At 49.6% G+C, this 71,423-nt stretch overlaps 1 protein-coding gene across 11 annotated transcripts; it reads right to left on the reverse strand.

Moving 5' to 3' along the window:
- Window positions 1-7,350: 7,350 nt before the first annotated feature.
- LOC132597970 (uncharacterized) lies at window positions 7,351-25,486 on the reverse strand. Of its 11 annotated transcripts, none has more exons than XM_070046406.1 (8): window positions 23,464-25,486; window positions 23,000-23,066; window positions 22,619-22,807; window positions 22,004-22,262; window positions 20,107-20,170; window positions 18,123-18,201; window positions 10,937-17,602; window positions 7,351-10,349 (listed from the first exon to the last, which is right to left on the reverse strand). In XM_070046406.1, the coding sequence occupies exons 3-7, from the start codon at window positions 22,621-22,623 to the stop codon at window positions 17,359-17,361; spliced, it is 651 nt and encodes a 216-aa protein (XP_069902507.1). In that variant the 5' UTR covers window positions 22,624-22,807; window positions 23,000-23,066; window positions 23,464-25,486; the 3' UTR covers window positions 7,351-10,349; window positions 10,937-17,358. The 11 variants fall into 11 exon arrangements, 9 of the variants coding, with proteins under 9 accessions (XP_069902507.1, XP_069902508.1, XP_069902511.1 ...); XM_070046407.1 differs by having other exon boundaries at window positions 23,000-23,078; XM_070046410.1 differs by having other exon boundaries at window positions 10,937-16,660; window positions 17,475-17,602; window positions 23,000-25,486.
- Window positions 25,487-71,423: the final 45,937 nt, after the last annotated feature.

A 71,423-nucleotide genomic window follows, 5' to 3' on the forward strand; every position in this document is an offset into this window, starting at 1 on the left:
ACTTGAGGATATGGGGAGGGGGAAGGGTAAGCTGTGACAAAGCGAGAGAGTGGCATGGACATATATACACTGCCAAACGTAAGGTAGATAGCTAGTGGGAAGCAGCCGCACAGCACAAGGAGATCAGCTCGGTGCTTTGTGACCACCTAGAGGGGTGGGATAGGGAGGGTGGGAGGGAGGGAGACAAAAGAGGGAGGAGATATGGAAACATATGTCTATGTATAGCTGATTCACTTTGTTATAAAGCAGAAACTAACACACCATTGTAAAGCAATTATACTCCAATAAAGATGTAAAAAATAAAAAAAAAAAACTTTGTGGATAGAAACAATTTAATGTATTGGACTGGGCGCTTTCATTCCTAGATTAAGATCATGTTTGAGACCTAAAGGTAGCGTAGCTCTGTTTATTATATAAAAATGAACCAAAAAAACATGGAGATCTGCTGAATTTTTATCTAGGTCAAGGGAAAAGCTTCCCCCGTTGGATAAAATTTAAAGGGGCAGGAGGGGCACAAATAAAATTCTGTCCTAATTATGTCACTAGTCTTTCCCGTCAAAGTTCGACTTTTGCCCCTCCGCTTTGGAGGGGGTTATAGGCAAGGGAGCCTCATCAGAAATGTGATTCCAGGGAAGAGCCTGGACAGACACACCCTGCCAACCAGCCAGGGTGCTACCCAGTCGGCCAAGGCTCAGCCCAGCCTCTGCTCTTTCCTCTCAAGGGGAAGAAGCTTCTGCTGTGGGGACCCCCTCTCTAAAGCGACCCTAGCACTCTGGCAGGGCTCCACCAGCCCATCCTGGGGCACTACAGAGAGATCTTGGATTTCTTACGGAAGAGAAGTGTCCTCTGAGCTGTTTGCCCTGTCCTTTTCCCATCACTCTGGTAAACCAGGTATCTCAAATTACCCCCATCACCCTGCATCTCCTCTCCGTTAAAAAAGGAAATTGAACAAAACCATCATAGTGTTTCCTCCACAAGGGAAGCTGTCACACCCAGACTGGGGGAGACTTGTTTCCTTATTTTCTCCAACCTCCCCACGACTCCTTGGTCAACATCCTTCTAAGGAAACACCCAGGTGCTGGGAGTCGGGGGAGAGGGGTCAGAAATTCTTAGGCTGGACCAAGCAGAGACAAACAGCCGGCAGCATAGTTAAAATAAACCAAAACAATTTTTTAAAAAGTTAAGAGGAAGGCTCAATTAATAAGTCATGGATAGGCTGGGTCTTACTGCTGAATGGTACAGAGTATGTGATCTTATGGTCATTACTGTTGAGTAACAGGTCTCAGGATAGGTAATCATGCAGTAATTAGTAATAGAGTATTAATCAGTAAAGCCCTCTCTCACCTCATCCTCTCTCCCAGACATGTTCCTCTCGTGGATCTGTGGTGGTAAACATCTTAATGAGGGGAGCAGCTGTTCTTCCTTAACACCCCAGCCTCACCCCTTCCCTTCTCACTTGCCCCTCAATCCAACACCTTGGGAAGGAACTTCTGGAAATGACCTTCCTTTCCTTTTTGAGGGAAGCAGCAAAGGTAGGGCCAAGCAAAACACACGTGCAAAACAAATGTGTTTGTGTTTGTGGGGTGTTTGGTGGGGGAGAGATGTCTTTGCTGTGTTAAGAGATGGAAGCAGGAAGCCAGGCTGACGGTTAGAGGAGAGGAGAGATTTTGCTGAAATTGACCCAGATCCTGAGTGAGACCACAGAAGGCTGCTTCAGTTTCCCATTCAGAGGGATTAAAAGGAGAGCCATTGACAAGTCAAGGCTCACATCTGGAGCGTGGCTTTCTCGCTCCCTCCCTTCCTCCTGCCCTAGTATAATCCAGGAATAAATTCATTAATGGGTCCAGTGCATTTTCAGAGGCCAGACTAGAAAGGAAAGTGACCCAGATGGACAAGGCTGGGAGGTTCGAGGGATGACTAGCCCTGGCGAGTGAGGGTCTCCGCTCCCTCCGGCTGGTGGGTTAAGGATGCATTGGGACTATTTATCTCAGTCTCTCTTTTTCCCACATCCATCTTTCCTTCCTCAACCCATCTCACCGTGGTGTTCACCGATGTAACGTGAAAATCCTTTAACTTTGAAATCGTGAACTGGGAGCTTCATTTGTTGTTAGGGTTAGAGATATTTGAATTTGGCTTTCCACTTCCTCAATAACAACTGCAACTCTGATTTCATAACTCTCTGCTTAGGCATTCGGATCAAAAAAGGCATTCTTGAGTATTTTATATTCAATACCTTGTCGAGCTAGTTTATTGCCCACATGGTGTAAAGATATATTTATGAGTTTAGGTTATGTATCCAGGCATATGAAAAAAAGCACTTTATTTTAAAAGTGCTAAGCAAATGTAAAACAGTTTTACTCTTACGTAAGGACTATGCCTTCTAAGTCTGGAAAATAAAATAAACAACTTGTGGTTACTACACAATTCACACAGGCCAGACAGCACCCATTTTTCTCAATGTCTCTCTCAGAATAAACCCTCTTTATTCTAATTTGATTAAAAGATGCTTTCGTTGTGGAACAGGATTAGGGCTCGGCCACAGTTTCCCTGTGCCTGGACTTGGAGGTGGGGCTGAGATGCGGTGGCTAGAGGCTTGCCGCTCAAAGTGTGGTCTGCGGACCAGAAATGTAATTATTAGAAATGTAATTCCCAAGCCCCTCCCAGACCTACTGGTCAGAACATGGGGAGATGAAGCCCAAGAATCTGTGTTTTAAGGCGCCCTCCAGGCGATTCTGAGGCCACCGAAATTTGAGGACCACTGTCCTAGAGGACAAGCCCCACTTGAGGGTCTGGTGGCTTTACTGGCTGCTGTGAGGCATGAGGAATTCAGGGGCCGGAAGTACATTCTCCAGGATATGAGCTTGGATCCGGATTGAGGTAGGTCTGGGCAGAGTGCTCAGCGACACCACCTGTTCATTATGACACTCAGCCTCTCTCGGCCTCAGTGTCTTCGTCTGTCCGATAAAGACACTAATAGTACCTCCCTTCTGTAATTCTTCTAAGTATGAAGTGGCTGGAGAATATTAAGCCCTCGATAACTATTAGTATTGTTCCTGTTAGCTAGCCTGTGGAATCTGGCAGCTGACAAATGCATGCACAGGTCCTCCATCATCTGCATTAGTGGCCTGTAGCGACCAGTGGGGTCACTGTATTAGTGAACTTTCTCTTTGTTGCTCCAATGATATAGCCATGGTCTCGAGTTTGGTGGAAAGTGAAACAGGATCCCCTGGGGGTTAGCCTGAGCATCACAAATGCCCTCAGTGGTGGGTGTGGGAGTTAGTGACCCTCATCTCTGGCCCCTGGCCTTCCTGTTACTATTAGTAGCCTATGGCTGCTGTAACAAACTACCCCAAACTTAGGGGCTTAAAACAATACAAGTCTATTATCTTAGAATCCTGGAGGTTAGAAGTGGAAAATGGGTCTCTCCGGGATTAAGTCAAAGTGTCGGCAGGGCTGCTTCCTTCTGGAAGCTCTAGGGAAAGATCTGTTGCCTTGCCTTTTCCAGATCCTCGAGGCCACCTACACTCCTTGGCTCGTGGCCCCTTCCTTCAACATCAAAGCCGGTGACTGCATCACTCCAACCTCTGCTTCCTGTGTCACGTCTTCTGGGGCTCTTCTGCCTCTTTCCTCCATCTTTTCAGGCCCTTTGTGGTTGTGATAGCTTCACCCATATCATCTAAGATAGTTTTTCTATTTTGTGATCCTTGACTTATGTCACATGTGCAAAATCCCTTCTGAGATGTGTGGTAACAAGTTCACAGGTTCCAAGGATGAGGACCTGGGCATCTTTAAGGGACAATTATTCTGCCTGCCACACGGTTCCCAGGCAACAAAGAGCCTCCTTGGATTGGACTTTGAGAGCTGAAAGAACCTTAAGTGGTTGGCTCTGCAAACCCTTTCATTTACAGTCAGCAAACATTTGGAGATTTGCCCTAGACAAGGAGCACAGACCGAATAACCCAAGACCCTGCTTTCCAACCCAGATCTGCAGAATCCAGGCTCGGTGGTCTCACCAGTGGACAATCTCTTTGCAGCTGGGGAAAAAACCCCAAAAACCATGAGAGGTCAATAGGGTTAAGTCATAATTTTTCAGACCCAGACTTGCTCTAAAGGCTGAATCACACCATGAGCATCCCAGTCTCCCTGCCTGTGGAGTAGAGCTTGTCACGTTTTCTCCTTTTCTGGGAGCTGTCTCTATTCCTGAAAGTCCCCAGGCATAGGTGAAAGATTTGTGGATTTCGAGCCTGGTCCCTCTTTAATTACTGCCACTTTTCAAGAAGCAAGAGGCAGCATGATTTCTCCCGTACAGCAATCATTTCTTTCTCTGGTAAAGACAGGAATCTGGGGAATGGCAATTATCTCAGCAGAATCACCAACCTTGCCGCGTGACATTATCGACTGTTGGAAATTACACGGTGTTCACGTGCTGCTACTTAAATGTCTGTCGTCTCCTATTTCCCCTTCCCAACCCAATGCTGAAACCACCACCCTCCCAGCCTCTTCCTTTCTTTTTATTAATCTTGGGAAATAGCTTTCTTATTTTTATTTTTTTGTTTGCTTGTTTGTTTGTTGTTTTTTGCGGTACGCGGGCCTCTCACCGTTGTGGTCTCTCCTGTTGCGGAGCACAGGCTCCGGACGCGCAGGCTCAGCGGCCATGGCTCACGGGCCCAGCCGCTCCACGGCATGTGGGATCTTCCCGGACCGGGGCACGAACCCGTGTCCCCTGCATCGGCAGGCGGACTCTCAACCACTGCGCCACCAGGGAAGCCCGCTTTTTTATTTTTACCGTACTGATGCCACTGGTAGGATATGATATTGAGGATTGTAGTAAGGACTTCCACACTTTCAGATGGTGCTCAGCCACCACTTACTGGATTCTTCACCTCAGCTTCAAGCCTTCATCTCTGCAAACAGAGAAAAGCCTGGCAAACGCCCCATGGCGATTCATTTCTTGAACTGCCTGGCTACCCTCAGCTCCCTAATGTCATTCTACTCTACTGGGTGATTTTGAAAACCAATGACCAAGTTGTAAAGACTGCTTTCTTCAAGCTCAGGAACAAGTTGCACTGTGCATACCTGTGTTTTGGTGGCAAAACAGAGATTATTGCTAACACTGTCTCTAGGCAATGTAATAAGCATGACATTGGAAAGCATAAAACCATGACTTTGAGTCCCACTCTGCACCTCTGACTATTAGCTACATGGCTCAGGAAAGTACTTTAACCTCTCTAAATCGTTTTTAAAAAATTTTAATCTGTAAAGTGAGAAATACAACATGGAATTCATAGGTTTTAATGGGGTTCACATAAAATAGCAAATTTCCTATTACATATAGAATGGATAAATGACAAGGTCTTCCTGTATAGTACAGGGAACTATATTCAATATCCTGGGATAAACCATAATGGAAAAGAATATGAAAAAGAATATATATATATAAAACTGAATCACTTTGCTGTACAGCAGAAATTAACACAACATTGTAAATCAACTATACTTGAATAAAGTAAATTTAAAAAATAGCAAATTGCATTTAAGCTGGTGTCTATTATATAATCATAATAGCTAACATTTCTTGAGCTCTTGTTATGGGCCTTGAACTATGCCTTTTACATACACTATGGTGTTTAATCCTTAGTAACAACCCTGAGACGTTGCTGTTATTAATCCTAATTTATAGACGTGGAAACTGAGAGTTAACGCAGTTAAGCAAATTGTCAAAGGTTTATTGAGAAGAGAATGGTAGAGGCCTGGTGTCTGCTGGTTATCATTATGCACTATTAGGGCATCTTCTCTGAGCCAGTGTAGAGCAGAGAGTTTTTCACTGTGTTTCTCTTTCTAACTTTCTATACCTGTCTCCCATCCTGCCCTTGGTCATGTCAAGTCCCTGATGAGACCTGATGGGGAAAAGCCAGTAACAAAGATGTGAATGACCAATAACCCCAAAGAGTTTGCAGGACATCACCTGTCAGCACACAAGAATTTCTGAAAGATGGGAGGTTCAGCGTCTTGTCAAAACCAAGTGACTCCAAGAGGCCTGGTGTGGTGTGGCTTCCCAGGTGGGGTCAGCTGCGGCTTCCTCCTCAGAGATGCTCCCTGTCAGTTCCTCCCTCCCCTGCACTTGTCCAGCCTGTGCAGCTTGGCTGAGATAACAGGGAGTGAGGGGGAGAGGAAGCTATTGAGAGGAAAGTGAAGACCAGACTTAGAAATTTGATTTTCGATCTCAAAAGAAGGAGCCTTCTTGGAGGCCGTGAGCACTTACCAAACACTAGAAATAAAAAAGAGCCTCTTTTTGGAAACAGGGTCGCCAGGAACTACAGCTGGGCCATGCCAGCTTTCACTTAGGATACATATATATATATTTTAATTTTTACAGAAATATAGTTGACTTACAATGTTGTGTTAGTTTCAGGTGTACAGCAAAGTGAATCAGATTTATATATATATATAAATATATATATATATATATATATATCTTCTTTTTCAGATTCGTTTCCCATATAGGTTATTACAGATTATTGAGTAGAGTTCCCTGTGCTATCCAGCAGGTCCTTGTTGGTTATCTATTTTATATTTTATATACAGTAATGTGTATCTGTTAATCCCAATCTCCTAATTTATCACTCCCCCCATGTTTCACGTTTCCCCTTTGGTAACAACAAGTTTGATTTCGAGATCTGTGAGTCGGTTTCTGTTTTGTAAATAAGTTCATTTGTATCATGTTTTATTAGAATCCACATATAAGTGTTATCATACGATATTTGTCTTAGGATACATATTTGTTAAAGATCTGTGCTTTTCCAGGACCTTTTTTTGGAGACACTCCAAGCCCCTGACCTCCCCTAACTATCTCAGCACTCAGGGGACAACTTAGGATGAGAAGTCCAAATCTCTGAAGGAAAGGGGGTCACACTGCACGGCAATAGATGTGACTCCTGGTTCTGCAAAATTTACTGGCTGTGTGACCTTGGGCCAGTCACTTAATTTCTCTGTGCCTTAGTTTCATTATCTACAAGATGAGAGCAATAATAATAGTGCTTAACTAGTATTTATTTCCATAACCATTTATTCTTATAAAGATTGAGTTAATACATGTAAACTGCCCAAACCAGTGTCTGGCACACAGCAGCAGGATTACGTAAGTGTTTATTAATAAATGAAATGTTAAAGATGCCTGGCATTCCCGGTGAGGTGCAGTCAGTGCCAGGAATAAGGCCCAGCACATTTCTTTTTAGAAAGACTATAATTAGAGCCAACCAAAGGATGCAGGAATTTCCCGTGAATTAGGGAAATGTGGTGGCCGGGCAGTGAGGCAGTGTGGGAAAAACACAAGCCTTGGAATTAGACAAATCTGGATTGATTTATTTATTTTTAAATTTTTTTATGGAAGTACAGTTGATTTACAATGTTGTGTTAATTTCTGCTGTACAGCAAAGTGACTCAGTTATACATATATATATTCTTTTTTAAAATATTCCTTTCCATTATGGTTTATCATAGCACACTGAATATAGTTCCCTGGGCTATACAGTTGGACCTTGTTGTTTATCCAACCTATACATAAAAGCTTACATCTGCTAACCCCAGCCTCCCATTCCATCCCTCCTCCAGGGCAACCACCAGTCTGTTCTCTATGTCCATGAGTCTGTTTCTGTTTCATAGACAGGTTCATTTGTGTCCTGTTTTAGATTCCACATATAAGTGATATCATATGGTATTTGTCTTTCTCTTTCTGACTTACTTCCTTTAGTATGATAATGTCTAGTTGCATCCATGTTGCTGCAAATGACATCATTTCTTTCTTTTTTATGGATGAGTAGTGATCCATTGTGTATATGTGCCACATCTTCTTTGTCCATTCATGTGTTGATGGGCATTTAGGTTGCTTCCATGTCTTGGCTATTGTGAAATAGCGCTGCTATGAACGTAGGGGTGCATGTATCTTATTGGATTAGGGTTTTAGAAAATTCCGAGTTTAGATCCCATTCCACCACCTGAACAAGTCTCCGTGTCACCCCGAGCAAGTCTCTGAACCTCTCTGAGCCTCCCTTCTCTCATTTGTAAAATGGAGATGGTAATATTTAGCATCCAGGGCTGTTACCCAGATCAGCCACCCAGAAAGTAAGTGCGATCCAGCAGCGCCTCTGTCAGGGGCGGCTCTGTTGTCACCATGGCCATCATCACCTTCATCATCATCATCAATTTGCTGTGCAGGAAGAATCAGGAAAACAAAGAAACCTTCAAGTCAGCGAGTCTAAGCATGAGGAGTCCAGGCAGGTTTTGTCAACATTAAAGGAATTGGGGAAGGGGGCTTCCCTGGTGGCGCGGTGGTTGAGAGTCCGCCTGCCGATGCAGGGGACGCGGGTTCGTGCCCCGGTCCGGGAGGATCCCACATGCCGCGGAGCGGCTGCGCCCGTGAGCCATGACCTCCGAGCCTGCGCATCCGGAGCCTGTGCTCCGCAACAGGAGAGACCACAACGGTGAGAGGCCCGCGTACCACAAAAAAACTGTATTAAAGGAACGGGGGATGAATATGAAGGTTGAAAAGTATATTCAATCAAATAATGTTATTGACTATTTCGAAGATGAAAAATAAAACTACTGTTTTCCTAATACAGACCAGCTAGAGTGAGAGTCAACGTTTCTCTCTGGAGAAAATGGCTCCCCAGGCAAATTGCCAGGTGGGGGAGTGAGGGTCCGGGGATGGGATGGGGAGATTTTATTTTTCAAAAGGTGTCGTATATCTCCAATCGGTGCTGAAAAAGACCTGAAGCCCATATATACGGTGACTATTAATTTTTGAAAGCCTCACAGACAGTGAACTCATGTGTGCAAAATGTTAATTCCTTAAAACTTTCTGATCACTCGATTTGCTTTTTAACATCGAGGCTCCACACTAACTGCAGAAAATTAATCTCGTCCTTTCCGGGTAAACCAGTTCATTTTGGCAATGTCAGCACACTCCCCTAGAAATCCTAAAATGTCATTTCAGGTTGATAACAGTCATATTCAGGCTAGTTCCCCCAAACCCTTTCCTTCTTCCTGGGGTTGATGCGAAGCTTGAGGTGGGCGTCAGGGAAGCTGTGCTTAGAGAAATGCAGCTGCAGTGTTGGTGAGAAGCAGGCATACACTTCTAGGCCTACGTATGTCTTGATCTCATACTCCTGCACCAGAATAATCATTTCTCTTCTAGTTCTTACCATCCCTCCTTCAGCCTGGAAATCCCATGAGATGCCGCTGAATCCTCGTTCAATCCTGGGAGGGTTTCCCATGTTGCCTCCAATATGTTCCCCTTCCTATTAGCTCTGAAACTTCTTAAAGCCCCACCAGGGCTGTCTCTCCTTCTCTTCCTTAACTTTTTTTGCAACTTGTGGGAGTGAGGCATGAGAACTTTTCGTTGCTGTCCTGTAGGGTGACCAGATTTAGCAGATAAAAATATAGGACACCCAGTTATATTTGAACTTCAGATAAACAAAGAATACTTTTTTAGCATAAGTATGCCCCAAATACTGCTTAGGACATATTTACACTAAAAATTTTCATTGCTTTTTTTTCTTTTTTTTTTTTTTGAAATTCAAGTGTATCCGGGAATCCTGCCTTTTATCTGGCAACCCTACCTTCTGGGCTAGTGCAAAGCCACAGGAAACTTGGGGAGATGTCTCAGGTCCTCTTCAGCATAAGCAGACCATATCATCCTCTGACCTTAAGGCCACTACCTGTGCAGGCCCCGAAGACTTCTCGATGTGAAAATAAACAAAGACCAGACAAATGGGAACAAGCAAAGGCCATGTATTCGGAGCCAGCTAGAGCAGGAGGCAGCCCCCATCACTTGTGTTTTGGCAGAGATTCAAAGGCAGACAGATGGGATAGCTTGACAGTGGAAAAAGAGAAGGCTTCAGGTGTGCCCTGGTTGGAAACTGTTGGCCTGGAGAACACTCTGATAGAAGTGGAACATCCTATGTGATTGGAACTTAGCTCTCTCTGATTGGTCCTAAGTTGGAAGCAGGGACAAAGGTTAGGGAAGCTGCCAGTTATTCATCAGGTCCAGTGTTGGGGAGCGATTGTTATAGGGGTTATTGTTTGTCTTCCTGGACCAGTTGCTAGAGTTGGCGGTCTGACTTCCTCAAAGTCTGCTTGTGGATGGCAGGCTGGTTTCCTGGGCTGGTTCTGCAGACTGTGGTTCCGAGTTCTACTTCTGTATATGGTCTGGCCATTGTCTGTTAGCACATTCACCTACAAGATGTGTCATCTCCTTGAACTTCACTGAGGTCTCTCTTCTCTCAGATCCCCAAACTCAGTGAGGCTGGAGACGGCACACTCACATAATCTCCAACTATCCTCTCCTCCCGCTGTTTTATTGGGTAATGGGAAGGAGGGGAGGAGGAGAAAGAGAAAAGAAAGACCAGACCTCACTGAGCACGTATAGACTTCCTAATCTTTCCTTACATTTCAACTCAGATTTCACCTAATAGACCAAGAAGTCCAGATCTCTGTTCTGAGATTTCTTAGTTGATGATCTTAAAACAACGAGCTGACCCAAGGAGGGAAGGTGACCGGGATGTGGGTCTTCAGAACGGGCCCCAGGGTTGGCCAGGTAGGGACAGCACACCTGGGCAGTGGTGACACTCCCCATTCTAGGGCCAGGCTGCTCTGAGCGCTCACTGCACGGGAGCTCTGGTCCCCCTCCCCTGGAGCTCCTCCCCTGGTGCCCCTCCCATGGTGTCCCTCCCTTGGTCCCCCTCCCCTGGTGCCCCTCCCCTGGAGCTCCTCCCCTGGTGCCCCTCCCTTGGAGCTCCTCCCCTGGTCCCCCTGCCCCGGTCCCCCTCCCCTGGTCTCCCTCCCCTGGAGTCCCTTCCCCGGTCCCCATCCCCTGGTCCCCCTCCCATGGTCCCCCTCCCCTGGTGCCCCTCCCCTGCTTGCTCCAGCTCTCACACACCTGGAGATATGCCCCAGGGGACTTCTCTCCATTTTCTGATCAGGGTTTTCTATGAGTTTGTGGACCTGGTGCACCTGCAAGTAGATGGCATCAGGCACGGTTTGACCAGAGGCCTGTGTGATGAAGACTCCATCACAGGGGCTGGCGCTGTGCAGCTGCGGGGCTCTGACCCTCCCCGGGGCGGAGGCTGGCAAGCGAGCTGGCAGGGGTTATGGATGAGCCGCATCCCCAGGGCAGAAGGATGAAGCCCCTGTCAGTTCTTACCGCCTCCTCCCCTCACCCCGCTTCCGCCCAGTGACAGGCTCGTCCTGCAGGAGAAGCCCTCTGTGGTGGCACCAAACCCACGTGTGGCCCAGGGACCAGAGAGGGTGAGGACCCCAGGGATGGCCCACCTGCCGCCCACGCCCAGGACGCGGGTCGGCAGATGAGTGACAGCGTGTGAGCTACGAAGGCACACGCCCAGCCTTCAAGAATGAAAATGACACAGCTGTCCCCTCAGACCTCCTGCAAAATGTCTCCTGTGCCCACTCGGACCCAAAACAGACTGGGAAGGGAGTCCTGGGGAACTGGTGCAGCCAAGCCAGCTGAGTCATTAAAAAGCCTCCACGGCGACTGCTGGAAACTCCTTACAGCGAGCTCACGTTTCCGGAAGTCTCCAGGCTCACAGACGCTAATATAAAACACAAAGCTTTTGTAACCAATGTTTCTTCTGTAGTGTGCCACACTGCATCCCTGCAAAGGCCCCTGGAAGACGTCAGCTGTCAGGTGTAGGCTGAGCGCTACTCACACACATTCAGTGTTTAATTAAAGTGTGATGGTGGGGAAAGGTAGGGGGAGGGATACATTAGGAGTTTGGGATTAACGGGTACAAACTACCGTATATAATATAGATGAACAACAAGGACCTACTGTAGAGCACAGGGAACTCTATTCAATATCTTGTATTGATAATAACCTATAATGGAAAAGAACATATACCTATTTATATATTATATATATGTATTTATATTATATATATATGTATTTATATATTATTTCAGTTATTTATATAAATAACTGAAACACTTTGCTGTACGCCTGAAACTAACACAACATTGTAAATCAATTATACTCCAATTTAAAAAAATTAAAATTTTTTTAGAAATGTAAAAACAGGGGCTTCCCTGGTGGCGCAGTGGTTGAGAGTCCGCCTGCCGATGCAGGGGACGCGGGTTCGTGCCCCGGTCCGGGAGGATCCCACATGCCGCGGAGCAGCTGGGCCCGTCTAGTTGATTTACAATGTTGTGTTAGTTTTTGCTGTACAGCAAAGTGAATCAGTTATACATATACATAGATCCACTCTTTTTTAGATTCTTTTCCCATATAGGTCATGACAGAGTATTGAGTTCCCTGTGCTATACAGTAGGCCCTTATTAGTTACCTATTTTATATATAGTAGTGTGTACATGTCAGTCCAATCTCCCAATTTATTCCTCGATTGTCATGCTGAGTGAAGTAAATCAGACAAAGACAAATATCATATGCTATTGCTTATACGTGGAATCTCTAAAAAGGCTACAAATGAACTTATCTACAAAACAGAAATAGACTTACAGAGGTAGAAAAAGAAGAACAGTTTTTCAATCCTAAGGTCATTTGAAACTCGACAGGCCTGTAGGTTGGGGATCATTACCATTCACAGCCACCGACCCGCTGCGGTTACAGATGTGAAGACCCCTTCTCCTCTTTAAAGTCTCATTCCAAGAAACCTTTCCTAGGAATTCAAAAGGAGTCCGTGGTCCTGGGCAAAAGTTAGCTCTTGGATGTATCGCATTTTCATTAACACTTTTTTTTTAAGTGTTCTTTTTGTTTGTTTATTTGGGGTTTTTTTTTAAGATTTATTTATTTAGGCTGTGCTGGGTCTTAGATGCAGCACGCGGGATCTTCCTTGCGGCACGCGGGATCCTTTTATTTTTTGTCTATTTATTTAGTTTAGTTTGGTTGCCATATGAGGACTCTTAGCTGCCACACGCATGCGGGGTCTAGTTCCCTGACCAGGGATTGAACCCAGGTCCCCTGCGTGGGGAGCTCGGAGTCTCACCCACTGGGCCACCAGGGAAGTCCTCATTAATTCATAAGAAGGTGTTTTTGTTTCTGTTTAGAGTTCACACTTGTCATGTCCTGGGAGCTGACTTCAAACCCAGGAATGGAGCCAGCAGGAAGGTTGGATTCAGCCATCTTCATATCTGACATCATGTATCAGTTTTGTTCAGTTTTCTTCCCCTCCCACACTGAGAGCAGCTGGATTTCTTCCTAACTTTCGGTAAAGGTTGGCTTTTTAAGCAATTACCTGGTCCTTACAGTGCAAATTCAGTCAGGTTGTGTCCGACCCCTTGCCCAGAGCCCAGTGCGTCAGCGAGCCCCTGAGGTGTGTATGGAAGCACTGAGAGGTCACCAGTGGGGTCAAGGTTGCATCCACCGCAGCATGAAGCTTGATGAGCGGATCCAATCGATGCTTCCATAATTCTCAGGAAAAAAGAACAGCTGAGGTATCCTGAATTCATCACATTGCAGGAGTAAACGTTTATGATTCAAAAAAGAACAGGCATGGCAGGCACCAGGGAATACAAAGAAATTGCAAACAACCGTAATCTCACCATCTGATGGTTAACGTTTTTGCGTTTACATTTTAGATGAAATTCTTTGCAAAGCTGGGATGCGTCTACGTTTTTGTTTAACGTTGCATCGCTAAATTATTAAATGGTTGTAAAAGGAGGGTTCTTAGTGAACATAGGTTATTATTCCATCTCTATCAGAGTATATCTTTAGCTGAAAGCAACTCCTATACTGAATCCTAGACGTGAAAAGGGCACTAAAAGATGATGTGAGGCCCCATCCCTTCCCCAGGCAGCAAGAGGGCAAAGGCAGGCTGTGGCCTCAGCCGTGGCTTCTGAGGAGCCGGGCTGTCTCTGTCCAGCATGGTCCCCTTGATCATGGGTCTGTGTGGTCCGCTTACATGAACCTTCCCCAATTTTATTCACGAGTCCTCACCCACCCTCCCCCCACTGCAGTGCAGAGCCTCGAAGCCAAGGTCTTTCATTTCTTTGGTAGTTTATTCCCTCCTCTTTCCACCACACATCCATAAGGTCTTAGCTCCTGATCTGAGGTTCGGAAGTCACAAACCCTAATTAAAGTTCTCCTTTGTAACAGACATTTTGCCCTAAGTCTCCTCACGGGCAAAAGACCAAAGGCAGAGGCTGCTTTCTCTCTTCGAGGGATCCCCCCCTCACCGCCATTTATACAGAGAACTAGAGAAAGAGGGAGAGAAAGCAGGGTGACAGAAAGGAGACTGGCCTCTTCCTCTGATTCCTGGCTCCAGAAGCCTGCTCAGACGCAGCAGCCTTGGGGACGTACGGACAGCTGAGTGGACAGCAGGATGCATATGGGGACAGGCAGGGGGTCTTCACTGAATTCTGAGCTGGGAGAGGACCAGGAAGCTGCTCCGTGTGGGGTGGTTTTCATTCCTTTAATTAGGTGCGCTCTGATTTACGAGGTGATAGCCGGGGACCCAGACCAGTAGCTCCGGCCACCTCGTGGGAGGTACACCCCCCTTCTGTCTCTGTGACCTTCCCCTGGGCAATCTGGACCGCTGTGTCTTGGCAAATGGACACTCTCTGGGCAATAGCACAGCCCTGTTATAGATTTAAAAATCTAACCAGGGCTTCCCTGGTGGTGCAGGGCTTGAGAGTCCGCCTGCCGATGCAAGGGACACGGGTTTGAGCCCCGGTCCGGGAAGATCCCACATGCCGCGGAGCGGCTGGGCCCGTGAGCCGTGGCCACTGAGCCTGCGTGTCCGGAGCCTGTGCTCCGCAACAGGAGAGGCCACAACGGTGAGAGGCCCACGTACCGCCAAAAAAAAAAAAAAAATTTAACCAGCACTCCTGATTCCCATTATCTTCAAAAGTTCATAGACGTGAACTTCTGCCATGTTAATTAGGAATCTGGCTGCGTTCTGACAAATACAAATAACTTTGTGTTTTATAATTTCACACAACCTCTCTACACCGATATACAACATCCCGCCCAGCAGCCGTGAATGAGGTCATTACAGTAAAATGCAGGTTAAAATAAGGATGGACGCTTTCAGCTCACTGAGAATTTTTCCCCAAACCCTCTCCACCATGCCGCTTAATGCTGGGCTCTCTCTGCCAAAACCTTATTTCATTCAGAGCTGATCCAGGACACAGCGTTTCCTCTTGTGCTAATCAGTCAGAGGCAGCCACAGAGGACAAATGTTAGCTCTGAACTCTGGGGTGACTCCTCTTTCCCTTATCCTGGCTGCTAAGCAAACGAACAGACCTTACTCTTAGGCAGTAAAGAAAAAAAGAAAAAAATGATTGCCTTAAAATAAGCCCCCACCTGCGAAGGCACTCAACCTGCTGTGGAAAAGTGTGTGGGAGGCGTTCATATCCTGCAAAACTGAGAGGGAATTTTCGCTGAGTATTCTGCCCACAGGGTGCAGCCCTGCCTGGCCTTGAGGTAATTAACTAGAGTACCTGATGGATAGATAAATAGTCCACAAATAGCCTTGCAGAAACTTCAGCAGGTCTTTAATGTTCTTGACTGTTGAGTTCTTACGGCAAAATAAGAACTTCCCGAGTGAAGGAGAAGAGTACGGGGGGAGATTATAAAGGAGAACAGCATCCTGCAAGCATAGAGGCAGCTCCCAGGAAAACTGCATTCCAGGCTCCCATCCAGTTCCGGTCATAAACAGCGCAGCAGATGTCTGCTTCCAACATCCCACGCGGCCTCAGTTGTACACTTCCTTTTGCTGGTCCTCTCTTTCTCTCTCTGTGAAGTGGATGGCTGCGTTTGTTTAACCCCACCCCTCCTTTACTCACATCCCTTTTGGGAGGCTCTCCGTGGAACATGTATTCGGAGACCTCTTGTGGACATCCATGTCTCCCATTGGGAGAGGAAAGTTACGGATCCCAATAGCTTTTATTTGCTAGTGTGGCATTTTCCGAGATTTACAGAAGAGGCAAGCAAAGAAACATCAACAGAGAAGATCATAAACAGAAACACACATGTGATTTGAAAACAAGTAGTCAGACATATATGTGTAGCCCTCTCCGCCCCCCCCCATGCTCACACACAGAATCATACAACTATGTAAATACATGTGTGGGCACTCATGAACAGACAGAGAGATATGCAGGGGGACCGTTTGCACAACCATGCTAGAAATCACACAGACCCGCACTCCTTGGATGTTCTCGGTCATTGACCCAGCCTGCAAGGTGAGAGATCAAGCCAACCCTGACTTCCTTGCTGCTCTCAGCCCTGCTTCTCATCAGAGGCCACGACTGCCAGTGGGGGAAGATTGGGATCTAAATGCACATTTATTGAGTTGCTGTGCCAGGTCTGGGAAACACTGAGAGTAAGACGATCCCTCCTGTGGGGGGATCATGTCTAGTAGAGGAAGGAGGTGTACAAACAGTGACAAATCCACAGGAGAAGTGAGTTCAGGAAGCTGGTCCATTTCTGTTCTCCTCAACTCTGGAAGGAGGCGAGTATTGTCCTTCCCTCATAGGATGAAGTGCGGGGCCCAGAGGAATCTGCTCGTCATGAGTGGGACGTGAGTCACGCCATCTTCCACCAAACTCTCTCTGGGGACGGCTCTGTTAGCCTCAGTCCTTGGTCCCGCCCCTTAAGTCAGCTTCTCCTGTTGCCCCTCAGATATGTCTGGTGGTAGAAGTTGAGGAAAAAGGGGATGAGGCTGAGGGAGTACAGGAGGACGGCTACATTGAACCCGTCAGGGAAGGGGCATCAGCAAAGACGTTGTAGGAGGAGTGGGCCGCAATGGCCACAAACTGACACAGGGGAGAGGAAGTGCGAGAGGAAAGAGAAGACGGAGAAAGGTGAGAAGCAGTGCTAAGGAACGGGAGGGGTGCTCCCCTTGACCTTCTTGTAGTCCCCTCTGTCTACCAGCAGGGGCAGGCCTCCCACAGCTCAGGAAGAAGAAGAGCTATGAAGCACCACCCCCAAGCATTCCTACCTGTGATACTAAGTACCTTCCTGACCCTTCTCTTAGTCTGGTCTCCCATTGGCCCCCATCCAGCCATGCCATGTTGACACTGATGACGACTTCAATCCATCCTCAGCCCCGAGAAGGACAGCTCAGGCTGTCACCTGCACCTGCCAATGGTGCTCCCCAAACCACAGGGCCCCCAGGCTCTGGGGGGTGGATCAGTGACCACAGACTCGCAGGGCATTAGCCCTCTGAGGGCATCTAGTCCAGCCCACCCCTCCCATTTCACTGGAGATGAGACTGAGGCCCGAAGCGTGTTAATCGTTTGATCTGAGCCCCACATTATGTCAGAGAGTTAGGGTTGGTCCTAGGATCTAGCGAGGTGGTTACTAGACCTTTGCAAGTTGAGAAGCTAAGGAAGACCAAGTGATGAGAAGGACTTGTTCACGGTCAGATAACAAGTCACTGGTGCAGCCAATAGAAGCCAGGGCTCATCGGAGGCCCCTGGGGCCAGTGGGTCTTTCTCACCAGCTGCAGGACGGTAAGATGTCGCTTCCACCACAGGTAGGGTCACAGGCAGGGCCCCAGACCGGCCAGCCCATAGTACAGGTACATGAAGACATGGACCAAAGAATTTAGCATCCCGGCGAAGAAGGCTACAGAGTGGGGTGGGGAGATGGAGGGAAGTGAGTGGAGCTGGGCCTGGCTGTGCTCTTGGGTTTTCTCTTTCAGGTTTCAATCTTCCAAGGTGCACCCCTGCACACCCCACAGACAAGAGCCCCGGGAAGGTCCTATCATGAGGAGGTCCCGCATGAGCCGTCTGAGGTCACGATGGTGGGCTGGGGTTAAGAGGATGTGAAATGAGGATGCTTACAGCCCCCTCCGCCCTCTCTGGGCTGATGGCTATGAGCATCTCCTGGCAGCCTCCTCCTGCACACTAGGGAAGGGTGGGTAGGATGTGCTGTGGAGCAACAGAGAGAAAACGGGAGCAGAGGCCAGGAGTCATGGCCACAGGGAAGGGGAACTGGGAGCCAAACCATGATACTACAAGGATGCAAGCCTCCCGAGATGGCACGCAGTCCAGCAGACACAGGCCTGCCCCACAAGTCCTGGAGCAGGGATGCCCAAGACCCTCACTCACCTTGACCCTCCAGCACATATGTGACCCCAACTTACCCGTTGAGGAGCACAGGGCCATGGAGGTAGACGTGCAGGAAGGTGAGCTGTTCGGGCTTCTTTCGTAGAATAAAAAGACCTGGGGAGAAAGAAAAGAGTCAGCTCTGGGGCCATTGTTCCTCCGGACTCTTCTCCTGGGGCCTCAACTACCAAGGACAGGGTGATTCTGCCAGCTGTACTGAGGGGAGGCTGAAACCCAATAGGGTTTAACACCAGTCAAACACCTGTACAGCCCCTACCGTGTGCCTGTATGTATAAAAACTTATATATATAACATTCATAATGGTATGTGGTTTACACTCATCTCCACTGTATAGACAGCAAAACTGAGGCACAGTGTTTAAGTAACTTGTTCAAGGTTATACAACCAGTAGGAAGACAAGCTGGGATGTGAACACAGCCAGGCTTCAGAGCTCGGGCTCTTTCCAATATTACCCCACCCCCCAGGGCACTGGGAGAGAACTCAGGTGTGGAACACTCAGTCCAGGACCCAGACAATTATAAGGCAAATTCCCAAAGGTTTCCCGCGTTTGAGAGAGAATTTATTACTACCCCTGCAATCCTGCAAGCCTTCTGGGTCCACAAGAATTCACAAGGGGTTCTTTCCCTCATAACACTTAAGGATGGCCTTTGCTGTCTGATGACCTTTGCCACACAGCAACAGGTTTTTAAATTTGTTTAACTTCCTATTTTCACTTAACCTAGAACCTCGTTGCTAATGGGGGCAAACGCTTCATCAGTGAGCATCCTTCATCCTCCAGGTCGTGAGACCAAGGTTCGGCTCTAAGTTAAGCCTTAGAGTGGCCCATAGGGATGCTGGAGAGAAATGTCAGCACACAGCGTCTTCAAAACCACCCCAGACCTGGCTGACAGAAGTAATTCTACACAAGGGACAGGCACCCACCGTGCCAAGCAATTCAACGGCCTTTGAGAAGCACCGCCAGCACCCGCTCGCCACCTGCTGGGCAGGGAGGGGACGTGCAGTCAGACCACTGTCCTGCTGGTGGTGCCACTCGCCCTGGCAATCCCTCTGTACCCCCTGCTCCCACAGTGCCCACCTGTCTGCAAGAAGATGCCTGTTAGCACAGAAAAGAGGAAGAGAAGCTACTGGGAGTGATAACAGAAGCTCTCTCCAAACATGCCCCAGCCTGGAGCCATGACTTTTTTGTGTGTGTCATTCCTTCTTCATTTATTAGCTGAAAACTTTTCTTTTTTTCTTTTAATTTTTGAACTTTATTTTATTTATTTTTTATACAGCAGGTTCCTATTAGTTATCCATTTTATAAATATTAGTGTATCTATGTCAGTCCCAACCTCCCAAGTCATCACTTTTAACCAGCACACGGATCACCCGGGATCTTGTTTGTTGGAAAGCAGATTCCCAATCGGTGTCCAGGGACATGAGAGTCTGCATTTCCAACAAGCTTCCAGTGATGTTGATGCCGCTGGTCCGTGGACCACATTTTGAACAGCAGGACCTTAAGCCATCGTTCAGTATCCCTTGATTCAACACCCACGTCACTGCCTGGTGACTTGCTACGCCTCAGCTCAATTTATTTTTTGCTGCAAGGAAGACTTTTGTTCTGCTTCTGGTTGAAAGAGAGAACAGCTAAAAGTCATGAAATATGGACCACTGGGCTCTCACTCAAGGTGTGCCAGGCCCAGGGCTAAACACTTTCATACATCAGCTGGTTCAACCTTCTCCCAATTGTTTCCTTTTATGAAGTAGGTGTTATCATCCCCATTTTATAGATAAGAAAAATGAGGCCTGTAAAAGGTAATAAACTACCTACACTCACATAGCAAGGAACTGGCAGAGCTGGGATGCAAACTGAGGTCTTCTGAGCCTGTACTGAACTAATCAGGTCACTACCTCCCACTGGAATTCTTGGGTCAAGTTCTGGTTTTTATGAAGTTCATCCTATGAACCCTCTCTCCAGGCCCAGACCTCCCACTCCCCGCCATGCCCTTATCCCGAGCTCACTCTGGCTGTCGTCCACTGGCTGGCAGAAATAGCTGTAATTAGCCAGGAGCGGGGTGGCCATGAACTAACAGGAAGAGAACAGAACAAGATTGAGTCATGACACCTGCCCCACCCTCACCGTGGTGGGGTCTCACCGGTTGAAGGCCCGAGAGGCTGCTGCCACCTCCGGACATGTTCTGGACACCAGCATCCCTCCCCAACCCTCACTGACACTTGGTGAACAATCGCCAACCGGGTAAACTCTGTGCACTGGCTAGATCACAGGCTAGGACTTGCATACATCTTGCTGGTCTCCAGTTTTTTTTCTGATGGGGGCAAATATAGACCACAAACCCACGCTGGGCACCTACCATGTGTGAGACCGTAAGTCAGGAGGGGACATGAAGCCGTGCACACGTCAGCACCCCTGCCCCCGAGAAGCTGAGAGCTTCCCCGAGGATGCACGAAACCATCCTCCCTTTCAAGGTTGAGGCCAGATGAAGAGTAAGAAACAGGAGACGTCCCAGAAGTTGGTAGCCGGCTGAGAATGAGGAGGCCGTGGGCAAATGGAGGGGAGGAAAGGGAGCTTTCTGCCAGGAGGAGAGTGTCTGGACCTCTCCTAACTCTCCAGGGCTGCAAGTGGAGACTTCTACCAGGGGAGGGGCAGCCACAGAAGTTGAGAGGGAGCGGAATCGGTTCACGAGGGGTCTTGAAGGCTGCTTTAAGAAACTTGAATTTTATCATTTGTTTACTCATTTGACAATGACGCGTTGACTGGTCCTAAACACTTCTCCACGCTGGGCCCTGCGCTGAGCCCCGAGCCACCTCGATGATAAAACAGATAAAAACCCCTACACGAGGGCCTCTGCATTCAGGTTATATTGGCAAAGGGAGCTACGGAGGGCTTCTGAGCAGGACGCCAACATGGGCACAGCAGACTATCAGAGGATCGCGGTGGCAGCAGTCATCTGTCACCACAATTAAATGGCAAACCCTAGGACATGTCTCACAAGGTATCAGTGTCTTCCACGTGGTACCAGACGTGATGTGGGGCCTGTCTTTACAAAGAGAATAAGAGATGGCTGTGCTCCGAAGCACTTTGCCATTTGGAGGGGAGACAGACGAACGTGTACATGATGAAACAGGGGTGGGTCAGAGTGAAGGCTGCGGCTGGTCAGTGCCTAGCAGGCTCTCGGCGGGGAGGGGCTGATTGGCAGTGTCTGCCCGTTCCTAAGGTGTAAATCCTCTCACCCTGGCTGATCTCAAAGGAGGTCACTGAACTTGGAGCTGGGGAGATGCAGACACTCACATTTAGAGCTCGCCAGCTGGTGGGGCTGCCCGTCCACCACGGAGAGCAGAAGTGAAAAGCAAGTGACGGGACAACTAACCCAGCCCTGGGGACTCAGGGAAACTTCACAAGAGGTGACAAAGACCTGAGTCTATAGGACGTGCGGGGATTTGCCTGGGCACCAGGGGAGAAGAGCATTTCTGGCAGAAAAACAGTCAGTTGCCAGGGCCTTGGGCCTGACCCAGCGGGGCTGCAAGGCAGGTGAGCAGGGCGACCACGGGGTGTGGAGGGAGGTGAGGCTGGAAAGGAAAGCTGAGGCCAGAGAGGACCTGGGAGGCCCCGTACACCCAGTGGAGGAGACTTGCCTCAGCCCTGCTGGCCAGGAAGACATCAGGGCCGCTGGGGGCATGGCAGGACCCTTCCGGTGGCTGGGAAGGATCATTTGGGCAGCAGTGCGGAGCAAGGAAGGCAGGCCAATCACTAAGGGAGAGATGGTGAACGAACAAGGCAGAGCTGTCCGGACCTGCTTCCTCAGGCTGGACCGCCTGCCTGGTCCCTGCTGGCACGGAGGCAGGAAGGATGGAGGCGAGCTTGCGGCCAGGGCGCCCTGCCACCTGCCAAGGTACTTACCTGCACCGTGCCCCGTGACAGAGGGTGGGATGAGCAGATCTTCACAAAGGCTGCAGCGCACGGCCTCGCTGCGGTGACCACTTTACATGTCAGCCGGCAGGACCGCTTTCTCTGAAAAGCTTCTCCGGGCACCCCAGCGGGGTCCCTGCCGCTCCGCCCGCCCTGTCCCGGGTGCGTGCTCTCTGTGGCCCCGCTCGCGCTGACTTGCAACCGCCTGGTCCGGCACAAAGCAGGCACACAGTGCACACGGGCTGACGGACTATTTGCCGAAAACAAGGCGTCAGGAAGGATCAGAAAACTGGGCTGAACTTAGCAGAGCCCGGCAGAAACAGGAGGTAGTGGTGGGCTTTTAGGTGCAGGTGGAGGACGAATTCCATTCTTGCTTGCCACCGACCTCCACTTTTTTATTTCAGGAAAAGGACAATGGGCGTAAGCGATGGGGATTTGTATCGCCATAGGGAAGATATCGCAGCCAAAAATAACCCAGGACCCCAGCCCCTGCAGATCCCCATCAAGGCTTTTCAGCTGTCTGCATGGGAAGATCGTGGTTTTAATTGTCCCCTGGCACCCCCACAAAAGAGACCCTAGGACTGCAGGGCCCCCCACCGGCCTTACCTCATAGAACATGTACCCCCGAGAGAAGCACCTGGCCCAGGTTGTAGGCCGCGAGGGGTCCTGCCAGCCTCAGAGGCTCCCGACGGGACACGAGGCGAGGACCTGTCACCGCCAGGAGCAGATAGAAGGCTAGGAAGGGGGTGACTGGCAGCGACCAGTGCACCAGAAACCAGGACTCCGGCCTCGGGTCTGGAGAAGCAAGGGGAGGGGGGACAGCTGAGCTGGCCACCAGGCTGGCCACCAGGCCCACGGCCACCCAGCCCTCCCTCACCTAGCTCCCCAGGCCTTGCCGGTCACCACCGCTTCTTCCTCCAAATGTCTGGCATTAGTCCGGGCGGAATAAACATAAGAAAGACGCCAACAGGTCACACCCCCTCCTACCTCTGTTTTCTAAGGCCCACGGGTATTTATTCCAAAGCTTCTCCAGGACCAGGGCCGTCGCGAGCACCTAGGAGTAGAACTGGGGTTTGGGGGTCTTGTGCAGACCACCTCCCTCCGCCCACGCCCTCCCTCCGCCGCAGCGTGAGTTGAGGGGCTAGGACCCCCGGCCACGGGCTGGCAGCCCCGCTGTCCCACCCTTGGACACTGGACGACCAGCCACGGTCCCCTTCGGGGAGATTCCATCGGCCATCACTCTGCGCCCAGATTGCGGGGGGCCCAGGGGAGGGGCGTGGCTATTGCGCGGCACGCCTCTGCGGGGAGGGGCAGAGAGGCAGGACGCGCCCCCCCCACCCCCGCCCCCGTGTCCGCCTCTTCTCGCTCGGCCTTCAGCACTTCTGAGCATCGTGGCTTCTCCGCATCTCCCCGAGCCCAGCCCCACCCAGTGCGTCCAGGGCTCCACTCACCCCCGTCGCGTCTCCCCGGCTCCTCTGCTTGGTGCCCCACGTGCTCTGGCCGCTCAGGGTGCTGGAGTTGGTGGTGGGTCCCAGCGACAGGTCCTCGGGCTCAAAGGCAGGGCGACCCCACCCGCTAGAAGCTCTCTACTCCCGAGCTCTCATCTGTGGGCGATCCCAGCCCCGGGCCCACACACACTCGTGCTCACACTCACACACTTACTGGGGACCAGGACGTGAGGCTGGCTTCCTCACCTGGACGGGTGCCCCAGCCACTCTCACGGCCCCAGGGAAGGAAAGCAGGAGGCCACCCAGGGGAGGAGGAGGGCAAAGGGTGGCAGCGGCAGCTCCGGGGAGGGTGGGGAGAAAGTCAGAGGGGTCAGCCCCCAGGGGGAGGCCCGGACGCCCAAGCCCCTCGCCCCACACTCTTAGCAAAGGGTCCCCTGAGAGAGGCAGGTGCGCGGGGACCTCACACCTTCAGGCCTCCCCCAAGGCAGCAAGGCCCCCCATCTCAGGTTCACCTCTCCCTCCTCCCCCCAGCCCTCCATCCCACACGGTGAAGGATTGAGTGTATTTCTTTCTGAACCTGCCAAACTCTCACTCTTCCTCCGGCTCTCTGCTCACCAATCCGCCGATGGAATATCGGGGGAATAGGAATTCCCACCCCGCCTTTACGCAGAAGCAATTTAAATGGCTGTTTGTCCCAATGCCCTCTCTTAAGTATATCCTTTCCTCCTCTCTGTCTAAGATACTGGGAAAGAACCAGGTTTAAAAACCAGGTCACTGAATGAAGGGGCGGGCGGCCCATGCTCTGTCCAACTCCATGGTGACTCTGGGGCAGCTCCTAAACCACAGCCTCCGTTTCTCCTCCTGACAAGACGACGGTCCTGTGAAGGCTTGTGAAACATCGCGTGTATGTAAGACCTGGATTAGCCATGCTCGGGACCAAGAGGATTTAGGAGACTTGAAGAACTACACAAAGTAATGGATAATCCCCACCGTGAGGATTTGGTTTAGCGACAGGGCCGGCAGGACACGCTTGGTTACATGTCTCTCCGCTTGCGTGAGCCACCCGTGCCCTTCTCTCCGCCTGGGAAAGTTTCTCAGCTAGACCTCAGCCAGAGGACAAGTCTGTGTGGCTTCCCACGTAAGTCCATGCCATTTCCTATAGAATCAAGTCAAGCGATTCTGCTGGGACTTCAAGGCTCCCTGAGTCCAGCCGGACCCTCCCACCCTCAGCCCGGTGCTCTCCTTTGCCATCGCCCTAATCTGGTCCCCTCGCCCTCCCTGGCAACTCACACCCACTTCCCAGCCTCAGAGGGGACAGGCCACTTCCTTCTCCATGGTGGTCTTCCTTGTTTAACGCCAGACCTTCCTCTGCCACAAGCTTCCTCTTCCTCCCTCCCCTGCGACAGGCACTGTGGGCACCACGGAGGTTAGCTTGTGAGGTTGGCCATGCAGAGTAAACGTCAGTTCCCCGTGGGAAACGACCTCATATGGCATCTACCAGGCTGATGTCAGGAGGATGTAAACACGATGCTGAAGGCTGTGGTCACCTTCTGCAGGCAGCTCTCACCTGTGTCTTCACAATACCACCCGTTACAGGTAGATAACCTCACACCTGTTATGGGAGACCCTTGAAAAGTCCCCTGTACAGGACCCAAGACGCCACGATGCCACCTAACCCCTGGGAAGCAGGTGGGATCCAGAGAACGGGACGATGACGTTTAGGCAGGACCACCTGAGTCTAGCGCCCTTTCTCCGAGCACGGCACAGACCTGCCCTGAGGGAGGAGACCATGGGTCTCCTGCGATGCCCACCCCCCCTCATTAAATACCCCTTGGGTCTATAGGTCATGGAGCTTAGGGAAAAGCTTACCTTCCAACATCCCACAACTGCAAAATAAGGTTGTGACCGATGTCACCGTGGATTCCTTCTGCCCCGAGCAAAGCAACAAAAGGCATAAAAACCTCACCTCCCCCTTTTACCCAGTTACCGCGAGACTCACAGAGCCCTGGCTGCCCACAACCTCACCTCCTCCTTACCCAGTTACCCCGAGACTCACAGAGCCCTGGCTGCCCACAACCTCACCTCCTCCTTACCCAGTTACCGCGAGACTCACAGAGCCCTGGCTTCCCACCTGCAAGGCAAGCTAAGGCCTCTGAGGCCATGAGGTGGGCAGGATGCCTCCCTGAGGGCAGAGAGCTGTAACTCGTGTGGGCGACACCCTGTGTCGCAGGGAATGGTCCACACACACTCTCACATACCAGCTACCATGTTAAGTCATTGCCATGGGCCACCCTCTGTTCTACACACCAGCTACACACTAACTGGTGTCATCCTCACAACCCAGGAGCTAAGTACTCTCAACAGCAGCTTTTACTGAGGAAGCTGAGGCACAGAGAGGTTAAGTAACTTGTACAGTGTCACACAGCTCCTAAGTAGCAGGGCCATGGTTCAAACCCAGGCAGCCTGGCTCTAGAACCCACGCACTTGACAAGAACTCCACCGTCCCCTCAGTCTCCTGGGATACCGTGGTTTGCTCTATAGGGACAAAAAGAATCAAAGGGTGGCCTTGCCCAATAAGAAGAGGGAGTCCCAGCTTACGCGACACAACTTTTCAGAGAGTGGCGTGCAGGAGGGCATCCAAATGAATAACCACACACAAGCATTTCCGAGCATCTGTTCCATCCTGCTGAGGGTGCAGTGGCTGCTCTGTCAGGTGGGCGCAGCCTCTGACACCTGCCTCTCTGGTGAGTTGGGGGGGGCGGGGCTCTTGGTTCTGCTAATTTCCCCAGAGCCCCGCCAGCTACGCGTCAGGCTAGTGGAGGTGCGTTCCTCAACCAGGACTCTGGGCAACTGGTTCCAAACCTGAGGACCTCACTCCTGAATAGAATATTCCTGGAGACAAGATAGGGGAGGATGCATGTGTGTGCGTGTGCGGGTGTGCCCACATGTGTGTGTCGGAGATGATGTTCTTTGAGGAGCTTCCCGCATTTCTGTCTGTATTTGCCTTAATCAGCCCTCCTTGCCTCAACCACACCCATTTCTGTCTAGTTTCCTTTTTCCTGTCTCCCTTCCTCTCCTGAGCAGCTGCAGGGTGCAGACAAGGGGCCAGAGGAAAGCAAGGCGTGGCTGGACGGTCACCCTTGGGAACAGGGAAGGGGGAACAGGAAAGAGTGAGGTGGACGGGAGCGATGCGGTGCAGAGGGGGCCACGGGGGAGGATGCCCAGTGTGGACAGCAGTGCCTGTCCAGCAGGCGGCGAGCCCTGCCCAGCTCTAGGGGAGCCTGACACGTCACCACAGTCTCCCCCCCCGCCCCCCCCCGAATCTGTCCCTCCAAGAGGACGCAGCCGCAGCTCTGATGCGCTCTGGCCTCATTTCTTGTTTTGCGCTTAGATGCTCCAGCTCGGACGCAGTGCAGGGCATGCAGGGGACGGGCTGCACCCCCAGGGCCTCCCCCCAGAGCTGAGCTGAGAGAGTTCATGGTCCGGATGGCTCACCCCTGCCCCACCCCCGCAAAACACGAAGCAGTGCGCCTTCGTACAACGTGGGCCTTTGCCAGCAAGGACAACGACATCGTTCATTTCATTAATAACAGGATTTGGTACATTGTCGTGCAAAGGACAGCGACAGTCACGCACGTTCCCGGAAGGAGTGTGGTTGGCTGCTTCCCAGCAGGGCTTCCAGGGGAAATAGGAGACAAGCTTGAAACCACCCCTGGGCTCTCTCCCACCCCTGGAACAAGCACCCCTTTCAGCCTGTGGCTTTATGGCTTCATGGTCAGAGCTGCAGACAGAGTTCAGATTTAGTCCTTATGAAACGGAGCAGGACCGTGTGGCCCTTGCCCCCCATGTCCTCCGCTTGACTTCTGTCTGTAGAAAATCTTTAGCCGAAGAATAAGTTAAATCAGAGAAGTGAGAACATGCAGAAACAAAGGAAAGCAGTCAAAGGAGACCAAATAATAATAGTTTAGTCAGTAAACAAAGTCAAGGACCTTTAGTTCCTCCTCAAGGGCTACAGATAATATTCTGAGCCGTATCCTGTGAGCTGTCTTATAGACACTGAAACCTCCAGCAGGTGGAAGAGTTATATGATGACCAGAATGTAGCCGTGACATAAGAGGCCACAGCTCTGAGAATTGGCCTCAAAGAAACGGAAACAAACCGACCCTGGAACTGAAGACTAACTGTACTTAAAACAATCAAGATGATGCTGGTCAGACCACCGCAGGACCAATTTCAAGATGACTGTCAGAGCTGACGGTGCTGTTTCTGCAGGTAGCCCCCTTCTTCTGCTTCTACACCCCTGAAACTCCACTTTAAAAGCTCTTGTCCACTGATTGTCAACGGGGGAGTCGGCCTTTGGACACGAGTCCGCCCTCCCCACCCATCCTGGTTGCCAGCCTCCGAAATAAAGCAAACTTTCCCTTCCACCAACATTGACTCTTTACTGGCTTTTGAGCGGTGAGCAGCCAGACCCCACCTTTGATAACACTTGCACAAAGAGTCCCTGGATGACCTTGACTTTCCTCTCCTCATTAGTGGATGAAGCTCCCGATTCCCTCACGCCCGTCCCATTTCTGCCTCACCGCGCGCCTCACCTTCACAGGCCCTGCACGTAACCTTCTTCAGTCAGTGGTTTTGTCATGTTAGCAACTGGATCGGCAAATGGAAAAAGTTACTCGTCATTTATAGGTTTCAAGATTGGCTCAGAGTAGTCCTAAAATCCTCCCCAAGTGCATCAGCTGATGAATAGATAAATAGAAGGTGGTCTATCCTCACAGTGGATAAAAATGAATGAAGTACTTCCTCAGAAAATTAAAACTAGAACTGCCATGTGATCCGGCCATTCCACTCCTGGGTATATATTTGAAGAAAACGAAAATGCTAATTTGAAAAGATACGTGCACCCCAATGTTCATAGAACATGATTTACAATAGCCAAGATATGGAAGCAACCTAAGTGTCCATCACTAGATAAATGGATAAATACACACACACACACACACACACACACACACACACACACACACACAATGGAATACTACTCAGCCATAAAAAAGATGAAATCTTGCCTTTTGCAACAGCATGGATAGACCTAGAGGGTGTTATGTTTAGTGAAATAAGTCAGACAAAGACAAATACTGTATGATATCACTTATATGTGGAATCTAAAAATTAAAACAAATCAGTGAATATAACAAAAAAGAAACTGACTCACAGATATAGAGAACAAACTAGTGGTTACCAGTAGGGAGAGGGAAGCGGGGAGGGGCAGCATAGGGGTAGGGGATTAAGAGGTACAAACTACTACGTATAAAATAAGCTATAAGGACATATTGTAGAGCACAGGGAATGTAGCCAATATTTTATAGTGACTATAAGTGGAATATAAGCTTTAAAAACTGTGAATCACTATGTTGTACACCTGAAACTTATATAATATTGTACAGCAACTATACTCAATAAAAAGATGAAACACTGATTCAGTCTACAACACAGATGAACCCTGAAAACGTTATGCTAGGTGAAAGAAAATGTCACAAAAGGCCACCTATTGTGTGATTCCATTTATATGAAATGTCGAGAATACGCAGATCTGGAGAGACAGAAGGTTAGTGATTTCCAGGGTCAGGGGAACGGAAGGTAGGAAACTGAGAATAACTCCTACCGGGTATAGGGTTTCTTTTTAGGGCGACGAAATATTCTGGAATTAGATAGTGGTGATGACTCTGAATACACTAAAAACTGCTGAATTGCACATTATGAAAAGCCACTGTAAGAGAGGTCCAGGTCCCTGCTGGAGACACCATGAAGAGAGAGGTGCTTGGTCCTCACCACCATCCTTTCTCCTCCAGCCGGTCCAGCCATCCCGGCAGGGCAGCCAGACACGTGTGTGAAGGAGCCACTTTGGTCGTTCCAGCCCCAGCAGAAATCATGTGAAGCAGAAAAGCCACCCAATCAAGCCCAGTCAGCCCACAGAAATCGTGAGAAATAATAAGACATCGTGTTTTTGGTTTTTTTGTTGTTGTTTTTCTATAAATTTATTTATTTATTTTTGGCTGCGTTGGATCTTCGTTTCTGTGCGAGGGCTTTCTCTAGTTGCGGCAAGCGCGTGCCACTCTTCATCGCGGTGCGCCGTCCTCTCACTGTCGCGGCCTCGCGTTGCGGAGCACAGGCTCCAGACGCGCACGCTCAGTAGCTGTGGCTCACGGGCCTAGCTGCTCTGCGGCATGTGGGATCCTCCCAGACCAGGGCTCGAACCCGTGTCCCCTGCATTGGCAGGCAGATTCTCAACCACTGCGCCACCAGGGAAGCCCCCATCGTGTTTTTTTTAAATAGATCTTTTTTGGATCATAATGGCTTCACAATACTGTGTTAGTTTCTGTTGCACAACAAAGCAAATTAGCCATATGCATACGCATGTCCCCATATCCCCTCCCCTTTGAGCCTCCCTCCCATCCTCCCTATCCCACCTCTCTAGATCATCGCAAAGCACCCAGCCGATCTCCCTGTGCTACGCTGCTGCTTCCCACTAGCTAACGATTTTACATTCGGTAGTGTATATATGTCGATGCTACTCTCGCTTCGCCCCAGCTTCCCCCTCCCACCCCGTGTCCTCAAGTCCATTCTCTATGTCTACCTCTTTATTCCTGCCCTGCAGCTAGGTTCATCAGTACCATTCTTTTTTCTTTAGATTCCATATAGTTAGCATACGGTATTTGTTTTTCTCTTTCTGACTTACTTCACTCTGTATGACAGACTCTAGGTCCATCTACCTCACTACAAATAACTCAATTTCATTCCTTTTTATGGCTGAGTAATATCCCATTGTATATACGTGCCACATCTTCTCTATCCATTCATCTGTCGATGGACACTTAGGTTGCTTCCATGTCCTGGCTATTGCAAATAGTGCTGCAGTGAACATTGTGGTACATGTCTCTTTTTGAAATATGGTTTTCTCAGGGTATATGCCCAGTAGTGGGATTGCTGGGTCATATGGTAGTTCTATTTTTAGTTTTTTAAGGAATCTCCATACTGTTCTCCATAGTGGCTCTATCAACTTACATTCCCACCAACAGTGCAGGAGGGTTCGCCCTCCACCACACCATGCAAGGATTCTTCAGTATATGCAAATCAATCAATGTGATACACCACATTAACAAATTAAGGAATAAAAATCATATGATCTGGCCGCTGAGCCTGCGTGTCCAGAGCCTGTGCTCTGCCACGGGAGAGGCCACAACAGTGAGAGGCCCGCGTACATCAAAGGGAAAAAAAAAAAAAAAACCTCTCAATTTAAAAATCATATGATTATCTCAACAGATGCAGGAAAAGCTTTTGACAAAGTTCAACACCGATTTATGAGAAAAACTCTCTAGAAAATGGGCATAGAGGGAAACTACCTCAACATAATAAAGGTCATATATGACAAACCCACAGCAAGCATCATACTCAATGGTGAAAAACTGAAAACATTTCCACTAAGATCAGGAACAAGACAAGGATGTCCACTCTCACCACTATTATTCAACATAGTTTTGGAAGTCCTAGCCACGACAATCAGAGAAGAAAAAGAAACAAAAGGAATACAAATTGGAAAAGAAGAAGTAAAACTGTCGCTGTTTGCTGATGACATGATACTATACACAGAGAATCCTAAAGATGCTAACAGAAAACTACTAGAGCTCATCAATGAATATGGCAAGGTTGCAGGATACAAAATTAATGCACAGAAATCTCTGGCATTCCTATACACCAACAATGAAAAATCAGAAAAAGAAATTAAGGAAACACTCCCATTTACCACTGCAACAAAAAGAATAAAATACCTAGGAATAAACTTGCCTAAGGAGACAAAAGACTTGTACTCAGAGAACTATAAAATACTGATGAAAGAAATCAAAGATGACATAAACAGATGGATAAATATACCATGTTCTTGGATTGGAAGAATCAACATTGTGAAAATGAATATACTACCCAAAGCAATCTGCAGATTCAATGCAATGCCTATCATGCTACCAAAGGCATTCTTCACAGAATTAGAACAAAAAATTTTACAATTCGTATGGAAACACAAAAGACCCTGAATAGCCAAAGCAACCTTGAGAAAGAAAAACGGAGTTGGAGGAATCAGGCTCCCCAACATCGTGTTTTAAGCTACTAAATTTGGGGGTAGTTTGTTACGCAGCAACAGATGACTGATACACAGCACACGGTGAAGCTAAATAAGTTGTATCAAGCTGAAGAAATTGTATCAAATTAATTTTTATGAGTTTATGTCCTTCTCTTAATAATGAAGCAAAAAGAGTCTTTTATCACTCCTTCCAAACTCCAGGTGAAAAGCACTCCAGCCTCCGTGGCCACAGGTCATGTGGAGGTTGCTGTGCCCACATCAGCCCTGGAGAGCCCGAGGGGCCATGTGCTCTGAGCATCACTGGTCCATGAGCTCCCGGCACAACCCTGAAAGTTGACAGGTCCAGCTGGGTGATCAATGATGAGTCCCAGGTCCCAGGACTAGTGAGTGGGAAGCAGGATTCAGACCCCGTCCAACCAATTGTCCATTCAGTGCTCTTTCTTTTATGATGTATCATTTAATTGCTGGGACCATTTTAAAAAAGGAAGGGACATGAGAGGTCCTGGCATGAATCAGGTGCCTGGTTGGTGTCTTCTGGTTTCTTAACTCTAAGCCAGGGGAGGGTTGAGAAGCCTCCCACCCATGCCCGACAAACACCACACCCACTAGAGTGGAAACCCCAGGAGTGGGTGGACTTGCCTGTCTTGATCTCCGTTGTGATCCTACTGCCTAGAACCTCCCCTCCCCATCCCCATCCCCACCAACACACAGGTAGTAAACACCCCATAGATGTTTGAATGAATGAACGAATGAACGGGTGAGGGAAACCTCACATCTGGGGCCTGGCGTGTGTCCAGGGAATGACCTCCATGTGTCGGTCTAGTTTGGGCTGCGGTGGGGCCGCCGCGTGTCCAGGTGACCACACACCGTCACCCACAGTGACTGAGGTCTGGCCGCAGACAGGCTGGCTGAGCCGGGGGTGCCCATGCCTTTCTCTCTCCGGCCACTAGAGGGCAGGTGCGTCCTGTGGATTCAGCCAAGCGGGTCGGCGCCAAAGGCAACTTGGGCTCCCCGGCTGGACAAAATACAAAATAAAGGGCCGGGCCGAGATGCCTCTAGCTCAGAGATCACTCCGTGGGTACCAGGAGTAGCAAGGCATCAAGCAAGGTCCGGTGGCTCTCTGGGCACGGGGGGGTGGGGGTGGGGTGGGGGGGGAACAAGAGCCGTCCTCCGGTCCTCGGCTGCTCTGCGGAGAGGACCCCTGAAGTAATGGCTCTGAGCCTCTCTGCGCTCTGATCCAGGGCACATCCCCTTCTGGGAGACAGGCTTGGGGGCACCTTCCTGCACCCCACTCTCCAAAGTGAAGAAGGCGAATATTCCAAGCCGGAAAACTGCTGATGGGAAGAAGCAGGTCTGAGGAGGTAAGGGAGGGGGTCCCGGCGGGTGCCCACGGCTGTGTTTCAGGTAAAGGCCGGTCAGGGCCAGGCTGTCCTGGGTACTTGGAAATATGCCTCACTTCCATCGATCCTCAGGGCTCTGTGGGAGGTGGGTGTCCTTATGACACGTTTGCAGATGAGGAGACTGAGGGTCAGAGTGGTTAGCCTGCCCCAGACTCAAAGTCACACGGCTGGTATGTGACCGAGCGGGGACTCGGACACAGGGTGGCCTGGCTTCAGAGTTCCTGCTGTTTCCCCCACAAGACCTCACATCACACGGAGACCAGGGCTTTGGACAAAGGGTGAACTCTGGCTACTGGGCTTCGTCACCCAAGTCAGAAGTGCGGGTCGCACCTTCATCATCTCCCGATTCCTGGGGCACCGCACGGGTGCAGGTACTTCTGGTGGCCTCTGTTTCCTCATTTCTAGACCTCCACTGCCCTCCCTCCAGCTCTCCCAGAGGCAAATTAGCCTGTTCCACTCGGGCCGGAGACAGAAAGGAAACAACACAGCTGGCCTGAAACAGTGGGCAAGCTCTTCTCCTTGCAAAGGTTTCTGTAAGGACTAACATACGTTTCTAAGGGCAGATCCCAGGACTTTTCCTCTTCTCTCTCCTCCTCAGCCCCTCACTCATTTGGATTCCAGGCAACAGGAGGGAACCAGGCTCCTTAGAGACCCCGTGCCGGGTGCCGCGGGGCGGGGAGCAGCCTCCCTGGGAGAGCAGCTCGTGTCCCGGCTCCCAGGCAGGAGCAGCGTCCGGGCAGAAAGCAGGTGCTGGTCATGACAGGTGTGTGGTGGGCAGTTTCCGAAGGTCTGAGACCACGTCTGGGTTAAGGTGAGGCTCAGCAAGGCCAAGGTCTCAGGCCCACAGAGCCTGGGTTCCTCGGAAGAGAGGATGACAGGACACCTAGACCCACGGGTCTCACTTCTCGGTCGCTGCCTCTAGGGCTGGCAGGGGCATTGTCGAGTCCCCAGGACACACTAGGAGATGGGGCTCCACGTTCCCACGTGGACCTCCCGCAAGGGGCTCCTTCCGGGCTGGCCAAGCGCTGCAGACCTGTATCCTCTCACCGGTGGGGTGACACAGACTTCTCCCACCCGAGAAACATCCCTGTTTCTCTACCTGTCGCATCTGCTCTGAATCCGCTCAGCCCACATAATCGTGCCTCCTTCTCCCGCTGCAAGAAATCTCGCAGGTGGACGTTCCTTTTCCCCAGGCACTCAAACGTCCCCAGTGTTCTGTTCACACCCGCCAGCGGGGCACACACCGTTCTCCCTGATTCCTGGGGCCAGAGCAGCCAGGACGGGAGGTGGAAACTGTGCGTTCTGCCGAGTGCCGTCCCTGGGATGGGCGGAAGCTCGCAGGTACCCTGCCTTCCCGGGCTGACCTCGCTCCTGAGCTGAAGATGAACAGAGGACGCTGCTGTGAGCAAATGCGTTTGCAGGCTGGGGGACGTGCGTGGCACATAGTAGACTCTCAATAAACGCGGGCTGGATGAAGGAACTGGAGCGGCTCGTTTCTGACAAAGTACAGGGAGCGTGACAGCATGGTAAACCTCTTCCTCTCGCCTCTTCAAGGGGAGTGCTAGGCTCTGCCCCCACGAGAGGCCCGGCAGCAGCGTCCCCTGTGGAGGGAGGGCAGGAAGAGGATGCAGATAGGAGCAGGTGGGAGGGGGCGGCTGCAGCCACGGGGCCAAGAGTCCGGCCACACGGGGTGCAGCCCATCCTCCTTGCTGTGGTCGTCCAGCAGGTCTGTGGCTCCCCTGCAGGGGGCACGAAGACCACCCTCCAGAGCCTCTTTCCGTCTGTGCATTCTGCAGCCCGTTAGACAGCCGAGCTCCAGGGGCTTCTGGTGGCGCCATGGGCAAGGGAGGAGGGAAGAGCCTGGATGCAGGTCAAAGGGATTCTGCTCCCTGTGTGCCCAGGGCCTCCAGACTGTGGCAGGAAGGCTCCCTCTCCCAGAATGGCGGGAACGGCCGAGGGGACGAGGCCCAATGACCTGAACTGAGTGTCCCACAGGAGAGGCGAAGGGTGAGCCAGAGCAGGGCCTCCAGACGGCATGCCTGCTGCTGGTGGAGCTGGGCCTTAGCAGCCTGTTGTGGAGGACCGCGGGGACGCTGCCGCCGACGCTGCCGCCTGGGGGCTGTGACCTGCAGAGCCAGGGGCCGGGGAAGGGCACGTCTGCCTGGCAGTGGATCCACCTGGGTTGCACAGAGGTGGGGGAGGCCTACCAGCCTCACACACTCTTCATCCTCAAGTCTGAGAGCATGAGGGCCCGTGAGGAAAGCAGCCAGTGCGCAGGGAGGGATGGGCCGGCCTCAGAGTTGGATGCAGTGACATCACGCACAGGGCCCGGCCACCGATTGGCCTGGGACCTGAGCACATCACTTCTCTGAAGCTGTGTCCACAGGATAGGAAGTGCCTTGTGCCGTCACTCTGCTCTAGTAATTGGCAGGACTTAGCACGGAGCATAGCCATCACAGCCACCAATATGCAGGTCTGAAACTCACTAGAACTAGATAAACACCATTGCATGAGGTCAAGGGGAGAATGACGGGGCGTGTCAGTTATTACAGACGAAGCAGTTCTCATCCGAGGGGGTTCCTTGGACCCTTCGTTCACGAAGAGCATCACCCACGGGCCCATTCTCCCTCCTCCCTGACTCAACCACGTACACACATAATGCCAGAAATTCCGGGCTGGATGAGACCTCACCCAAGTCCTTCCGGGCCAGTGCGTGCTTACAGAGGGAGGGCTTGTGCCCCAGGGCGCACAGCCACTTAGAGGGGAGACCAGGACCCGGTCCTGCCGAGTGGAACACACATGCTCACTGATCACCATTCTCCTTCTGTCTCTGTCTCTCTACTCACAGCTCCTAATCTCCACTGAAGTGGCCTTTCCTCGGCCTTTCAGAACCCCTAGAAAGGAAAGATAAAAGCACGGGGAGGGAACTCACATTACATTGTACATGAGAAAATGTGCCATTTCATATCAGTTCCTGAATCCCAACAGAGAAACTGCCTCTTCTCTCCGTGCCCTGCTGCCACAACTAAGCACACCTGCCAGATTTCCCCTACGACGCACATGTGCACAGGTAACGCACGTGACGCACACAGCTGGGACAGGTGCCCGCCCTTCTCCCCAGGGAGAGAGACAGAAGCATAGGGCTTGCAGTGATTAAAGAAAGACGTGAGCTGGGCCTCCAGGTCATTCAGGAAAACTCGGTTACACCACAGGCTTTAGGAAGAGGAGGCCCAGGACGTGAGAGGCTTGTCTGAAAGTCACAGAGTTAGTTCCTGCCCTAGGATTAGAACTCAGCTTTCCAGACACTGCTCAGTGCAGCAATTATCATGGTTTTAGGATGCTGTAGCCCAGTGTTTTTCAAACTGCAGAGAAAGACCTACAGAGAGTCATGAAAGCAATTTGGTGGGCTGCACGATTTTTAAAATCAAATTAGAACAGAGCAGAAAGAAAGAAATAGAATAGAAGAGAATTAGAAGATAGCAAAGTTTTGTTTACCCAAATATTTGTTTCACACACGTGTATATGTGTCTGCTTATGCACGTGTGTGTGTGTGTGTGTGTGTGTTCACTGCATTATGACATAACATGTTTTTCTTACTATGGGTTGGAATCAAAGTTTAAAATCTACTGGTTTAGCCTAGAAGTATAAAATGCTGGTTTCAATCCGGGTTCTAACGCCGCTAGCATTGTGCTTTTGGACAGTCGTTTGCATCTTTCTGAACTTGGATTTTCTCGTCTGTAAACTGAGAATCGTGGTAGACCTATCGCACAGGGTAGAGAAAATTAATTGAAATGGTCACAAACTAAGTGTCAGGTATGAAAGATCCATGTGATATTTCACATACATACTGCAAGGTGTCACCATAGTCCAAGGTGACGAGGACCCACGGCAGTCAGGCCAAGCAGAAAGCAACGTGTGTGGCACTAAGGGGGTACCTGTCCCCCAGCAGGGCCCGAACCCAACCCTTCCATCAACTCATCAGTCATGCGTGGTTCAGCGTCACCTGGTTCCTGCAAGATTCAGGTGTGCTTAAAGGCTCCTCTTTGCTTTTGCAAGAGGATAAAAGAGGACGGGGCAGAAAGAGGAGAGGGCAAGTCCTGGAGGTAAATTGTGCTCCTTCATAATTCCGTGAGGCCAGGCCCCCGTTTTCCTAATTCACCCATTCCTCCCAGAGCAGCTCCGAGAGCAGGAAAGGCACCGGCTTCAGAGACGAGCAGAGAAGGCCAAGGACGAAGAGACGGGCGGCCCCTGCTGCTCTCTGGGCTTTATTTGTATGTTGCTCACAGTCAACTTCAGGGGGATCAACCGCCCCCGAGGAAGGACGGATTGGGTGGAAAGGACGCGCGCCTCTTGGCGGCTTTCGCATATGCAGGGAGAGAGCGGCGTTTTATATTTAGGAGATGACTCACCTTCAAGTGCATTAGTCATAGCCTCCCAGCTCCGTTCTGGAGGCTGGATGCTGGGTTCTCAGCGGGGTGAGATCAGACAGGAGATCGGGAGACAGAGCAAGGGAGCTCAGGGTGCTAAGAGAACAGAGCAGCCGGGGAGACCAATGCGGGAGGAGGAGACACGAGGCAGCCCAAGGATACAGGCGGCTGAGTCATGCCCTGCAGAGAGGTTCCAGGGCCCAGAACCCTCTGCCTCGGGGTTGCCCCAGACACCCAGTGCTGCCGGGCAGGGAGAGAAGGGGGGCCAGGCCCAGAGCTCCCGGCTCGGAGAGCACGGCTGCAGCCTGGCTCCCACGTCCAGGAGCCCTGCAAGGGGCCTCCTCTCTGCTCACCAGCGTGGCCCCACCCATGACCCACTATGGCGGTGACCAATAGGGGAGCAGGTATTTCAGAGGATGCCAGCAGACCACTCCCGGGCTGGGAGCCTGAGCAGGGCAGAGAGAGAACATCTAAGCAAGGTGCTGTGCGTCCTGAGCGGGGAAGGGCCAGAGGACGCAGGAGCATCTCGGGTCCTAGGAAAGGCTCTCAAACGTGGTCCCCGACCACCTGTGTCAGAAGACCCTGGGAGCTCGTGACTAGGGAAGCCCAGCCCTACACAGGCCTCCCACCCTGACTCCTGCTGAGTGGGTCAAGGGGCTGCTTCTAACGGGCCCCAGTGGTCCACAGGGACATTCTGGCTCCAAAACGTCCACCTGGCCTGGAGCCAGAGCCCCACATCCAGACAGTTGATTCTGCTTCGCTGGGGGACACGGCGTGTTCATACTATTCTCTGTGCTTCCCTTTACCGTTCAGAAAGGAGAGCCCACTTAAAGGACTATTTTAACATGTTAAAAACACAGGGAAGGAATATAAAGTGAGTTTGTTGATTTTCTTCTCAACAAGACATGGGACAGCTTCTTAACCAGAACTGGGTCAGGCTGCAGGACAGGACCACCAGGGATCACCGTCCCTCACCAGGTCCCACAGGTCCAGAAAATGCAAAGATCATCCCGGAGTAAACTCCAGGGGCCGGTGTCCCATGGTGAGGGCAGCTGGTCTGAGACCCGCAGGCTGGGATGTGGGCCACCCCTTTCTCTGTCCATCCTGGCACGCAGGCCTTGCTGCTCAGGGCCGTCTTCCACCAGGGTAGAAGGGTGCCTCCTCGTAGAAGGTGAGAGGACTATCTCCTCTAAATCTCTCTCCTGACATGTGGGTGAGGCCCTGGGACCCTGGGGAGAAGCCAGGCCAGGGGTGGCAGCAAAGGACAGGGCAGGCAGCCGGCATGGAGCCGTCCCCGTCCTCCCTGGGGACCGGGGCTGGGAGTGACATGGCCTGCCTAGGTTGGAATGTCTACACAGACCCAGAGCCCATGGTGTTCTTTCAGTTCTCCAGCTGCCCCTTCACTTTGTCGCCAGGATCCTCTGGGCCACTTAACTGACCTGCCGGGTTCTTGCCAATGCAGTCGGGGTACCGTTTCGGCCCACTCCCTTCTGTCCATCACGGGCCTAATGTTGAAGAAGGCCCTTCTGGTTCTCAATACGTCACCCTCCTCCCATTGACTCCTGGGCCAGTGACCATGTCCTTCTAAGACCACACGGAGCTCCTTTGAGACAGCCAGGCCCACCCCTCCTTCCCCGCCCTGCTGCCCTGCATGCTAGAGGCTGTTTCCCTAGAGCCTGGCAAGGGTTATTCCTGGACCCGGGGCTCCCTGAGCATCAGGATTGCATCTTCCTATCTTTCTGCCTCCTTCATAACTCAGTTTAAAGCTTCATATCTAGAGAAATATACCTTGTTGCCAGGAATGTTAGCCATGAAAAGGAGTCTTCTGGAAGGGCCCCAGCTGAGACCCACACCTGTCCTTGAGATGCCCAAGGCTGCTGTCCTGGGCCTGTCTCCTTCCCAGCCAGCCTCGGCCGCTCTCTGCCCTCCACGGTGGAGGTGACCGGGTGAGCCCCGGGCTGGCTGCCACCGGAGGAGGCCCTATGCCAATAGTAAGAGAAAAGCACAGTCCTGCCCTCAGCAAGGACACGCCACCTCCTCTCTTAATAATTCACCCTCTCACCAAGCAGACAGCAGGCTACTGAGGACAGGGCCCTGGGCTTCCTCCGTATCCATCCCTGCACGCTGGCTTGTGCCGAGGACACGTGAGGACATGCACGGCCAGTTGTAAGGAGATAAGCAAATCATCAGGAAGCAGATGTGAGAGCCGATGGGAAGGGTGCCGGGGAGGCCTCAGACGACCTGGTTTCTCATCCCGGACCTCTGGCCTCAGCGATCCTATCTAGAAAATGGTGAAAATAGTATCTACATCGCAAAAACAGTTGGCAGGGTTAAATGAGACAGTCCCGGCCCATAACACATGTTCATACAGGGGCAGCCTGTGAACTGAATTAACTCCATGTGAGTGCAAGTTCTGAGTGTGAGAAGAAATGAAGTTACCGCCACGTGGTAGATGCCTTGTCCATGTCACCCTAGAGTGCTCAGAGCAGCTCTGTTTTACAGAAGACAGTGAGGCTCAGAGAGGTTAATTTATCTACCCAAAGCCACACAGCAAGCAAGTGGTTAAGTCCTGCTTTGAATAGATGCTTCTCTAGTCCCCAAATTAGAGCTCATTCCTTTAAACAGTGGTGCTTCAAACACTTAGGGAAATTTAGGGGAGGGAATAATTTGTTTTCAAATAGTGTTTTGAAGAAGGTTGTGGGAGGGTCAAGGGAGGGAACAGGGAGGGAGTGGAAGCCTGGGGGAATCCCTTTGAGATCGGTTGGCTAAACCCCAGAGAGGAGGCTGAACAGAGCACGACTGTCACAGGAAACTCAGAGGCCACGTCAAGGCTCAGTGTATCTGGCAGGTGATCAGGGAGCGACTCTAAAAGTAATGAGGACTGGTCATGTCCAGGAAGGCCCTCTGGTGTCAGAGGTTCCATGGGCCAGGAGACTGGGTGGGGTGGAGGGTCCTGGGGGAAGGGGGAGGTGGCAGTGGTCCAGATCCAACTGTGCACATGAGTGTGATACCGGACCCTGGTAACAAAATTCCAGGGAGAGGGCTTCCCTCATGGCGCAGTGGTTGAGAGTCCGGCTGCCAATGCAGGGGACACGGGTTCGTGCCCCGCTCCGGGAAGATCCCACATGCCGCGGAGCGGCTGGGCCCGTGAGCCATGGCCGCTGAGCCTGCGCGTCCGGAGCCTGTGCTCCGCAACGGGAGAGGCCACAACAGTGAGAGGCCCGCGTACCGCCAAAAAAAAAAAAAAAAAAAATTCCAGGGAGAGAACGATCCCTCCTCTCCACATCTCTTCGGACTCCCTTAAAGAGCTCTCCTCAAGGTTTGATAACTGTTACCGTCTGGAATACGTAACTTATCCAACCAGTATTTCTCCCACTGTAACTGATGCACAAAGTCCACAAGGAGTGAACAAATCCCCAACTAACTTTTCTCCTGGTCCAGTGGCTCCTGGTCCAGTGGCTCCAGTCAGTCGCCTGGCAGTTGCTGCCTGGTATGGCCGGTGGCCTTTTCATGGTGCCCCCTGCGTCCCCCATCCCTCTGAGTGCCCCTGGAGGAGCTGGGACCCAGGGCTTCTCGGTGATTTCCAATGTGCCCAGCAGAGCCCTTGGCATATAGCAGGCATTTAATTATATTTACGGAGAATCTATTATGGGGAGAGCCATTTAGCATTTCTAGAAACACAGGAGACGTCACAATGCCATCCTATCACTTATTGATTATTATTTACTAATTTGTGATTAACTAATTAATAATTGAAAATCCAGCCTTGGAAAACAGAATAGGCTTGGGAGACTGGGAATAGGCTGGGAGGTTCTGAGTTCCCCATCTTCTAAGTTTTGTCCCTCTACACCTTATGAGCTGAAGATGTCAGGGATGCTCTCACAATGTTCCGAATAGGAGGGAGGGAAGAAAGGCATGTAAGTGGCCTCAGCTCTTTTCCATCAGGCGGACTCTGAGGTTTTGGTTGTACATTGTGGTTTGGCCAATACAGAACTGATAGAAAACACTTCTGTTCTTAGAAATGCAGGACGCTGTCACTCTTGGGAGCCACTGTCCCTCTTGCCACCCTTATCTGGAGCTTCCCATCATGGGTGTTGAACCACCTGGGCTAAGCAGGTAGCTTCCCAAGGACACAGTCTGTCAACACCTTCCTCCTTAAATTTGCATCTAGATGTCTTCGAGGCCATGAACTGCCGTCCATGTGTTTATGATTTGCTGATGACTCATCAAGATGTTCTTGGCCTTAAAAGCTACTAGATGACCCAAGATGCCCAAGGAGCTTTTCTTTATTTTATTTTTTTTTATTATTTTGGCTTCTTCAAGTTTCTCTCTGCACAGCAGGGCATTTTGCCAGACGGAAGCAACCACCGTCACACTGAGTGAAGAATGGGACCAGCGTGGCCCAGGGACCAGGCGGCAGCTGCAAGATCTGGTGCAGGAGGTCCGATTCTGCCCGCCTCCCTCCCTTATTTATTTAATTTATTTATTTCTGGCTGCGTTGGGTCTTCGTTGCTGCGCACAGGCTTTCTCTAGTTGCAGATAGTGGGGACTGCTCTTCGTTGTGGTGCGTGGGCTCCTCATTGCAGTGGCAATGCTCTTTGTGGAGCACAGGCTGTAGGCACGCGGGCTTCAGTAGTTGTGGCACGTGGGCTCAGTAGTTGTGGCTCGCAGGCTCTAGAGCGCAAGCTCAGTAGTCGTGGCGCACAGGCTTAGCTGCTCCGCGGCATGTAGGATCTTCCCGGACCAGGGCTCGAACCCATGTCCCCTGCATTGGCAGGCAGATTCTTAACCACTGTGCCACCGGGGAAGCCCGCCCCACTATACTGCAATTTTATAAATAATGAGATCATCGGTTTGGGCATGAGAATTCAGCATTTCAGAAGGCCGTCCTAAGGACAGTCCACGTTTGACTCAATTTCAACCTCCTGTTCCTTTCCTTTCATATGTTCTCAGAGCTGCTCTGAGCCAAATAGTGCTCTCTGGAATAAGAAAAGCCAAAACAGCAATTGCTACCACACGCAGGACACTAAATCCGGGCAATTTATTGACATGATTTCTGACTCTAATTATAGCCCTGCAAGGTGAATACAATCACCTCTATTTCTGCAGACCAGAAACAAAACCAAGGCTAATACAAGTTGTCAGGTTGCCTAAAATCTCATAGCCTGTAAGTGGCATTAAAAGCCGAAATCCAACTCTAGATTCGTCTCATTCCAAAATCCTATTCCTTTAGGCTTTAATGAGCCTCTGTCCTCAACGAAAATGAGCCTTCGTCATTAGACTAGGTTCAATTATTTGTAATTCTCACTAAGGCAAAAAAATGGGTTAAAGCCTTATAGAAATATTTTCGGTAGCACGGGCAACTGGAAAAAAATGTTCTGGTTAACTTTCAGAAAACCTAGAAAGTTCTTTAGCCAGGATAGCACAGCTCCTCGAGAATTCAAGTTTGGTTGCTCAAGTCGTGCTAGCTATGTGCGCTGTCACAGGGGGATTTCAGAAGATCAGAGGTGCTTGTACCTGCTGTAAGCTGTTTTCTATCTTTCTGAAGCCTTGAGCCTTCAAAGGTACACACGTGTGCGTGCACCTGAGTGTGTGTTTGTGGGTGTGCATGCACCTGCCCAGGAGATGGAGAGAGATGATGCTCAGAGCAGAATTTCAGACATAATCTAGTCATGTGATTGGTTTCATCAAGAACAAAGACATAGATCGTATTGCAAAAGGATCGGCAGGATGAATTAGATGAAACATTAAGCACTCGATGTGTCTTGGTAACTGAATAGCAGAGTGCTGAAAAGAAATTAAAAGTTGACTTGTACCTATAGAATTGGTTGTGCAAACAAGCATGGCCTCAATTACAAATATACAGCTAAGAATGGAACCACCAATGGGTTGTTTTCCATGTATGGAAAGGACACATAAGGCCTTTTTTTGCAGCATGGCTCTCATTTAATTAGATAGGCACCCTGTGGATGGCCATACAGATTTTTCTTCCAAAGCTTGGCCTGTCCATATATCACCAACATCTTCCCTGCTGAATAGCCAGTCCTGTTCATCTCTGCTCTGTCCCACAGAAGTTTACAGCTCCAGGTGAGGACCAAGGCATTTATGAGGGATGGAGGACGGCAGCCTCCCTCTCACAGACATCCAAGCTCATCTAAATAAGTCACATGTCAACCACTACAGCTTCCCACTCTGTTTCCCCAAATTAGGGCAGGGGTGGATGGATGGATGGATGGATGGATGGATGGATGGATGGATGGATGGATGGATAAATGGATAAATGGATAAATGGATGGATGGATAAATGGATGGATGGATGGGTGGATGGATGGATGGTTGGATGGGTGGATGGATGGATGGATAGATAAATGGATAAATGGATGGATGGATAAATGGATGGATGGATGGGTGGATGGATGGATGGATGGATGGATGGATGGATGGATGGATGGAAGAACAAATGGAAAAGATGAACAAATAAACAAAGAGATGAACACAGAGCTCCCAGTCGATGCCAGGAACAGGGATGGGCACTTTCCTATAAGTTCTCTATCTGTCTATGAAATAGAAGCCCAGCTTCCAGGGGCTCATAAGGAAGTAACACCTCAAAGTATCTGTAAACAACTCCTGGTAAAAAGCCCAGCCAGAGAAATTACATTTAGGGAAGAGAATATGGTCACACACCTACTCCGCTGGGCATTCCAAGTTCTGTCCCCTATCAAGCCACAGCCTGGAAGCACTGTCCGCCCTCAGGAGTTTTGCAGATCTGTCCTCACCAAGCTGCAGGTTAATACTATGTCCTCAGCTTTCATTAAGATTTGTTGTAAAAACCACTTCTGCATTTGTTGTAAAATTGTGGTTGGGGAAATTGTCCACTTTGTCATTCAAGGTCACAAGTAAAAATGTTGTCCTGTGATCTTGTCCTCTTTCCTTTTTTACATTGGCCACCTGGAAGCTCAGAGACACATGATGATTAATCACAGTGATTAGAATAGACTGAAGAATTAACATAATTTTTAATTCTGTTATACAAATATATTCTTGCTTTAGTAAGCTTACTATACCTGTATCTATACCTTTATTTGTATCATCCAATCCTTAGTGGTGAACTGTCTCAGATTTCTTTTTGGGAAAGAGGCAATAGGTAAGTAAAAATAAATGAGTGACAAAACATGGTATTTATAGAAAGCCAGCACCTTTACCTCTAGTGGAGACTGAGAAACACAAAACACAAAATGAGACTAAGCCCCAAAGCACTTATATGTGGCTTGGGAAACAAATTCACTTGACGACACCCAGTCTTACACGCACATTACATGCCCTACAATATCCACAGCGGTGCAGGCACACCTGCCAACCAGCGCCACTGCCCCATCTCTGACGCCCCCTGCCCTAGGGCTGAGGTTTGGCAAAAATCCATGACTCAGCGTGCAGATAGGCGAGCAGAACACTTGGGACTGTTTTGTCTAGCATGCGTTCTGACTCTCTGCCTGCAATGATTGCATCTTCAGTGACACTCTTAGATTCCCAGTATCACACTTAATTCCTCTTCCTGGTCACCCAGTGTTAACAGGGGAAAACAAACAAGCCCTTCATAGAAGTGCTGGTGCCTATTACTCTGTTAACTGTCATTTCCTGAGCACCCACTCTGCTTAGACCCTCGTGTGGTTAGACGCCTGGGTCCGTGAAACTGAGGGGAAACTGAGGACAGAGAGATGAACTCCCTTCCGAAGGGCACCCAGCCAAGACCCAGGCCCATCTAAGTCCACAGCCTATGCCTTTCCCCATATAATGCCTGACTCTGACCCAGGGGCGAGGGTAAGGATGGCCAGGATGCGGTGTGACCCCAGGGAAGACCCTGGCTCCCCACCCTTCACCTGCTAGATCACAGCCACCTGTTAAACCTCTTTCCTGCTGAGCACCCCTCAGATCCGACGACAGTGAAAGGTAGACGACAAAGGCGGGGCATGGGAGAGCAAGTTACAGGGACACTCATTTTCAGGGGGTCCTATGAATACGCCCCAACCCCTCACCCTAAGGCGAGTGTTCTCGCAAAGTCCAGCTGGCCTCCTTGTGGGTCCAGCTCTCCCGTGTCAGCCCGGACCCCCTGGACACCTGTCTAAGGCAGGGATTCTCAACCTCAGCACTAATGATGTACTGGACCCGATCATGCTTTCTTGTGGGTCATCCGGAATGATAACAGGATCGTTCAGTCTTGTGCATTGCCACATCCCTGGCCTCTACCCAGTAGATGCCAGTAGGGCCTGCCCTGAGCTGTGACAATCAAAAATGTCCCCAGACATTGCCAAACGTCCCCTGCGAGCAAAATCGTGCAGAGTTGATAACCGCTGGTCTGGGGCCCTGGGGCTACGGCTGCAGAGCAGGGTTTGTGATACACAGAGGCTGTAGGGGGCGGGTGGACGGTGTGAGACCGCTGCACCCGCCAAGCCATCATGCCGAGGGAAGCCTGCACTGAAAGGGGGTTCAAGAATTCCAGGCACTGGGCTTCCCTGGTGGCGCAGTGGTTAAGAATCCGCCTGCCAATGCAGGGGACACGTGTTTGAGCCCTGGTCCGGGAAGATCCCACATACCGCGGAGCAACTAAGCCTGTGCACCACGTCTGCTGAGCCTGCGCTCTAGAGCCCGTGAGCCACAACTACTGAGCCCGCGTGCCACAACTACTGAAGCCCACATGCCTAGAGCCTGTGCTCCGCAACAAGAGAAGCCACCGCAATGAGATGCCTGCGAACCGCAACGAAGAGTAGCCCCCAATCGCTGCAACTAGAGAAAGCCCACACACAGCAACAAAGACCCAACACAGCCAAAAATAAATAAATAATAATAATATTTGTTTTTTAAATTAAAAAAAAAAGAAGTCTAGACACTGACCCCTACCTGGCTCCAGCCTGAGCGCCTGTCTTGGTGGGATACACCCCACTATATCTTGCTCTGAGGCTGCAGAGACAGACCTTAATGAATGGTACAGAACCTTCAGTTTTCTGGGGGTTTCAGTTGGGAACCCTAATGATTTGGGATTTGCAAGAAGTAGGGCAACCTGGGCTGAAGTTTACCTTTTCCTCAGCTGAAGGGAGGACCATGGAGCTGATGATGGTGTGAAGGAGATGGCCAAGGGGCAAGTTTCACTCCCCTCCCCACAAGGACCAACTGTTTACAATCCAAGAGGCTCCCATTCCCAGGAGCGCTCGTGGTGCTGGTGCAGGTGACACTGTCCCAGGAGCGCAGACCCCCCGACACCCCCAGGGGCACACGTTCCAAACGTCACAAAGGACAGCTGTGGACAAACTCGACAACCTGGGCTTCTCATGTATTCAGAGCCTCCTGCCGTCCCCAGAGTGTGTTGTCCTTAACAAGTGAGGCTGGAAGGTGTGCCTGATGGAGAAAGCGAGAACCACATGCCCCGCCCCCGGTGAGGCTCCCCACCCCCTCGGGAGCCAGTCTGGAGGCCAGGCACACAGGAGTCTGTGGGGGTTGGGTCCTGGGCTCATCTGCTGAACCAGACTCTTAGTAGCTCTCGGCTCCTCTTGCAAAGACAGAATCCACTCTCCTCCCACGCTTGGTCCTCACCTCTTCCACCCCCAGATACAGACCCCAGGATTTAAAAAAAAACAAAATCAATCTTGAATCATCACACCTGAGTCTGGAACCCCCTGGCTTTGGAGAGACCCTGCTGCCTCTCTCGCTACCTCCTTGCTCTGATGTGGGGTCCTCAGCCCCAGAGCAGCAGGCAGCCCTGGGAGCTGGTTAGAAATGCAAATTCGGAGACCCCGCCCAGAGCATCAAATCCCAATCTGCATTGTAACAAGACCCCCGGGGATCTGGGGCAAAATCTGAGAAGCACTGCCCCCCGCAGGGGTGGAGAATACTGTCCCCAGGGATCCAGAACTGTGCCCTTCGGGATTCACTGCCCCCTCTTCCTGGAATCCGATATGTCCTTCCTTATTCTAAGGGTCTACAGAGGAAGATGCCAACAGTCACAGGTCCCAGCAGCCAGGAAGAGTTTGTCTCGTCTGCTCTGTCTCTCTTACAAGAACTGAGGTGAATTGGGCTTGTTCTGTCCTCAGCACCTCACGGCTTCAATAACACTTCACTTGCTCAATGACAGTGAGTCACTGGCTGTTTGCTGGCTCAGTTCTGGTTGTTTTCAGAGAAGAAACCTGAGACCTTTATCCATAGGGGTGGCAGCATGTCCTGGCCCCGGGCATGGAGTAGCAGGGAATGAAAGTCAGCTGAGGGGAGTGGGCAGTTCTGTCTCCCCACATTTGGTCCTGGAGACTCTGCTTCCAGAGAAAGGCCTGGGAAGCTCCAGGAACAATGGCTCAAGCTGTGCCTGAGATTACAATACAAAGACTCGCTTTTGCCGGGAAGCTCAGAACTCAGGGCAGAACTGAGGGTGGGTGAGCGTGTAAGACGGTGCCCTGCAGCCCATCCTGGGAGCTGCTGCTTCCTCCCTCTCCCGGGGCCGATGGACCAGGGAATGCTCCTGGGTTTCCCAGGCCTGCAGGCAGCGTTTCCCAAAGGTTCCCGTAGCCCCACTGCTACCGGCCGGAAGCTTTCTCTGTACCATAGCAATCTGAGCGGAGCCTTAATGATCCCCATCTGCTAAATGGGAGGGCATCACCCTGCTCTTTATAATAATGCAATCATTTGCATATACAAAGATATCCATGTCTTTGTAACAACCCTTCCTGAAGGAGCTGGAAAGACAACTGGGAAAACCACGAACTGGTCCCCTCCACTGCCCTAGCCCAGCAGGCTCTAGCGCATTTTCTGCCAGTGGACATCGTCCCACGGAACTGCCTTTGGGAGCCCAGCCAAGATTTTAAGGACCAGCTCAATTTCAAACGCATCTAGGTCACCTTCCCAAGCTCCCTCGTGAGACTTCATTCACCTCTCCCTCTCCCTCGGGCTCCATTTGGAACTGGTGTCTCCTTCTTCCTGGTTCTGCCTTCTATCTGCATTATTTGTGACAGTGAGTATCTTGACTCTAGAATCAGCCAGACGCGAGTTACATACTAGATCTATTACATACCAGCCCAGTGCCTTGGGCAGGTGGCTTCACCTCTCCGAGACTCAGGTTACCCACCTGTAAAATGGGTCTAATGATATCACCTACCTCCTAGGAGTGGTGTGAGGAATACACAGGATGAGGCACTGTACACTGTACACTGCCTGGCACGACATACGAGCTCACTCAGTCACCAGGACGTCGCTGGCATATTGCCACGATGATGCTAATTACCACGGCAATAAAGCATCATGGCCTCTAGGCTGAGCTCCTGGAGGGCTGCAGCCATTCTAAAGTCACCTTTGGCCTGTGCAGTGTCCAATCAGATGCCTTTCATACAGTAACTGACCACAGCTTTCTTTGAGGATAAAGTGAGATAATAAAGTAAATGAAAGCAATGAGTGCAGTGCCTGTCACCCAGGAGCTCAAGAAATTATAATATCCTCTTTCTCAAAAAAAGAAAAAAAAGGTCTGCTGTACTGATGCTTCAACAGCCTGAATTAAGGCTGCTAGTAAAAAGGGCTTAAAGATTAGGGGCTGGGGACCCCAGGAACTGAAAAGGGATCTCTAAAGAGAACAAGGCATTGTAGTTCTAAACAATTCACTGGTTGAGGCGATATCAGCTGTATGTTTTCAGAATCGATTCAGATCAAATCTTTCATGCCCGGGTCTCGCCCTCGAAATGCCTGCAGGAATTCCAGAGGGAGGTGGTGATGGTTCTGACGTGCTGCAGGAAGGCTGCGAGGGGGGGCATCACGGTGGCAGGTAGGGACTTCCGAAGGATGTGGATGGAATACCCAGGAAGACCCCTTAACCCCGGTGAAGGAGCTTTGATGTTATCTCAGGGGCCTCAGGAGACTGAGCAGGGGGAGAAACTGAACGCCCACCTCTCCACCCCGATGCCTTCCCCAAAATAACCTTCCCCAGGTAATGCTATCTGCGGTGCCAGGGGGCGAGAAGGAGGACTGCTTTCTGCTCTGCACCCAGGGGAGAACCAGGCCGAGCCCAGAGCAGCAGAGCCCCTGCACGGCACCCAGACACCCACCCACGTCCCAGCCAGAGCCCTGGACCTGCTGCTCTCTCCCACAAATGCTCCAAGCCGTGGTGTGTGCTGTCAAGAAAAAGAAACAATTCCATGACAGAGGAAGAGGAAAGCGTGGCTGATAAACGGGGGACACAGCTGTTCCCCTCTCCTTTCTCCTTCCTTCCCCCGGGGCCTCACCACTGGCCACCTTCCTCCACCGCACCCAACCAGTTCAGGTGCGCTGTGATGAACACAGGCCTCGGTGTAGCAGAAGGTCTCTGCTACCTGAAGACATCTTGGGGTCTACCTGGAGAGAGGAGGGGGAGAGCTTCCTGAAGTCTAGGACCCCTGGGCTCAAGTCCTGGGCCTTTGCAGCTGGGGGTGACCCTGGCCAGGTCCCTGTCTTCTCCGGGTCACAGTTCCGCCTTGTGGGATGGAACATGGAGAAGAAGGAGGGGGCAGGCTCTGGAGTAAAGACCACGTCACCACTCGGCTAGCATTAGGGGTCACAGCTACGACATGGACATTGCACCTTATAACTGTGGCATACGCTGGTTGGCAGCTCACTAAACCCGTCTTATATACCTGGAAACACAGCTAAAATGCATTTCCCAGCGCCCTTGCGTGTAGACGCAATCTGTCTATTGTTCTCACCAATGGGATGTGTGTTACAGCCCCAGCTAAGGCAGCTGGGAGTGGATGTGTTTTCTCCGTTCTTTCTGCCACAGGCTGGAGCCCCCTCGCCTCTGTGTAACTGCCCCAGAAGCAGAGAACCACCCAACCTATATTGGGCTGTGATGAAGGGGCGAGACACTCTTACTGTGTTAGGTCACTGATATTTCAAGCACTGCCTATCCTAGCCGCTGGGGTTACTCTAACTGGCTCCACCCTCCATCCTGGGAAGGACAAACCAACGGCACCCCACTACAATTCTTCAGATACTGGGCGGAAAGTTCACTGAGATTCAAGGTAGGAGACCTGTCTCCTAGTCCAGGCTCTAAAAGCATGGAGCCGCGTGAAACAGAAGAAGTCACTTCCTCCTCTGGCCCTCAGCTCCTCATTTCCATGGCCAGCGGGTTGAATTAGACAATCACTACCATTCCCTGCTGCTCTAAGACGTCTGTGATGCCAGGCACAGGGGCTCCATCCACTTACTGACATCAGCCTGTCCCTGAAATGTGACCTAATGATGTGTCCCGGGTCTTAGGGGTGCTGACCCTCCGCTGGTCAGGATGACTGAGTATTATTAGAGGTGGTCTCCGTGGCCCCTGCTTGTGGAGTGGACAGGAATGGCAGACATACGGTAAAATCCCAAGTACTCAGTAGTTGCTCACCCAGCGTTTGCTGGGCGACTCCTCATTGATAGCCAAGGCAGCAGATGAAATGAACGTGAGATCTCCCGAGATTCCTGGCCACACACCCACCCTCCTGTGTATCCTCTGTCTAGCGCCATTTTGCCGGACTCCGTGCATATCACAGCCTGGATAACTGGCCTCCCTGGGGTTGTGCGGGGCATGGCAGCTGCAGCCACGGGTGGCGGCCTTGGCCCTCCTGTGTCCTCCATGAACACACCGAGGCAGGACATACAGAGGCTCCAGGTTAGGCATTTACAGCCAGCTTCCTGTTTACACTTCCGGATAGAAATAACAACAGACACAGGGTAAGTAGCTGGACTTTGCCTCTGGTGGACCCTTTAAGACAACAGTAGTGACAGGGGCAGACAGGAGCTGAGTCCTGCCCAGATAAGAGATAAAGAAACCACATATCCCTCATTCTCGAGGTCAAGGAGACCTTCCTGACTACACATGCGCAGAAAGGCTCCTCGGGGGTCAAAAAGCGAGGGGGCGCCACCCCATAGTAGGTGGTGTCAACCTACCCATAGGCCTCTTTGCTAGAATGATCTTGGCTAAGACATATGCTCGCACAAAGGGGAGGACCCTGAGATAAACCAAATACGGACTCAGAACCAGGCAAAGGAAGACGACTGGCCAAAGGACACCCGGAAGAAATGCCCCATAAAAGTGATTCGAACTGCTAAGAGGGCACAGATCTCTCTCTGAGCCCTCCCGCGTGAGTCTATTCACACGTGCTCTTTTCCTCCTAATAAACACTTTATTTGCTTCACTACTTTCTGTCTTTGTGGAAATTCATTTCTACAAAGATGACAGGCCAGGGCCTTGTCACTGGCCACTGGTCCCTGGTGGTCTAGTGGCTAGGATCCGGTGCTCTCACTGCCACGGCCTGACTTCAGTCTCTGGCCAGGGAACTGAAATCCTGCTTCAAGCCGCTGCATGCTGAGGTCACCTGAGATCAACACCGTGCCTTCCCACACCTCCTTGCTTTTGTCTGAGTGGCTCCCTTTGCCTGGAACAATTTCCCTCTCTTCTCCAACTAGGGAGATGTAGTGTTCGTCCTTTCAAGGCCAGCTTGAAAGATTCCCTCCTCTGGAAGTACTTCCTTGATCATCATCCTTGCAGAAGAATTCATTGTTGACTTCTGAAGCTGAATCTGGCCTCTGTACCCCAACACTGAATTAATTTTCGGAGACAGAGTTTTGGGTGAAGTAGAAGAGAACAGCTTTATTGCTTTGCCAGGCAAAGGGGGCCACAGGGAGCTAATGCCCTCAGAACTGCGCTTCCTGATCTGGAGGGGATCGTGAGGAGTTTTACGTAATGGTTCAAAGAGGGCGTGATCGGCTTGTGGACATTCTTCTGAGTGGTTGATGGTGAGGTAATCAAGCGTCAGCATCACCACCCTGGTTCCAACTGGTCTGGGGTCTATGTGCTGGTGGGCAGCATACCATTAATTTCTCCCACCTGGTGGGGTTTCAGTATCTGCAAAACAGCTCAAAGATATTATGATGTATATGCTTTGATGAGAAACCAGGACCCTGCCCCAAGGCTGCACTATTGTTTCTCTTAACTGTTCCACCCTTGTCTCTGCATCCCCTCACTTCCCTAATGAGCAACGGTTTGAACCTGCCTGTTGGAACTCAGGGAAGGTCATGGAGGCTGAATGAAGCCTATTGCCTGTAATCAAGAAATGGGGGACGCAGAAAAGCTTTTGTGCCCGGGAGCCCCACAGGGCCCTGCTCCGTATCACTCTCCCTTGATAGCATCCGTCCCTTTGCTGCCTGGTCTGTTATTTACACGCCTGTCTCCCTTACTGGACTGTGTGTTCCTCAGGCACCACGACCTTGTCTTTGTCATCTTTGAACTCCCAGCACCCCCACGGTGCCGGGCTTATGGTAAATTTTCAATGAATATTCATGAATTGAGTGAACCCCGTTGTCTTTTTCTTGCTGCCCTGGAGTCATACACAAAGAGGCCAAAATGCAGTTTTGGAAAAAAAAAAAATCACACAATGTAAAAACATAAATCCACTTGAAATCCCCCTCCCTCAAAGAAACATCATTGATTATTGAGTTATGGAAAGTGGTCGCTGACATTGGTGCCCTGACCTGAGAGCAGGGGTCTGTTGTTTTTTTGGAACAAATAAAGAATTGTGGTAAGTGATGGGCTGCCCACCGCCCTAAAAGAGGCACAAATGAACTCCGGTGGTGAAACTCTGAGGACATTCGATCACAAGGGCCCCCCTGCAGAGGGCCATGTCCAGATGTGGTCTTTATGGTCCCCACTGACACTTGGCTGTCCTCCTCCTGAGGCCCGTTCTCCGCAGGCTGACAGGTGCGACCATCCCTCAGAATTGATCTGATGAAGCTGCTGACTCCCAGGGACCCAGAGAGGGAACATGAGAACCAGAAACAGAACATGAAATGGATGAGAGTGGAGGGGAAAGGGGTGAGGAGCTTCACGTTCCATCAAGATGTTGACGGTGAGGCCACAATAGCAGAAGAAGCGAATTCCTGGGAGTCGTGAGAGCTGGGATGAGTGTGGTGGAGACCACAGCATGGCCAGTGGGCAGACTTAGCCAAAGAGCACCAGAGGGTGTTCCCCTGAAACAGGAGGGAGGGGGGCAGGGCACAACCTTTATAAGAATGACATAGTCATAGGACATGACAAAAACTGGTTAGAACAGTTCTAGGTCCAAGATGGCAGAAGATTCAACTTCCAGTGGACCCTGAGCCTCATTGTACGCTCATTGTAACACATTAACATCTAAATGACACACCCACCAGCACCAGGAAAGTTCCAAGGCCGACAGTAAAGGGCCAAAAAGTGGGCGGTGGCTCAATTCCTGGAAATCCCCGCCCCTTCCCTGAACTATTTGGAATAATCTTCCCACTCATTAGCCTAGGAAATTACCCAGCCCATTAAACTAACCATGCCATATCTTGAGGCCTCTTGCCTTCTGAGAGGGCCCACACTCTGTCTGTGGAGTGTGTTTCTCTCTAAATAAATCCACTTCTTACCTATCACTTTGTCTCTCACTGAATACTTTCTGGGACGAGACATCAAGAACCTGAGCTTTGTTAAGTCCTGAAACCAGGTGTGTGATCTCAGTTGGAAGACCGTGGGTTTTGGCCAGGTTCAAGTCCCCGGCAAGTGGGTTCAAGCCCCAATCTGAGGTACACGGTTTCAGGTCCACCCTCCCTGCCCTCCAGCCCCCAAGTCAGTGAGTCAGTGAGGTAGGCTAAGTGTGGAGATCCTCTGGGCCCCGGAGAGCCCATCAGTGTGTCTGAAGCAGTCAAAAAACTATCTAGAAACGCTCACCTTGGGACCCAAATGCCACTCATCAGGACCGCCTCCTCCCTATGTCGCCAGCTCTGCAAGGAGGAAGCGCACTGCAGTCCCTCCAAGGGTCACGGGCGGCTCTGCAGCCACACTGGCTGACTAGTGCTGGTTTCCTATCTTGTCTTTCCCAGTGGACTCTGAGCTCTTTGGGACAGGGGCCGATGCTCCCTTGTCCAAGGGATAGGAATACTAAGAATAATTATTCTTAAAAAGAGTGGAGATATGTATAACTGATTCACTTTGCTGTGCACCTGAAACTAACACAATATTGTAAATCAACTGAGAAATGGAATATTGCCTGCCTTATCAGTAAACAAAGGATGTCACTGTCATCGCCACAGCGGATGGTGAGCTGGGAACCCTGAGGGAACTCAGGAAGGAAACAAAGCATGCCTGCCACCTAGCAGCCCTCAGACTGCAGCCACTCCCCACGGTGAGCCCTGAGGAAACTCAGGATATGAAAACACAGGATACTGGCCCCAGATAGCTGAGGTGCATATCAAAGGAATGATTTCAGTGAGCCCAGACTCTTGCATCTTCCCATACAAAGAAAAGCGCTAACTTCCTTAACTTGACATATCTGGTTTTCTTTAATTAACAATCATTTTTTGATGTTCAGACGACCTGCTCTTTGTTACAAAACTCCTATATATCCTAGCTCTCCCTCACCTCCTCGGAGCAGTTTTCTCAGGGCTATATGAGATGCTGCCTCCTGGGCTTGAAGTCCTAAAAATTCCTGCCACATAAAACATAACTTTCAACTTTTAGCTTGTGAATATTTTTTAAGTCAACACAACTATACTTCAATAAAAATTTTATTTAAAAAACACTAAGAATAACTATAAAAGTAGCAGCTAAAAAGGACCGAGCACTTTCTATGTGCCAGGAAAAATTCTAGGTCCTTTGCAATCATGATCTAAACCTTCACTACTCTGTGAGGTCGGTATGTTACTATTCCTATTCTACTGATGAGAAAACTCAGCGACAGAGAGATTAGTAACTTACCCAAGGTCACAGAGCAGGCACAGAGCAGACCCAAGAGTCCAGCCCAGGCACTTTGACTCTGGGGTCCCGCTCTTAATACTGTTTGTCCAACCACTAGATTCCGAGGTGCCTGGAGTCTTCCTGGATGGACAAGTCTGAATTGTCTATGTCACACAGGGGACAAGGGCTTATGTCTGTACAGATAAAGTTAATTTAGGAAGAATCGCCTAGGCACCGAGTCAAGCAAGCTGTTGTATACGTGGTATCTGATTAATCTCCAGCAAGACTCTGAGGAGGTACCACTCCACCATAGAGGTGGGGGAAGCTCGGTGGTATCTGATTAATATCCGGCAAGACTCTGAGGAGGTACCACTCCGCCATAGAGGTGGGGGAAGCTCAGTCTGCTTTGACAACGTGAACCGCCCTCCCCCAACAGTGTTCTAGATCCTCTCAAATCAAGTAACCTGTGTTTATTTGGCACCTTTGATACATTAGGTTGAACCTTAAAATATTGCTGATACTTGACCATTTTGGATGAACACAGATGGCAATTCCATATGCTTCAAGGTAATATACATCAGACTATGTAGGAATAGGAATAGCTATGATTAATATGACAAATAACAAATACTTGATCGATGAGGGACCAAAGGCCCTCCACCTTAGGGTCTCACCTGCCTATTAGCCCTTCTATAGTATTGGCGCCTGAGCCACCAATCATCCTAAGCGCCTGTGAGCATGTGACATTCCAAGGGAGGTTTCAAATACGGCATGTGCTATGCCTAATGAGAGTCCAGGAAAACTAGCACAAGTATACGGTTTATTAAAACTCTTATAAACCAAAGACCCACGTTAGGGTTTGAAGTTCCGCCTTTCAACATCTATGTGACCTCCAGCAAGTGACTTAGCTTCTCTGAGCTTCAGATGAAAAAAAAAAAAGGAAAAAAGGAATACCTTTTGCTCCCAGGCTGGCTGTGAGGACAGTTTTCAGGCTCTCAAGTGCTGTACAAAAGTTCTGTGCCGCACGATCTCAGGCCACGTCATTCCTCAGAGGCTGTCACTCTTCCCTCTGCACTCGTCCACCTGACCCAGTTTTAGGTGGTAACTTTTCAGGAAAGCCTTCCGTGCAAGCTCCACATCACCTGGTCACCTGTCCGACACGCCTGGTGTCCTACTGTGCTGAGCAGGGCTCGGGACATCCGGGAAGTACGATAGGGAGGACACCCAGAGCCCAGAACTCCTTGTCTCCCACCCCTGGGCCAGGAGAAGGGGAAGAGGGGGTGGAAACAAACACACCGCAGCACCCCTCCTTCCTGGCCTCAGTCCTGAGGGAGAAGTGAAGAGACAGCCCCGTCTGCAGAAGCCAAAAGAACAGCTTGCACTGCGGGAGAAGGCTGGTGCCAGGAGGGGCTCTGAGTCACCCTGTGATGCAGCCAGGGTGCAGCGCCAGCCCTTCCCACTGCCCCGCCACCACCTCCGCCTCTGTGAGCTCTCCTCTCCAGCAAGACAACCGACAACATGCAGGGGAAAATCCACCTCCCAGGAACAGGGCTCCAACCCTGCTTCAGGCCATTTGGCACGTGGGGACAAAGGGGCGAAGACTACCTTCCTTAGGTCATCACCTTGTGATGCCGGGGTCCCTGGTGGCTCTCTTGACCTCAAGCACCTGAATACTGCTGACAAGTGACCACACAGCTCTGCTTTATTTTACTTTACATACGTCATGTGTGTTACCTGTAAAGAGCACATCTGCCTTATCTCCCTCCCAAATAAGCCATAAGCTCCTTGAAGGCAGGAACCATGTCTTATAGGTCTGTGCGTCCCCAAGACGTATCGAAATACCCAAGACTCCACCGTGCCCACAGCCGACAGCTACTCAACTTTGCTGCATTCCATCTGATTTCCTGGTTGGCCTTTCAGTCTGCACCCAGGTCAGTGGTTCTCAACCCTGGCCACACATTAAAATCACCCATGAAGGTTAAAAACAAAATCTCAGGCTCCACCGCAGACCAGCTGACTCAGAATCTCTGGGAGGGGTGTGCGTACAAGGCCCCCGGAGCACCCTGAGAGGAGAACCTCTGACGAGTTGGTCGTACACCTTCCGAGAGAGCAGGAGGGGCGTCGCTAAGTGTTCCGATCTGGCCTCTGATCGGGGTGAACCACTGACTGGGGTGTCCAGTTCCTCCATCTGCAAAATGAAGGGCTTCCACGAAAGGCCTCCAGACCAGCCCTTGACCTTGACCTTTACATGCCTCTATACGCCCTCGGCCCAGAGGACATGTCTCTGGTCTCGGCATGGTCCCGTGGTGCTTGCTCAGTACTTGACGGCATCGGCCACAGGAGGCAGCCATTGTCCATCATTTTCTTAAAGTTCTTCAGTAAGAAGCCTATATCCCCCGTGTCTCCTCCGAGTTTCAGGTGTGGTATAAGGGGCTGCCTCCCAAGAGGCTCTGGTCAATCATCTTCACACAGACCCTCAAGAACGGAAACACGCTGTCTGGGATGCTATAGGTGTGCTCTTGCCTGGAAGCAGAGGGCATGATGATTCATCTGTTTCTAGGTAATTTTCAAGGTAAGATGCATTGCACCCCCTCCACCTCCCCTCGAAGGCTCGCGTGTGTTTTCTTTTAAGCCACTGCAATCCTGAGCCATGGGTTCTCAGACCGTGGAGAGACCATGCTGAGGGTACAAGCCAGGGAGAACAGGATGCCACCACCACACAAGATGCCCAGATGGCACTCATGAGGGGGGAGGCACGCCAGCACGCAGGCAGCAGCCCTGCCACCTCCCCCAGCCTCAAGGGTAGCCTGGGAAGGACCAGATCCTCTGCTCTGAGAGCGTGTGTCTGGTGCCTGTCTGAACTTCAAATCTGCAGAAGGAAGGGACATCTCCTTCTAATGGTCACCGCCCAGACACCACTCAGCCTGGCCACTCAGCCACTCCTTGTGTGACCTTGAACATACCCGGGTTAGCCATTTGTGAAATGGGCCAAAATATCCCTGTCCAGTTCACTTTTCCAGACAGTTAGGGACATAACTGAACAGTTAAATGTTAAGGATTACCGTTTACCATCTACCTATCTAATCATACAAGTTCTTGGGCCAAATACAACCAGGCTGGAAGATATTTGCTGAATGAAAACTACACACGTATCACAGCCTCGGGGCCACTGGCTTTTTGGAGAGGTGTACGTCCTAACAAGAAAAAGATCATGAAACACACACAGGTTCAGATCCCAGGGCTTCTCCTTACCTGCGGAGCCACTGGAGCATCAGCCTTCCCACCTGTATGATGCTCACATTAATGTCCAGCTCACAGGTACGTCTGGCCGGCAAGGGGACAGGGACACGGGGTGTACCAATCCGCAATAATGATTAAGATCATTATTTAACCGTAAGCCCTGTCATTGACTGGGGCAGAGAGAGCTGGGGGATTATCTCAAGTTGGTTAAGTGTGTTCCAGCTTGCCTGCTGAAAAAACTCTACCTGGGACCTTGCATTTACCTAGAGAAACTCACTCCCTTTCATCATATTAACGCTCATCCTCCCACACTCTCAGAAGGCAGAGGAAAGAGCTTTTAAGCCACGGCCCTGAGAGGTGAGAGGTCTAATCAAGATTCCAGAACAAGCTGAGACCACAGTGAGAGACCCCAAGGTTGCTAAATCTGACCATGATCCTCTGGGCTCAAGAGAGAGAGAGAGAGCTCTGGTGGCATTGGGCCCTGCTAGCAGCTGCTTCCTCCCAGAAGTCGCCCTGGATTCTGCTCTCAAGGGCCTCCCAATTCTGGCGCTGCCTCCTTGGCCTCCAGGCCTTCCGGCCTCCAGGCCTCCCGGCCTCCCGGCTGGCCCGCCGGGGAAGCAACACCCGCTGTTACGAAAGCAAACACTTCTCTATTTCAAGGCCTCTCGGTTTTCAATCCACGACCTTCGATGCACTTAAAATACTGCTCTGCGTCTCGCAGCAGCCTTTACGTAAGTGGGCAGAAGAGGGCTGTGCTGCCAGCCTGGCTCTCTGTGTGCCTTGCTTCCAAAAGCCTCCTTGGAAGGTCACCTCGCCGCAGGAGCCTCTGACAGCTTCTCACCGTTTGCCGGGGGCTTCCTCAATTCTTAAAGTTTCATTCATTTGTTTAAAAAAAATACCAGCATGGGTCTATGCATTGATTCAGCCTTTTAGGCTAATGTCCCCATGCTGGGTACCCAGGGGCTGCACGAAGGCGCAGACCTGGGGGGACCAAGACTCAGGGGAGATGCAGGAGCAGGGTGCCCACCGAAAGGAGGGAGGGAAGTTCCAAATCAATTCAACTCAGTTCGATAGTCACGGCTTGAGGGCTTGTTCTTCCGGGCCGTGGTCAAGGTCCGCACCGTCCAACAGAAATAGAACGGGAAACACACAGGTAATTTAAAACATCTTAAGAGTCACATGAAAAAGTACAAAGAAACAGTAAAATTCATTTTCATAATCCTTTAGTTGAACCCAGTCTATCCAAACTGTAATCACTTTGACACGTTCTCAATGTCAAATTATGATGATGTTTCATGGTTTTGTATTAAATATGTGAAATTCGTGTATATCTGACACTTCCAGCACCTCTCAGTTCAGACAAGCCACACGTCAAGGGCCCAGTGACCACAGGGGGCTAGAGGCTGCCGGAATAGGCAGCTCGAGGTATTGTTATTCTGGGGATCAAAATGGGTGAAGTGTGGCCCTGGCCTTTGAGGACCCAAGGACAGCCACATAGACAATTCCAGCCAAACGCCAGAAAGCGAGAAGAGTGAGAAGGAGGTGCCCACACGCACTCTGGGCACAGGTGGGGGACCACTGATGCAGCCGACCCTGGGGGCTCCAGAAAGCTGCTGGATCAAGCACATTGGAAGATCAGAGAGGCTGGGGAAACAGCGGCTGAGAACAGGGCCACTGCGCATGGCAACTGGGAGAAGAGGCGGGTTCCTGCTGGCAGGGGGTGTGGGGGCGGGGTGGATGGATCACAGGGGGTTCAGAATCAGGGAGGGGGGAGAAGGTGCAGCAGGTGGCTATGATGTGGACCACAAGGTCACGTGACCAAAGGGAAAAGGCAATAGTTTGAAAGAGCAGCAGTAATAGTTAACATGGTGATCGTTAAGCCACTACTACGGGTCTGGCTGAGAGGAGATTTCCTGTTTTGATTTTAGGAGGAGGAACTGAACATGCCTGTAGGAAGAAGAGTCCAGCCAAACAGGAAAATGTGGGAAATGCAGGGGAGAGAGAAGCTGATGAGGACATAGGACAGAAGAATCCTAAGGGGACAAGGTCATGAGTTCCATAGAAAAGTCGGCCTCAGGCTGTGTGGGCGGAAAGAGGCTTGTTCCCTGAAGCAGGAGAGAAAACGGAGAGTGAGGATATAGGGAGACCCTGAGTATGTCGGTCCCCCCCCCAAATCTTCCCCCACTCCTCGATAACGAGGGAATAAAACCCAAAGTCCTTAACACGGTGGCATGATTGCCCTTGACCTGCCCATCACCCAGCTCTATTTTCCATACTCCATCCCTCAAAATTTCATTCCCCGGTACCACAGTCTTTTTTTTTTTTCTTTATTAAAAGGCATAATTTGGGCTTCCCTGGTGGCGCAGTGGTTGGGAGCCCGCCTGCCGATGCAGGGGACACGGGTTCGTGCCCTGGTCCGGGAAGATCCCACGTGCCGCGGAGCGGCTGGGCCCGTGAGCCATGGCCGCTGAGCCCGCGCGTCTGGAGCCTGTGCTCCACAAAGGGAGAGGCCACAACAGTGAGAGGCCCGCATACCGCAAAAAAAAAAAAAAAAAAAAAAGAAAATGTATAATTTGTATTGGACATGTATTCCTGATATTATGGAAAACATCCCTTTGATTTTCTTTTTTTTTTAATTTTTGAATTTTATTTTATTTATTTTTTTATATAGCAGGTTCTTATTAGTCATCCATTTAATACACATCAGTGTATACACGTCAATCCCAATCGCCCAGTTCATCAAACACACCCCATCCCCCCCGCTGCTTTCCCCGTTTGGTGTCCATACGTTTGTTCTCTACATCTGTGTCTCAGTTTCTGCCCTGCAAACCGGTTCATCTGTACCATTTTCTAGGCTCCACATATATGCATTAATATACGATATTTGTTTTTCTCTTTCTGGCTTACTTCATTCTGCATGACAGTCTCTAGATCCATCCATGTCTCAAAAAATGACCCAATTTCGTTCCTTTTTATGGCTGAGTAATATTCCATTGTATATATGTACCACAACTTCTTTATCCATTCCTCTGTTGATGGGCATTTAGGTTGCTTCCATGACCTGGCTATTGTAAATAGTGCTGCAATGAACATTGGGGTGCATGTGTCTTTTTGAATTATGGTTTTCTCTGGGTATATGCCCAGTAGTGGGATTGCTGGATCATATGGTAATTCTATTTTTAGGTTTTTAAGGAACCTCCATACTGTTCTCCACAGTGGCTGTATCAATTTACATTCCCACCAACAGTGCAAGAGGGTTCCCTTTTCTCCACACCCTTTCCAGCATCTGTTGTTTGTAGATTTTCTGATCATGCCCATTCTAACTGGTGTGAGGTGATACCTTATTGTAGTTTTGATTTGCATTTCTCTAATAATTAGTAATGTTGAGCAGCTTTTCATGTGCTTCTTGGCCAGCTGTTTGTCTTCTTTGGAGAAATGTCTATTTAGGTCTTCTGCCCATTTTTGGATTGGGTAGTTTCTTTTTTTAATATTGAACTGCATGAGCTGTTTATATATTTTGGAGATTAATCCTTTGTCTGTTGATTCGTTTGAAAATATTTTCTCCCATTCTGAGGGTTGTCTTTTCGTCTTGTTTATGGTTTCCTTTGCTGTGCAAAAGCTTTTAAGTTTCATTAGGTCCCATTTGTTTATTTTTGTTTTTATTTCCATTACCCTAGGAGGTGGATCAAAAAAGATCTTGTTGTGATTTATGTCAAAGAGTGTTCTTCCTATGTTTTCCTCTCAGAGTTTTATGGTGTCCAGTCTTACATTTAGGTCTTTAATCCATTTTGAGTTTATTTTTGTGTATGATGCTAGGGAGTGTTCTAATTTCATTCTTTTACACGCAGCTGTCCAGTTTTCCCAGCACCACTTATTGAAGAGACTGCCTTTTCTTCATGGTATATCCTTGCCTCCTTTGTCATAGATTAGTTGACCATAGGTGTGTGGGTTTATCTCTGGGCTTTCTATCTTGTTCCATTGATCTGTGTTTCTGTTTTTGTGCCAGTACCATATTGTCTTGATTATTGTAGCTTTATAGTATAGTCTGAAGTCAGGGAGTCTGATTCCTCCAGCTCTGTTTTTTTCCCTCAAGACTGCTTTGGCTATTCGGGGTCTTTTGTGTCTCCATACAGATTTTAACATTTTTTGTTCTAGTTCTGTAAAAAGTGCCATTGGTAATTTGATAGGGATTGCATTGAATCTGTAGATTGCTTTGGGTAGTATAGTCATTTTCACAATATCGATTCTTCCAATCCAAGAACATGATATATCTCTCCATCTGTTGATATCATCTTTAATTTCTTTCATCAGTGTCTTATAGTTTTCTGCATACAGGTCTTTTGTCTCCTTAGGCAGGTTTATTCCTAGGCATTTTATTCTTTTTGTTGCAGTGGTAAACGGGAATGTTTCCTAATTTCTCTTTCTGTTTTTTCATCATTCATGTATAGGAATGCAAGAGATTTCTGTGCATTAATTTTGTATCCTGCAACCTTACCAAATTCATTGATTAGCTCTAGTAGTTTTCTGGTGGCATCTTTAGGATTCTCTATATATAGTATCATGTCCTCTGCAAACAGTGACACTTTTACTTCTTCTTTTCCAATTTGTATTCCTTTTATTTCTTTTTCTTCTCTGATTGCCATGGCTAGGACTTCCAAAACTATGTTGAATAATAGTGGTGAGAGTGGGCATCCTTATCTTGTTCCTGATTTTAGAGGAAATGCTTTCAGTTTTTCACCATTGAGAATGATGTTTGCTGTGGATTTGTCGTATATGGCCTTTATTATGTTAAGGTAGGTTCCCTCTATGCCTACTTTCTGGAGAGTTTTTATCATAAATGGGTGTTGAATTTTGTCAAAAGTTTTTTCTGCATCTATTGAGATGATCATATGGTTTTTATTCTTCAATTTGTTAATATGCTGTATCACATTGATTGATTTGCGTATATTGAAGAATCCTTGCATCTCTGGTATAAATTCCACTTGTTCATGGTGTATGATCCTTCTAATGTGTTGTTGGATTCTGTTTGCTAGTATTTTGTTGAGGATTTTTGCATCTATATTCATCAGTGATATTGGTCTGTCATTTTCCTTTTTTGTAGTATCTTTGTCTGGTTTTGGTATCAGCGTGATGGTGGCCTCATAGAATGAGTTTGGGAGTGTTCCTTCCTCCGCAGTTTTTGGAAGAGTTTGAGAAGGATGGGTGTTAGCTCTTCTCTAAATGTTTGATAGAATTCACCTGTGAAGCCATCTGGTCCTGGACTTTTGTTTGTTGGAAGATTTTTAATCACAGTTTCAACTTCATTACTTGTGATTGGTCTGTTCATATTTTCTATTTCTTCCTGGTTCAGTCTTGGAAGGTTATACCTTTCTAAGAATTTGTCCATTTCTTCCAGGTTGTCCATTTTATTGGCATAGAGTTGCTTGTAGTAGTCTCTTAGGATGCTTTGTATTTCTGCGGTGTCTGTAGTAACTTCTCCTTTTCATTTCTAATTTTATTGATTTGAGTCCTCTCCCTCTTTTTCTTGATGAGTCTGGCTAATGGTTTATCAATTTTGTTTATCTTCTCAAAGAACCAGCTTTTAGTTTTATTGATCTTTGTTATTGTTTTCTTTGTTTCTCTTTCATTTATTTCTGCTCTGATCTTTATGATTTCTTTCCTTCTACTAACTTTGGGTTTTGTTTATTCTTCTTTCTCTAGTTCCTTTAGGTGTAAGGTTAGATTGTTTATTTGAGATTTTTCTTGTTTCTTGAGGTAAGCTTGTATTGCTATAAACTTCCCTCTTAGAACTGCTTTTGCCGCATCCCATAGGTTTTGGATCATCGTGTTTTCATTGTCATTTGTCTCTAGGTATTTTTTGATTTCTTCTTTGATTTCTTCAGTGATCTCTTGGTTATTTAGTAACATATTGTTTAACCTCCATGTGCTTGTGTTTTTACATTTTTTTTCCCTGTAATTCATTTCTAATCTCATAGAGTTGCCCTGGTATCACAATCTTTTCCCAGCCTCTTCCACCTCTGGTTCTGGCAAATTTTTCTTCCTTTAAAACTCACCCCAGCCACTCCCCATGAACTGTATTACCTGCAAAATCCAGACTTATAAAAACATCATGTCATCTTGGACTTCCCTAGTGGTCCAGCGGTTAAGACTCCATGCTTCCACTGCAGAGGGCACAGGTTCGATCCCTGATTGGGGAAGTTCCACATGCCATGCAGTGTGCACACACACACACCCGCCCCCCCCAAAAAAAAAATCACATAGTCTAGAAAGCCCATATTGATCCTTCCTAGGGGAATCATCTCCCATTCTCTTTGCTGCCACAGGATTTGGTACATGCCTCCCATCCAGTAGCCACCACTGCATGCCTGGAATGGGGTGACATAGGTCTCTGTCTACATCTTAGCCTTCACCATGTCCCCCTGGACCTTTCACAGGGCTAACATGAATTTAAGAAATGAGACCTCCATGAAGGCAGGGATTCTGTGTTCTCGATCACCACTGTTAAACCCATCTTGGGTTTATAGTTCTGAGGTAGGCACATCATGGATATTTGATCAATATTTCTTGAGTCAATGAATAAATGAATGGATTAACGGATTAATGGATGGATGAACATCTGTCTACACAAATAGACCAAATACTTAAAGCCTCAAATATAGGATCACAGAGTAAGATTCTTTTTTTTCATTCTTCTTCAGCATATGGTATGGGACTCTATCCATGGGAGCATTTAAATAATGCCGTTGGATCATTAAGTGATTGATGAGAATAACTTGGACTTGTCTACTATCTTTCCTCCAAGGAGAAGCTCAAACACTTTTAGACTAGAGTTTGTAAAACCATGGCTTGAGACATTTTTAATTTGAGAATCTTTATGTGGGCCTTGAACTGTCCAATTCTCTTCACCTCCTATTGGACTACACCTGGCCCACTTCTCTCAATGGCATTACCCACCTGGTCCCTGAAGGTGTATGAGTTTTTTTGGTTTGTTGGCCATGCTGCACAGCTTGCAGGATCCTAGTTCCCAGACCAGGGATTGAACCCAGGCCATTTTCAGCAATGAAAGCGGGGAGTCCTAACCACTGGATCACCAAGGAATTCTCAGTTTATGAGTATTTAGAAACCAGTGTCTCCTCTTTACAGATGGGGAAACAGAAGGATGGAGGGCTTAAGCATCTTGTTCCAACACAACACTCTTCCAAGAAGCCCGCGTCCAGGTTTCTTTTTCTTTAGCCTTATGATGCTGTGGGGTCCAGGTATAGGCCAATGTTTCCTAAGGTTGTAATAAACTTGGCTTCCCCAGACCAGCTTCGCCTCCCACAGCCTGAGATGCATGTAGATTCCTGATGCCTGGTCAACTCCAACAACCTCAGTGACAGCCTTTCCCAAAGGGGTGAAGTCTTTGCAGAACGAATGGCACTGTCCCCATATAGGCACCTACAGTCTGCTTGGGCACACTCACAGAGGGTAAGGGACTGACTCAACCACGTATATCTAAATAAGCCATCTCAAGAGGTCCAAGGAACTTTGTAATGTTGCCTCCAGAGCAGCCTGAGACCTTGGTAATAAAAATCCTGACCCAGACTCACCAAACCAAGTATTTCCTCACCTCTAGTCCCAGGCAGCACCCACCCTGGGTTCCCCATCCCATCCATGTCTTTGACCTAAACAGAAGAGGTCACGTCCCGCTCAATCCCTGGGGCTCTCTCCCTACTATGGGGCATCAGTATTCTTCCCTCCATTCACCAGCTTACTGAGTGTTCTCTTGAGGAAGCACTCAACACCCACACAGACTACACCTGCAAGATACAGAACAACCACAGCTGGACCAGCACAGGCCCTCAGATGTGGCCACTAAGGTACCGTGATGCTCTGCTCAAAGACTCCAACTTAACTCCAAGTAGGAGAAATTCTATTCAACAAAGGGCCTGAAGAACTCAAGAATGGTCAAGTAACATGGGAACGAGAAAAGCAAACACTCAGCTAGAGAGGTTGTGGGCGTTGAGGAGAAACTCTAGGTCAGGTGGTGGTGGATGGGTTCCTACTCCTTAGGGTAGAAGGCACTTGGGCATCACTCACAGTGCCCCCCTGAGAAGGGCTGGTTTGGAGACATGAACCTGGCACTCTGGGATCTCAATTTATACGTATTTATTGAGACCTTTAAACCTAGCATGGAATGTTCTAGGCTCTGTGGAGGGTATAGTGATGAAAGCACCATGATTCTCTCCCTCAGAGAGCTTAGCGTCTCGTCAAGAAGATAGGGCATGGAGGCATATACCTCTAATCCAGGGCACTGTATGGGTGTGATAGGAAACATACAAACTAACTGCAGAGGGGGCACAAAGGATGGAGAAGCAGGTGCTATTCTGTAACGTTGAGATGACGGCCATTTGGAATTACGTCGTCTATTCCAAGAAAGCTAGGAAAAAAGGAAGTGAGGGACATCCCTTGTGGGGATGACTCAGGTGGGAAAATGATGTCGATTCAACACACAGATACACTGAAGATTTTCTTTTTAGGAACCAAGTGGAAGGAAATGCATGCATCTGGGAAGTAAGTAATATTGAACAGAGGCAAATTATTGACCCAGAGCTGGTAACAGAACACCCCAACGTGTGCAGATGAGGAAGTGAGAGTAAAATATCTTTAGGGACTGGAGAACTGGCCAGAAGACTCATGGATTCCTAATATTGTTTATTTGCACTAAAATGTGAGTGGAAATAACACCAGCTAGAGTTCCAAAGGATGAGCCAATAATTGACTTGCTCCCTTTTATTGGCCTTCGATTCAAGGGGTTCGAAGTATTTCACGTTTTTATCTTTGGACCCCCACAAACTAAGTCCGTGCTAGGAACATAGTAGGTCTTGTAAATGTCAATGGATGAATGAATGGAAGCACGAACAAACAAGCAAACAGCTGAACAAGAGTATATGACGTAGGATCCAATGGTCGAACCCATACCCTCTAATACTTATTTAACTTTTGGTCAAGAAGTTAATGTCTCAGGGCCCTGGTTTCCTCATCTACAAAATGGAGATGATTATAGAGACCTCCCAGGGCTCTTGCAAGGATTAAATGACCTGGGAAAACACTTTGTCAACTTGGAAAGCACTAAAATAAATTCCTTTCCAAACTGCTATCCCATTTACACAATGAAGATATGTTTTATTGGGGGACCAGAGAGTCACTTTCAAGCCATCCCTGTCGTGTTTGCCCTGTCTGGGAAATGTCCCACCAAATCCATTACTGGAGGGAAAAGTGCCCTCACCACTAACTCCTAGGCAAGGAAGCAGTAACAAAATCCCTGACGAAATGCATTAACCAGAGATACCTTCATGGCCATTCTTGCCACATGGAGCTTGTAAGTAGCTTAGTCTGCTACTCACAAGCAGGAAGTTCCATTATCCTTGCTCTGGGTTTGCTGAGCCCTAGAATTAGGATGTCAGCTGGAGATGCAGGCTTTGTTCACATGAAGAAGCTGCTGATTTATCAACAACTTTTATACCCACACTGACCCAAGCATGCACGGCTGACACTTGCCTGATCTGACAGGGTAACTGGGCCATGTGGTGACAGTATTAATTAGACAATTGCTGCTGAAGAAGGAATCTCTACAACTCTCCACCTGCTTTCCCATGATACTCGGTTTGCCTACGACAAAGAGCCAACAGGGTCTGAAAGGTCAAATGGGACGGGTGTAGTTTTCTCCAGGGTAACAGTTCCAGAAGAAACATTGGAGAAGCGGGCGACCTGACAGACTCCTGGGATGGAACCTGGCCTCTAAGACCAAGGCACCCATTGTCCAGAGGTTGAACACCAAACCCTAAGGTCGACATTCAGGGCTCTCTGGTGGTTTTATTGGGGAAGTGAGTCAGTGACATGGTGGTAGTCTTGGCTTCCACGTAGAGCTGGGTTCAAACCCCAGGTCTGCCTTGTGCTAGCTGTGCGATCCTGAGCTATTTACTTTACTCTTCTGAACTTCCTTCCATACCGTGAAAATATTTTTACCTTCGCTGTAAGAACTTCCCTTAGAACTGTCATGAGAATTAAGTAAAAAGATATACATGTAACTTTCCTACATCGGCTGTTTTCCCCTCTCCTTGCCCTCCGAAGTGCACTCACTATGGTTACTCTCTCACACATGTGCTTCACTCCATCATGTACCATCCCCTGGAGCATGCTCCCCATTCCCACCTCCAAATTAGACTCATCCCAGAAGCCCCAGCTCAGAGCCTTCATCTCGGCCGAGTCCTCCAGGACTCCCCAGCTGAAGGTGACCACTTAATTTTCTGAACTGCCACAGCAATAGTGTTAGTGACCTTTCCCATGTCTGTGACCACGACATCGAGGGAGGTAATTGGTCTGTATGCAACTTGGGACTCCGTTTTAGACTGAGTTCCTTTGCCTACTCTTTTGTGGAACTGAGACCACGTCATACGCCACTCTTTATAGACCTTGAACACAGAGTGACCAAATCTCAGTTTCCCTGACTGTAGATCTGCAGGAAAAGCCCTCTGCCCACTGTCTTTCAGAAGAATGTAAAACTCATCTCCTCTGTGCCTGGAAGTAATAGAAAAGGCACTTTTTAACAAGCTCTGTGCCAATCCACTCTGCAGAGCACAATATGCTCATTTAGCCAACAAGAGTTTTTTGAGTCCTGCTGGGTGGCAGAACCCATGTCTCTCTCTGCAGTCCTTTAAAGTCTCTGCTCAGATCATGAGCTGGTTTCCAAGCGCTCCCTGAACTAGAATTCCCAAGGGAACCGATCCAAAATGCACACAGCCTCCTGGCCTCAGCTCCAGAACTTCCGAATCAGAGTTGAGAGGGCTGGAGGCTGTAATGTGCATTTTACCAAGCTCCCTTCGTGAGTCCCAAGCACGCTAGAGTTTAAGAACTAAGGCTCTAGACCACAGAGCTCACAGTGGCCGTGTCGCTCTAAAAATGTGTCTGAGACCAGTCACGCAGTGTCTGAAGGAGCGACGGGAAACGAGCAAGAGGGATTGTAATGTAAAGGGATTTCTGGGAGGATGAGTGGAAGGAATTGGGATTTTTTTTTTTTTTTTTTGGAACACGGGCCTCTCACTGTTGTGGCCTCTCCCGTTGCGGAGCACAGGCTCCGGACGTGCAGGCTCAGCGGCCATGGCTCACGGGCGCAGCCGCTCCGCGGCATGTGGGATCTTCCCGGACCGGGGCACGAACCCGTGTCCCCTGCATCGGCAGGCGGACTCCCAACCACTGCGCCACCAGGGAAGCCCAGGAATTGGGATTTTTATGTGGGGAGAAGAGATGGTTGTGGAGCTTTCTTCAGAGCATCCTGACAGCCCCAAGAGTTTCACAGGGAATTCGATATTCACAGATCTCATGAGGAGCCCACAGGGGACTGTGGATGTAACACGTAGCACGGGTGGATTGGGTTGATATTCCAGGGTCACTAAATGGAAGAGTCGGTTACAGAAAACCAGGAAAACTCTTTTCCATCCATAGGCTTCCATCTGAAGGTCACTGAAGGTTAAACCACAGACAGACAAGGTGATAGACTTGCAGAGGTTCCCTTCTCCTCCGAGATTTAAGAAATCAATCTTTAACCTGGGAGCCAGTATAAAGACCAGTTGACTCTTTAGGGAAATGGCTCTAAGGCAATTGAATGTAGATGCTGAGTGGCGTCATGGTGGAAGGAGCAGAGGACCAGGAACTGGGCTGTGTGTGACTTTGAACAGGTGCACGTCCCTCAACTCGAAGCGACTCAGTTACCTGGAGAGCACACTGGATGGGGGTCAAAGGGCAAGGTTTGAGGCCAAGTTTTTTCTATTTACAAATGTAACATTTTGGCTAAATCCCTTAGCCCATGGAGTTTCAGTCTCCTTATCTAGAATTGTAATCGTTAGATTTTGCAAAATGTAAAATTGCTTAAGGAGCACCAGCTTGCTCGTTACAGAATTGTCATAAGAGTCAATAAGAAAACATACATGAAAGCACTTAGTAATCAATACATTGTTTTAAATAGATTTTTATAGTTCAGTAAGTGTAATTCTATGGGCATTCCATGCTTGCTGTATCTTCTAAGTTCTTTAATCGTATGGAAGCAATATGGGGTTTGTGTGATGTGAAACAGTGTTTCTTTTTGAATCCTCTTCTACTGAGACTCTTGATAAGGGAATTTTTTGCTGGAGGGAGGCTAGGAGATCCAGTACAACATAATCTTAGAAACTTTAGGGTTTGGTCCATGAATTTCCTTTTTCTTCCAGTCCATTTACGCAAGTCAGAAAGGCACTGACCAGCAGAAAAGGGCTCCCTCATGATAGCAAGGTGATGGAAGTGTGCCCTCAGGGGACCATGGCAACAGGAGGCAGCAGGGTCACTGGTCCCGAGGGCTGATAACAGCTCTTATAACTGCTCAAGCCAGGACAGACTTGAGACTTTAGCGGGAGAGAACACACCACTTTGTTTTCTTCCATATTGATTCCAGATATGATGTATCTCGCTGAAGAAATCAATACCTTCCTGATTTGCTACCGTCTCATTATAGTTCTTCTCTGATTACAGATTAGAGAGCGGCCAAGCCCTCTGCCTCCTCTGACCAGGGACAGACCCGCAGGCCTTCCCTCCGGGCCCTGACCATGTGAAGGAGCCCAGGACAGGAGGAGGGGGGCACAGGGAGCCGGAAGGGCAAGCGTTTCCTTTCCAGGATGCCTGGGTCCCGTTTCTCATTCTAAGAGTCATTACCGACCTGTGGCCACCGAAGTCATGATTTTCCAAGCTCTCCGATGGAACTAGTTGCATATGCCTTAACCTCATAATAAAATGCTTTGAGGCCTTTCCTGTAGTTTATTATCATTATGACTATTACCTTTACTATTATTATTACTATTATTAATTAAATTGTATGCCTTTACTATGTGCCAGGTAGGATAGTTTTATACAAATTATTTCATTCCATCTTTATTGCACTTTGTGCAGGGATTCTTATAATTCCTTCACTCTAGATGGATAACTCAGGCTCAGAGAGATTGAGTAGTTGATAGAGATTTAAC

Source organism: Globicephala melas, chromosome 10 (assembly GCF_963455315.2).
Source record: "Globicephala melas chromosome 10, mGloMel1.2, whole genome shotgun sequence".
NCBI lineage: Eukaryota > Metazoa > Chordata > Mammalia > Artiodactyla > Delphinidae > Globicephala > Globicephala melas.

Excerpts from the sequence above, each read along its gene's own strand:
- LOC132597970 (XM_070046406.1), bottom strand. Across the intron at positions 20,171-22,003 it reads TGTCACGGGGCACGGTGCAG|TTCATGGCCACCCCGCTCCT; the intron begins GTAAGTACCTTG and ends TCTTCCTGTTAG. Across the intron at positions 17,603-18,122 it reads GGCCCTGTGCTCCTCAACGG|CCTTCTTCGCCGGGATGCTA; the intron begins GTAAGTTGGGGT and ends CCCACTCTGTAG.